The sequence below is a fragment of the Procambarus clarkii genome, chromosome 42 (genome assembly GCF_040958095.1).
Source record: "Procambarus clarkii isolate CNS0578487 chromosome 42, FALCON_Pclarkii_2.0, whole genome shotgun sequence".
Classification (NCBI taxonomy): Eukaryota; Metazoa; Arthropoda; class Malacostraca; order Decapoda; family Cambaridae; genus Procambarus; species Procambarus clarkii.
In genome coordinates this window covers 23,658,528-23,730,616 of record NC_091191.1, presented here as the reverse complement: position 1 = coordinate 23,730,616, position 72,089 = coordinate 23,658,528, and the positions used below count along the sequence as shown (strand labels likewise).

Here is a 72,089-nt window from a genome sequence, read left to right as displayed (position 1 = left end):
AACTAGCTATAAGTTTATCTAATACTCCCATCTCACAGGATGGTTAGACATAAATGGAATCAGTTTAGAAAATACCAGCCTCAATGCAAAAACAAATCAACTCTGACTAAACACCTCTTTGCAATTTTCACAAGAGGTAAGCACTGAATCATGGAAACATTATATTATAATTACTCTCACCAGTTTCTACAAGACTCCTCTCAAACAATGTATTTTTTAACATGTTTAGGTGTACACAGCAATGTGCTGCTTCCCTATTCTGTATGAAGGACCACACAGTGTAGATAAAAAACCAGCTACAAGCTCATCCAACATCCTCACCTCACAGGATGGCCAGTCATACATGTAATCAGGAGAGAACAAAATACTTAAAGCTGATCTATTAGCCTCCACTGGCAAAATCTGGGTGCAGCACAAGAATATCTTCCAATATTCCTGAGTGAATGAAGACTTAATCAAACTAGAAATGCTCTACAAATCAAGAGACCCAGAATATGGAATGACCTTCCCAACCATGTTAAAGACTGTACCTCTCTCAACCAGTTTAAGATAAAAACGAAGCACTACCTAATAAATTCCCTGTAACCTACCTTACCCCTCTATTGTCAACCCATGTCTGTTTTTTTTTTAAACAACTCTGTCGACCTAATTGTATTTGTGCTGCTTTTTCACCCATGTTCCCCCCTTTTTTATCTCTATTTTTATTTGTTCTCAACACATTTTATTCTTTATACTCAATTAGTATTAAGCTTTAGTCATTTGTGTTTTTCATACCCGAAACGCTTTGCATAATAGTGGCTTTAGGCATTGTATGTACTAGCCCTATCTATAAATCCAACATTCTTTGTAAAATCTCTTGTATGTATGTACCTTACCTAAATAAACATTTATTTATTTATTTATAAGTAATTGCAGAGCTCAAAGTACTTCGTACCATTTGGTATGAAGTCACTGATAACAGGGTAATTACAGATATAGTGTTGGAGAGTATGTTCTCTCAAGTAGGACTGAAAACATATGTTTTTTCCACCAAGAGGGCTATAAACCCATGAAACCGCCTACCCGCTGAAGCCGTAAATGCCAAATTCCAGCTAAAAAATATCCTTAAGACAATTGGCGGGTCCTTTAACAAGCCGCCGGCTTTCTGTCCTCGTCGAGGCCACTAGACAGTTAGTGGTTGTCATGTTCACAGAAAATGGTACCATCCGTTTTCTATGTGCGGCGGCTGAGACGCCAGTAGAAAGAGGTAAACAAGAGAGCGTACAGGACGCTACCAGCTTGGAAGCTACTAGTCGTGTATCAGTTTAAGTATTAAAGTCAATAACCAAGCAATGGCTTTATATCAACCCTACAACCTAGACTTCCTTAGTAATACACAACACCACACTGGCGACGAAGATGAACTGTAAACGCAGGTATTTGTTCAGATTAAAACACAAGGGAGAAGCATGCTGTCTCGCCTGGAGGAGGAAGAGAAGCTGTCTGTGAGCACCATACGCTATGTTGTGTGCTAACCAATGCTGTGTGCTAACCGATGCTGTGTGCTAACCAATGCTGTGTGCTAACCAATGCTGTGTGCTGCCCAAGCTGTGTAATGAGGAATCTGGAAATTTGCTGACGCTGTGTACAAAACGATGCTTTGATGCTGTATACAAAACCCGATGTTATGTATACGAAACGCGCTCTGTGCTACAATTCTTCACGCTGTGAACTGACTGCTGTACCAACTGCTGCACCAACTGCTGTACCAACTGCTAACAACTGCTGTGCCAACTGCTGACAACTGCTGTGTTGCTGTGAGTAGGAACACCACATGTACACAAGGGCTAGGTAAGCAGTCAGTTGCTGCTGTATTGTGCACTGCTGTGAAATTTTGCATTAAAATGCTTGTATGCTTTACAAAATTAAAGTAATTACAGTGAATTCTTAACTAACATATACAGTGCAGTAAGTGTTTAATATTCTGAGGAACATTTAAGTGATAAGTTTACATTTATACAGTAAAAATGGCAAATATACCTCAGTTTCCTGCATTTGATCCTGACTTTGACCAGACAAACCTGTCACAGAGGTGGACCAAATGGCTTAAAAGGTTTGAAAATTTGTTGATAGTTTCTGACATCAAAAGTGCTGAAAGAAAGCGTGCCTTTCTACTTCATTATGCAGATGATAGAGTTTGTGACATCTTTGACACACTGAAAGACACTGGTTATCTTGAGGTTATCTTGAGATAATTTCGGGGCTTTAGTGTCCCCGCGGCCCGGTCCTCGACCAGGCCTCCACCCCCAGGAAGCAGCCCGTGACAGCTGACTAACACCCAGGTACCTATTTTACTGCTAGGCAACAGGGGCATAGGGTGAAACAAACTCTGCCCATTGTTTCTCGCCGGCGCCTGGGATCGAACCCAGGACCACAGGATCACAAGTCCAGTGTGCTGTCCGCTCGGCCGACCGGCTCCCCGGTGGTGACAAAGATTATGACATTGCCAAAGCCAAATTAACTGAACATTTCAAACCAAGGCAAAATACTGCAATGGAAATTATGCATTTCAGGAGAGCAAAACAACTCTCTAATGAAACTGTGGATCAATACCACACACGTTTGCAGGGTTTAGCAGTCCATTGTGAGTTTGCTGATGTTGACAAAGAAATCAAACAGCAAATAATTGAGACATGCAAATCTACACGTCTCCGTCGAAGAGCTCTAGAACTTGTTGATGATGAAAGTTCTCTTACCAAGATACTGGATATTGCTCGTCGAATGGAAGATGCTGCACGCGATGCTCGTGTCATGGAGTGCAGTGCCAATAACGGTTCTGCCACTGTTACTAACAGTGATGAGGTACATAAGGTTCAGGGAGGACACCGTGATCATAGAAGATATCATGGCAAACCTAACAGTAAATTAAGCCGAGAACCACATCACAACTGGAGTCATGGAACAAGACTCAAGCAGTCACAACGACCCACATCAGAGGGTGTCAACAATAAATGTTACAATTGTGGAGGAGACTACCCACACCAAGATAATGTTTGTCCTGCTCAAGGTAAGAAGTGCTATGAGTGTGGAAAACTAGGTCATTTTGGTGCTATGTGTCGTTCCACACTCAAGAAACCACAGTCAGTGAATAAAAGCACTGTACGAGGATCAGGTCATAGGGGTCAAGGTGGTAAACACAATATTGCACCTCATATCCAGAATGTTAATAATATACAAGACAACATGTCATTACAACCAGTCTCAGATGACAGTGAATGTGATTACACTTATGGAGTACAATCAATCACAGAATGGAATGATCTTCCAAACAACCCAGAGACTATAGTACACATTGCTGGTATTTGTCTCAAAGTTCTCATTGACACTGGATCAAACATGGACACCATTGCTGAGTGCCACTATGAACAATTTAAAAAACAGTTCCCAAAGCTTGAAAACTATAATGGCACAGCCACTGCCTATGCTTCAAAGGTAGCCTTGCCAGTGATTGGAACTTTCACTGCAGAGATTAAGTCAAAGAATGCAATGCTCACTACTACATTCCATGTTGTTAGGAATGCAAAGGAGTCTCTACTCAGTTACAAGACTTCAACTAAATTGGGGCTACTTCAGCTTTCTAAAGCTGTAGCAGTGAAATCTGCAAACAATGTTGATGGTATTGTTGCTGAATTTTCTGATCGATTTAAATCCATAGGTTGTTATACTGATAGCAAAGTACATCTGCATATCAACTCAGATGTAATTCCAGTTGCCCAACCACATCGCCGACAACCATTCCATACTCGCAAGAAAATCGATGCCGAACTGGATAGGCTGATGGAACTAGATATCATTGAACCAGTAACAGGCCCAACACCATGGGTAAGCCCAATTGTCACTCCACCAAAGCCGAAGAATCCAGATGAGATACGCATTTGTGTGGACATGCGTGTTCCCAACAAGGCAATAATCCGTGAACGCCATCCTACACCCACTCTAGATGATATGATCTACCGCTTGAATGGTGCAACTGTATTCAGCAAGTTAGATTTAAACAAGGGCTATCATCAGTTTGAACTTGATGATGAGAGTCGATTCGTCACAACGTTTACGACACATCGAGGTCTGTATAGGTACAAGCGCCTGAGTTTTGGTATTAACAGTGCTGCTGAGGTATTCCAGCACATCATCAGCCAGGTATTGCAAGATATACCTAATGCTGACAACATGTCTGATGACATCATTGTTTATGGCCGTACCCAAGCTGAACACTACAAAGCTCTTCGTGCAACATTGCAACGCTTACGAGAAAAGAATCTGACGTTAAGCCGAGAAAAGTGTGAGTTCAATCAACATAAAATTGAATTCTTTGGACATGTACTTAGTGACAAAGGTCTGTCTCCAGATCCTAAGAAAGTTGCAGATATCAAGAATGCTGCACCTCCTTAAACGTCCACTGAAGTACATAGTTTTCTGGGAATGGCAAACTACTGTTCTCGCTTCATTCCAGATTTTGCTACCATTACGAAGCCTCTACGTGAGCTCCTGAAGAAAAATGCATCATGGTACTGGAGCGATATCGAGCAAAATGCATTTGATGCTGTGAAAGATGCACTAGTAGAGAAAGCGACTGCTGCGTACTTTGATCCATCAATGGACACTGAGTTAACAGTGGATGCTAGTCCTGTTGGTTTAGGTGCTGTTTTAGCCCAACACAAACCTGGTCAACCAGATTCCAGAGTAGTAATTGCCTACGCCAGCCGTTCTCTCACAGATGTTGAGCAACGATACAGTCAGACAGAGAAGGAAGCTCTTGCCCTTGTATGGGGCTGTGAACACTTCAATGTGTATCTGCTTGGTGCACCCTTCACCACGATAGTCACTGATCACAAACCGTTGGAGACCATCTTCAATAATCCAAAGTCAAACCACCAGTTCGCATTGAGAGATGGGCTCTTCGTCTGCAACCATACAACTTTACGGTGAAGTACAAGCCGGGTGCAGGCAATCCTGCTGATTACATCAGTCGACATCCTGCCAACAGTTTCACCATCACCAAGCATCAGCAAGTTGCCGAGGAATATGTACACTCTGTAACCTGTGATGCAGTCCCTAAGGCTCTCACTCTTGATAAAATCCGTACTGCAACCCTAGAGGACCCAACTCTGCAAGCAACAGTGGATGCATTGACTAAGAAAAAGTTTCCACGCATCCCACCCTCAGGAGTTGACCAAGATGCATTCAAAGCACTTGAACGCATCCAGACAGAATTAAGTGTTACGCAACAACGCGACAACGTGCTGCGAGGTACTCGTATCGTCATTCCAGCTGTTCTCCAGCAACGTGCACTGAAGCTTGCACATCAAGGACACCAAGGTCTTGTTAGGACCAAACAGCTGCTACGAGAAAAGGTGTGGTTTCCTGGCATTGATCGTCAAGCAAAGGACATGCATGATGCCTGTGTCCCTTGCCAAGCTGCAGTGGATACTTCAAGACCAACACCTCTACAACCTTCACCACTACCTGCTGCACCATGGACGGAAGTATCGATGGACTTCTGCGGACCACTACCAACGGGAGAGTACTTGACGGTAGTCATTGATGATCACTCACGTTATCCAGAAGTAGAAATCATCACTTCCACATCTGCAAAGGCTGTCACCCCGAAACTCGACAAGATCTTTTCAAATTTTGGCATTCCTGAAGTTGTCAAGACGGACAATGGACCACCATTCAATGGACAAGACTTCGTCAACTTTTCTGAGCATATTGGATTCAAACACCGCTGTGTGATGCCACTACATCCTCAAGCAAATGGAGAAGTCGAGAGATTCATGCAACCTCTCATGAAAGCGGTACGGTGTGCTCATGCCGAAGGACGATCCTGGAAACAAGCTATGTATGCTTTTCTCAGGAACTACCGTGCAACACCACATGGAACACTGGGCAAGTCGCCTGGCGAACTTTTATTTGGACGTCCTATGAGAATCGCACTACCTGTCATGCCAGCCGAGGTAACGGATAAACGTCTCGCTCAGAAGGATGCACTAGCCAAGGGCAAAATGAAAATTGCTCATGGTCAACGTGCAAAAGAACAATTCATAAAGGTTGGAGACACTGCTCTAGTTAAAAAAAAAAAAGAGGGAAAGCTAGATATGCCGTATGATACAAAACCATATAAAGTGATTAGTGTAAAAGGAACTATGGTAACAGCGAGTAATAGAGATCATAGTATAACACGTAATATGGCTTATTTCAAAGTGATTCCAACTAGTGTAGAAAATGATGAAGTGCAAAGTCGTACAAACGATAAAGAAAAAATGAGTTATAAACCGACAAACAATTCATCAAGGGATGTTATTGCATTTAAGGACTCTCGTCCTAAACGTCATGTTAAACGCCCTACACGATTTGATGATTAATTGTGTTCCTATGTAATGCTAAGTATTTGTTATGCTGAACTAAATTTAATATTGTTTGAATAATGCAGATCTCTCATTCAATATTTTGTAACTTTGTATTACAGGTTCTTTCATGTTTGTTTAACATTGCATATGTATATTTAACATTGATATCCTTTGTGGTAAAGATTAAGTTGTTTAAATTCTTTGTGTGCTTAATTAATGTTAAATGTATGCAATATCTCTTGATATGGTAATAACTTACTTTGTGTCAATAACTTTGCTTTGTGCTACAAGCATGGTAGACCTCCTGTATTCATTCTTTTTAAAGAAAAGGAGGGATGTCATGTTCACAGAAAATGGTACCATCCGTTTTCTATGTGCGGCGGCTGAGACGCCAGTAGAGAGAGGTAAACAAGAGAGCGTACAGGACGCTACCAGCTTGGAAGCTACTAGTCATGTATCAGTTTAAGTATTAAAGTCAATAACCAAGCAATGGCTTTATATCAACCCTACAACCAAGACTTCCTCAGTAACACACAACACCACACTGGCCCTTGGATAAATTCAGTAAATATATACAATAATTGTCAGCGCAACTTCCGAGCAACAAGGACAGCTACACAGTATCTCTTAGAATTACGTAGGTAAACAACAAATGTAACATATTTGTTTACTACAATGTCGGTGCTGCCTGTAGAAGTTGAAAAAACAATTTTACTTTGAAATATACTAATTTTATAAGAAAATTCGACGTAAATAGGAAGTAGTAGAGCTCCGATAAGCCAGTGCTAAATCTTCAATATGAAGAATGTTGCTGCTCTCTGATTGGCCAAACGAAAAACAGTAGTGACCTATATCGGCACGCAGGTGAACCAACTAATATCTTCCCAATTGGACCTACGTGAATTGCAACTAAGCATCTAAGCATAACATCAGCAGCATATGCCAGGTTGGCTAACATACGAACGGCCTTTAGAAACTTGTGTAAGGAATCTTTCAGAACATTATATACCACATATGTCAGACCAATCCTGGAGTATGCGGCTCCAGCATGGAGTCCATATCTAGTCAAGCATAAGACTAAAATGGAAAAGGTTCAAAAGTTTGCCACCAGAGTAGTACCCGAGCTGAGAGATATGAGCTACGAGGAGAGACTACGGGAATTAAACCTCACTTTGTTGGAAGACAGAAGAGTTAGGGGGGACATGATCACCACATTCAAGATTCTCAAGGGAATCGACAGGGTTGATAAAGACTGGCTGTTTAACACAAGGGGCTCACGCACTAGGGGACACAGGTGGAAACTGAGTGCCCAAATGAGCCACAGAGATATTAGAAAAAACGTTTTTAGTGTCAGAGTGGTTGACAAATGGAATGCATTAGGAAGTGATGTGGTGGAGGCTGACTCCATACACAGTTTCAAGTGTAGATATGATAGAGCCCAATAGGCTCAGGAACCTGTACACCTGTTGATTGACAGTTGAGAGGCAGGACGAAAGAGCCAGAGCTCAACCCCTGCAAGCACAACTAGGTGAGTACAACTAGGTGAGTACACACACACACACACACACACACACACACACACACACACACACACACACACACACACACACACACACACACACACACACACACAACCTCACAGGAGGCAGCACGCTCCACTAGCCAACTGCTGGAAAGGAACAGATCAGTGGTTGCTGTGGGTATTAAAGAGCAGGAAGGCTCTAATAGGACAGAGTGGAATGACAAGGACAAAGCAGCAGTGAATGAAGTACTAAAGGCACTAGACATGGAAGGGGCTGAGCATAGCATTGAGAAGGTTTTCAGGCTAGGTTGGTACAACAAAGACCGAGACCGAATGATAAAGATAGTGTTTACAAACGAGAGCACAAAGGAGAAGATCCTATCAAGGAAGAGCTCCCTGAAAACGTGGGAAAATTCAAAAATGTATTCCTCCAGAGAGACATGACAAGGGAGGAGAGAGCCGTGGCGGCAGAAGCAAGTAAGAGAGGCAGGGCGAGAGGGGAAAACCAGGAAGTCACAGCTCCCAACACAACACCCCCAGAGGCGAGGGGGAACCCACAACCAGCTACCCAGTAACACCAGAAGGGAGGTCAACCCCGCCACCCTCCTCTGCATAGAAAACCCCCCTACCCCAAACCCTCCCTGCCCCCCACTCAAATGCTCAGCCACATCTCCCTCCCCCCACCCTTCTACCCCTCCCCTCCTCCCGAGTCCTCCCTCCCCCCCTTTCCTGCTCGTCCTCCCTTCCCTTTCACCCCATACCCTCCCTGTCTCTCCCCCTTCACTGGATCCCCCACCCCTCATCCCAGTATCCTCTGAGACCCTGTTATCCACCTCACAGGTCCTCACACCAATGAACAGCCTCCCCCACCAGCAGAACACTCACCAAGGAGGCGATTTGAGAAGAGACAGAAGAAAGTGAGCCTCAAAGCGATGTACACTAACATAGATGGAATTACAAATAAAGCAAATGAGCTTGGAGAATGGGTACTAGAGGAAAACCCAGACATAATACCCCTCACAGAAACAAAGCTCACGAAAACGATAACAAACGCAGTGTTCCCACAGGACTAGTATGTTATGAGGACAGAGAGGGAAGGAAGAGGTGGGGGTGGTGTAGCTCTGCTGGTAAGAAAAGGCTGGGATTTTGAGGAGATGGATATTCAGGGCTGTGAAGGTTTCAGTGACTACATAGCAGGTACCGTAACAAATGGAGGGAAAAAAATTATAGTCGTTGTCATATATAATCCACCACCAAATGACAGAAGACCTAGACAGGAATATGATAGAAACAACATGGCCACCATTAACATAATAGAAAGAGCAGCTTCTGTTGCTAGCAGGAATGGATCTGGACTACTAATTATGGGAAACTTCAATCATGGGAAGATAGATTGGAAGAACAGAGACCCGCATGGAGGACCAGAAACATGGAGAGCTAAGCTGCTGGACGTGGCAACAAGAAACTTTCTAAGCCAGCACATCAAAGAACCAACAAGAATGAGAGAAGATGAACCAGCAATGCTTGATTTGATATTTACCCTAAATGAGTGGGATATAAGGGAAGTTAAGATGGAAGCGCCCTTGGGAATGAGTGACCACAGTGTATTGAACTTTGAGTACCTGGTAGAGCTAGGACTTATCTCCCCCAAAAAAGAACTAGGAATCAAAAGGCTGGCATACCGAAAGGGGAATTATGAACAGATGAGAAGTTTCGTAAATGAAATACCTTGGGACACAGACCTCAGAGATAAGTCTGTACAGGGTATGATGGACTATGTTACCCAAAAGTGTCAGGAGGCAGTAAACAGGTTCATCCCGGCCCAAAGGGAAAAATCCGAGAAGCAACAGAAGAATCCATGGTATAATAGGGCATGTATGGAAGCGAAGAAACTGAACAAAAGGGCGTGGAGGAACTTCCGGAATAACAGAACACCAGAAAGCAGAGACAGATACCAGAGAACCAGGAATGAGTACGTCAGGGTGAGAAGAGAAGCAGAGAAAAGTTTTGAAAATTATATAGCAAACAAAGCCAAGACTGAACCAAAGCTACTCCACAGTCACATCAGAAGGAAAACAATAGTGAAAGAACAGGTATTGAAACTTCGAACAGGCGAGGACAGGTATACAGAGAATGACAGAGAGGTGTGTGAAGAACTCAACAAGAGGTTCCAGGAGGTCTTCACAATAGAACAAGATGAGGTCACTGTGCTAGGAGAAAGGGAGGTAAACCAGGCGGCCTTGGAAGAGTTCGAAATTACGAGAGAGGAGGTCAAGAGACACCTGCTGGATTTGGATGTTAGAAAGGCTGTTGGTCCAGATGGGATCTCACCATGGATACTGAAAGAGTGTGCAGACGCACTTTGCTTGCCACTCTTCATAGTGTATAGTAAGTCACTGGAGACGGGAGACCTACCAGAAATATGGAAGATGGCGAATGTGGTCCCAATATACAAAAAGGGCGACAGGCAAGAGGCACTGAACTACAGGCCAGTGTCTTTGCCTTGCATACCATGCAAGGTGATGGAGAAGATTGTGAGAAAAAACCTGGTAGCACATCTGGAGAGAAGGGACTTCGTGACAAATTGCCAACATGGGTTCAGGGAGGGTAAATCTTGCCTTACAGGCTTGATAGAATTCTACGATCAGGTGACAAAGATTAAGCAAGAAAGAGAGGGCTGGGCGGACTGCATTTTCTTGGATTGTCGGAAAGCCTTTGACACAGTACCGCATAAGAGTCTGGTACATAAGCTGGAGAGACAGGCAGGTGTAGTTGGTAAGGTGCTCCAGTGGATAAGGGAGTATCTAAGCAATAGGAAGCAGAGAGTTACGGTGAAGGGTGAGACCTCCAATTGGCGTGAAGTCACCAGTGGAGTCCCACTGGGCTCTGTACTCGGTCCTATCTTGTTTCTGATATATGTAAATGATCTCCCGGAGAGTATCGATTCATTTCTCTCAATGTTTGCGGACGATGCTAAAATTATGAGAAGCATTAAAACAGAAGAGGACTGTTTGAGGCTTCAAGAAGACCTAGACAAGCTGAAGGAATGGTCGAACAAATGGTTGTTTGAGTTTAACCCAACCAAATGTAATGTAATGAAGATAGGTGTAGGGAGCAGGAGGCCAGATTCAAGGTATCATCTGGGAGAGGAAATTCTTCAGGAGTCAGAGAAGGAAAAAGACTTGGGGGTTGATATCACGCCAGACCTGTCTCCTCCAACACATATCAAGCGGATAACACCAGCGGCATATGCCAGGCTGGCCAACATGCGAACGGCATTCAGAAACTTGTGTAAAGAATCATTCAGAACTTTGTATACCACATATGTCAGGCCAATCCTGGAGTAAGCAGCCCCAGCATGGAGTCCATATCTAGTCAAGGATAAGACTAAACTGGAAAAGGTTCAAAGGTTTGCCACCAGACTAGTACCCGAGCTGAGAGGTATGAGCTACGAGGAGAGACTACGGGAATTAAACCTCACTTCGCTGGAAGACAGAAGAGTTAGGGGGGACATGATCACCACATTCAAGATTCTGAAGGGAATTGATAGCGTAGATAAAGACAGTCTATTTAACACAAGGGGAATACGCACAAGGGGACACAGGTGGAAACTGAGTGCCCAAATGAGCCACAGAGATATTAGAAAGAACTTTTTTAGTGTCAGAGTGGTTGACAAATGGAATGCATTAGGAAGTGATGTGGTGGAGGCTGACTCCATACACAGTTTCAAGTGTAGATATGATAGAGCCCAATAGGCTCAGGAATCTGTACACCTGTTGATTGACGGTTGAGAGGCGGGACCAAAGAGCCAGAGCTCATCCCCTGCAAACACAACTAGGTGAGTACAACTAGGTGAGTACACACATTCTCTCTCACACACACACACACACACACACACACACACACACACACGCACACACACACACACACACACACACACACACACACACACACACACACACACACACACACACACACACACACACACACACACACACACACACACACACACCAGCCTACCGCTAACCTCACCCCTGGGACTGACCTTCCATACCTCACCCCTGGGACTGACCTTCCATCCCTCACCCACCTGATTATCCTCCTTCCTCTCTTCCCCACTCTGCCAATTTCCCTCTCTTCCGCTCTCCCTCGCTCTCCCTCTCCCTTGCTCTCCCCTCACTCCCTTTCACTCCCCTTCACTCCCCCTCTCCCTTTCACTCCCTCTCTCCCTCTCCCTCCATCCCTCCACCAGTTAACCCCACCCCCCACCATGCCACCCTTCCTTGCTCCTGCACAATGCCCATCATGAAACCCAAATCCTCCCCCTCCTCTTACCCCAAGTATCCCCTGCTTTCCCAGCCCCTGGTCTTCTCCCTGCCCCAAGCAGGCCTGAGCAAGACCAAAACCCTCTATCCCTCACTCCACCTTCCCCCAAACCCCTGTCAACTACACCGCAGGAGGGCGTGCCCTCTCCCCAAGCAATCCCTGTCCCCTCACCCCCAGGACTTCTTCCTGCCCCAAACAGGCCTGAGGAAGACCTAAGCCCTCCATCCCCCACTCCACCTCCCCCTGAACCCCTGGCAACTACCTCACAGGAGGATGAGCCTACCCAAGTAGCAATGACCATGGAACATCTTCCTACACTTGTGGGGAGTGAGGGTGAAATTGGAAATAAGAAAGTGAGCTTCAAGGTAATGTACTCAAACATTGATGGGATTACCAATAAAGCAAGTGAACTGGCAGAAAGGGTGCAAGAAGAAAACCCTGATGTAATAGGACTAACGGAAACAAAATTATCAGGAGTCATAACAGATGCTGTGTTTCCAAAGGACTACTATATAGTAAGGAAAGAGAGGGAAGGGAGAGGAGGTGGAGGAGTGGCCCTGCTGATAAGGAAGGACTGGAGTTTTGATGAGATGGAAATTCCGGGCTGTGACGGATTCAGAGATTACATAACATTAACTATAACAATGGGTGGACCTAAGATAATAGTGGCAGTCATTTACAACCCTCCCCTAAATGACAGAAGACCTAGACAGGAGTTTGATAGGAACAACATGGCAACCATTAATATAATAGAGAAAGCAGCTTCAGTTGCCTGCAGGAATGGCTCAAGACTCTTAATCATGGGCGATTTCAACCATGGAAAGATAGACTGGGAGAATGGGGACCCACATGGAGGTGCAGATACGTGGAGAGCTAAACTCTTGGAAGTGGCAACAAGGAATTTTCTGAGCCAGCATGTCAAGGAACCCACAAGAGTGAGAGGCAATGATGAACCAGCTAGACTTGACTTGATATTCCCCCTGAATGAGTCAGAAATAAGGGAAGTCAAAGTTGAAGCCCCCATAGGAATGAGTGACCACAGTGTACTGACCTTTGAGTACTTGGTGGAGGTAGGGATAACCTATCCAAGGATGGGATCGGAGGGAAAAAGACTGAATTACTGAAGAGGAAAATATGATGAGATGAGGAACTTCCTCAGGGAAATACCATGGAAAACAGAACTTAGAGACAAGAATGTGCAGGTCATGATGGATTTTGTCACCCAGAAGTGCCAGGAAGCTGCAGACAGGTTTATCCCCGTCCAAAAGGAGAAAAACGAAAAACAACAGAAAAACCCATGGTTCAACCAGGAATGCAAGGTAGCGAAACAAATAACAGAAATAACAGAACACCAGAGAGCAGGGAGAGATACCAGAGGGCCAGAACTAAGTGAGGAGGCGGCAAACCAAGCAACCTTGGAGGAATTTGACCTCACCAGTGATGAGGTCAAAAGGTGTCTGCTGGAGCTGGATGTGACAAAGGCTGTTGGGCCTGACAGAATCTCACCATGGATACTAAAGGAAGGTGCAAAAGCACTAAGTGTGCCACTCTCTATGGTGTATAACAGGTCACTGGAAGCAGGAGACTTACCAGAAAGTTGCAAGACAGCTAACGTGGTTCCAATATACAAGAAGGGTGACAGGCAATTGGCACTGAACTACAGGCCAGTTTTCTAAACTTGTATACCATGCAAGGTGATGGAGAAGATCGTGAGGAAAAGGCTCGTAGAGCATCTGGAGGGAAATAACTTTGTAACACACCACCAACATGGGTTCAGGGATGGTAAATCGTGCCTCACAGGTTTAATAGAATTTTATGACCAGGTAACAAAAATTAGGCAGGAAAGAGAAGGGTGGGCAGACTGCATTTTCCTGGACTGTCAAAAAGCCTTTGACACAGTACCCCATAAAAGGCTGTTAAAAAAGTTGGAGCAACAGGCAGGAGTAAAAGGGAAGGTGCTCCAGTGGATAAGGGAGTACTTAAGCAACAGGAAACAGCGGGTAACGGTGAGGGGGAAGACATCAGAGTGGCGAGATGTCACCAGCGGAGTCCCACAGGGCTCAGTACTTGGACGCATCCTGTTTCTAATATATGTAAATGATCTTCCGGAGGGTATAGACTCATTCCTCTCAATGTTTGCTGATGGTGCAAAAATTATGAGAAGAATCAAGACGGATGAAGATAGACAGAGACTACAGGATGACCTGGATAAACTGGAGGAATGGTCTAGAAAATGGCTGCTAAAATTCAACTCAGGAAAGTGTAAGGTGATGAAATTAGGCGAAGGGAGCAGGAGGCTGAACACAAGGTATCATCTGGGAGGTGAAATCCTGCAAGAGTCAAATAGAGAGAAAGATTTGGGGGTTGATATCACACCGAACCTGTCCCCAGAGGCCCACATCAAAAGAATATCATCAGCGGCATATGCTAGACTGGCCAACATAAGAACTGCCTTTAGAAACTTGAGTAAGGAATCTTTCAGAACCCTGTATACCACTTATGTAAGACCAATCCTGGAGTATGCAGCTCCAGCCTGGAGTCCATACCTAGTTAAACACAAGACAAAGCTAGAAAAGATTTAGCGGTATACCACCAGGCTCATCCCGGAACTGAGAGGAATGAGCTACGAGGAAAGGCTAAAGGAGCTGAACCTCACATCCCTAAAAAACAGAAGAGTAAGGGGAGACATGATAACCACCTACAAAATTCTCAGGGAAATTGACAAAGACAAACTCTTCAGCACGGGTGGAACACGAACAAGGGGACACAGATGGAAACTTAGTACCCAGATGAGCCACAGAGACGTTAGAAAGAATTTTTTCAGTGTCAGAGTAGTTAACGGATGGAATGCATTAGGCAGTGATGTGGTGGAGGCTGAATCCATACACAGTTTCAAATGTAGATATGATAGAGCCCAGTAGGCTCAGGAATCTATACACCAGTTGATTGACAGTTGAGAGGCGGGACCAAAGACCCAAAGCTCAACCCCCGCAAGTACAAATAGGTGAGTATACACACACACACACACACACACTCACACTGATTGACGGTTGAGACGCGGAACCAAAGAGCCGAAGCTCAACCCCCGCAAGCACAAATTGGTAAGTACAAATAGGTGAGCACACACACACCGGAAGCAGCCCGTAGCAGGTGTCTTAACTCCCAAGTACCTATTTACTGCTAGGTATCAGGAGCATCTGGGAGAAGGACATTTCGCCCATCTGTTTCTCCGGCTGCGGGGATCGAACCCCGGTCCCTAGGTCCACTAGTCTAGAGCGCTGTCTACTCAGCCACCATTGTATGCTTGTGATGTTGTTGTATTCTTGTGATGTTGTTGTATGCTTGTGATGATGCTGTATGCTTGTGATGATGTTGTATGCTTGTGATGATGCTGTATGCTTGTGATGATGTTGTATGCTTGTGATGATGCTGTATGCTTGTGATGATGCTGTATGCTTGTGATGATGTTGTATGCTTGTGATGATGATGTATGCTTGTGATGATGTATGCTTGTGATGATGTTGTATGCTTGTGATGATGCTGTATGCTTGTGATGATGCTGTATGCTTGTGATGTTGTTGTATGCTTGTGATGATGTTGTATGCTTGTGATGATGCTGTATGCTTGTGATGATGCTGTATGCTTGTGATGATGTTGTATGCTTGTGATGATGATGTATGCTTGTGATGATGTATGCTTGTGATGATGTTGTATGCTTGTGATGATGCTGTATGCTTGTGATGATGCTGTATGCTTGTGATGTTGTTGTATGCTTGTGATGATGTTGTATGCTTGTGATGATGCTGTATGCTTGTGATGTTGTTGTATGCTTGTGATGATGTTGTATGCTTGTGATGATGCTGTATGCTTGTGATGATGCTGTATGCTTGTGATGATGTTGTATGCTTGTGATGATGATGTATGCTTGTGATGATGATGTATGCTTGTGATGATGTTGTATGCTTGTGATGATGCTGTATGCTTGTGATGATGTATGCTTGTGATGATGTTGTATGCTTGTGATGATGCTGTATGCTTGTGATGATGCTGTATGCTTGTGATGATGTTGTATGCTTGTGATGATGATGTATGCTTGTGATGATGTTGTATGCTTGTGATGATGCTGTATGCTTGTGATGTTGTTGTATGCTTGTGATGATGCTGTATGCTTGTGATGATGTTGTATGCTTGTGATGATGCTGTATGCTTGTGATGATGTTGTATGCTTGTGATGATGCTGTATGCTTGTGATGTTGTTGTATGCTTGTGATGATGCTGTATGCTTGTGATGATGCTGTATGCTTGTGATGATGTTGTATGCTTGTGATGATGATGTATGCTTGTGATGATGATGTATGCTTGTGATGATGCTGTATGCTTGTGATGTTGTTGTATGCTTGTGATGATGATGTATGCTTGTGATGATGTTGTATGCTTGTGATGATGCTGTATGCTTGTGATGATGTATGCTTGTGATGATGTTGTATGCTTGTGATGATGCTGTATGCTTGTGATGATGCTGTATGCTTGTGATGATGTTGTATGCTTGTGATGATGCTGTATGCTTGTGATGATGCTGTATGCTTGTGATGATGTTGTATGCTTGTGATGATGATGTATGCTTGTGATGGTGCTGTATGCTTGTGATGATGCTGTATGCTTGTGATGATGTTGTATGCTTGTGATGATGTTGTATGCTTGTGATGATGCTGTATGCTTGTGATGATGTATGCTTGTGATGATGTTGTATGCTTGTGATGATGCTGTATGCTTGTGATGATGATGTATGCTTGTGATGATGTTGTATGCTTGTGATGATGTTGTATGCTTGTGATGATGCTGTATGCTTGTGATGATGTTGTATGCTTGTGATGATGCTGTATGCTTGTGATGTTGTTGTATGCTTGTGATGATGCTGTATGCTTGTGATGATGCTGTATGCTTGTGATGATGCTGTATGCTTGTGATGATGCTGTATGCTTGTGATGATGCTGTATGCTTGTGATGTTGTTGTATGCTTGTGATGATGCTGTATGCTTGTGATGATGCTGTATGCTTGTGATGATGCTGTATGCTTGTGATGATGCTGTATGCTTGTGATGATGCTGTATGCTTGTGACCAATTATCAAATTATCAAGGCTATGTGTATGTGCTACACATAGCGTTGCTCGCGTGAAACTGTTGTATGGTGTTAGGGACACGGGTTCATTATGTTCTATGTATCGGGCGTATTGTGTGTGCTTCCCCATTTTTTTAGAAAAAATTTGTTTGGTACGTTTTAGTAACCTGATGTAAATGACTAAGTTACAACTTGCATATATGTGTTTGCGTAATGGCCTACTTGCCTAGTGTGTTGTCTACTGGTGTGTTTGATGTACTGAGTGGTTGTGTGTGTTTCCTACTTGTAAATGACTACACAGGCTACGACGTGGTTGTTGTTTGTGTTTGGCGAGCAGCCTACGTGTGTTTGTCAGGCCTTCTACTGCACCTGTGTTTGTAGAATTATCTTTCGCTAGTTTTGTTCCCTTGCGGAGTAGTAGGTGTTATTTAGTTACACGGTTGTTCCGGGTTATATTTCATATAGGTTTGTGCTGCGAACTCAATGTTTGTAGAAGGGATGACGCATTAGCAGTAAGTTTTGGTTTTGAAGTTCACTTACCGCTAACGCGTCAGGGCTTCCAGGTAAAAATGTTCATTCCTCGCGATATCACCCGTTTAAGACCATTTTCGAAGAATATTGTCATAGACGTTTGTTAAGTAAAATAATGATTTTAGCAGTAAATTTTGGTTTTCGGGTCCATTGGACGCTAAGCTGCCAAGGGTTCCAGGGGGAATATTGTCAGAGTCTTAGTTCCCGTTAAGATTCCACCAGTCTTAGGAAAATATTTCAGAGTTTCCCATGTTTAGAAAATATATTTTAGAAATTTCTTTAGAAAAGAAATTTTACAGAAAAAGAATCAGGGGCAAAGTCCGTTCTAGTCTAATTTAAATAAACTCTACCGCCATAAACAGATATATTAGACAATAGTCTTAAGTAAATTCTTATATAGGAGATATACTCGTTTATAATTAAGTTAATCAGCTCCCTCCCTCCCCTCCCCTTCCCCTGCGTCAGGCACCGCCAACCCTACCTCGCCTAACAGGTGTCTTACCTTAATCTAATCTAATCTAATCTAATCTAATCTAATCTAGTCTAATAACCCACCCGCCCCCCCCTCCTTCGCATCTTTTTTATTGCACTTAAGAACACCTGTCCCCCCTTTCCCCGTCCCCCTACCCCCCTCTCTCCCTACATCGCTCTCCGCTCTCTACAAAAGATATTTTTAAAACGTTCATCAGAAGTTAGCTCTTGAACCCAGTTCGATACGTTTATAAGTGTAGTTTCACTATTAACTGATCAATTTCCATGAGATTTAAATCATAGTTATTTCTCCCTTAGTAATAAAAGAAAATTAAGCTATCGAGTTTTAGCTCCCGCCCTCCCCCCATCACCTGGTCTTAAACGGGTGATAGCGCGAGGCATGAACATTTTTACCTAGAAGCCCTGACGCGTTAGTGGTAAGTGAACTTCAAAACCAAAACTTAGTGCTAATGCGTCATCCCTTCTACAAATGGTCTCTCATGTTCTGTGTTGTGTGGAGTTCTGTGGTAGGCTGGGGTTGTGGTATGTAGCTTCTCCTGTTATTTGTATATTCTAATTGTTCTTTATTAATAAACGAATATTAAAGTGCTTTACTTTTCTGAATTAAGAAACTCTTCAACTTCAACCTAAAGTGTATTCAGAGTGTTCTCACTCCCATTCCTTTTCACAAAATGTTGCATTAGCCATGATATAAGTTGTGTGTGTGCTGGTTGGGGTTGATGGGAGAGGAACAGAGGTGGGAGTGTTCTGCTTATTGGGTGGTGGGCTGATTGGGTGGAGTGGGGGGGGGGGGATCAATGAACGATGCAATTAGCGCTCATAACCTGTACGTGACAAGAGTATGTTCTACCGAATATGATATTATATATCTAATTTTTCACTACATTTCCGAAACGTAAGTGAGTACACAAGTGGTACCACGACCACAAGTGTTCTCACACCCCCTGTAGAAGCAGCCACGGCGTCAGCAGTTGGATGCTGGCGGTGAGAGTGAGTGCTGCGCCCACAATTGTCTTTGTTTCTCAACAGTAACGCCCTCCCGCCCACCGTTCTCACCATCGACAACGTTCACAGCCCGGCAAGCAAGTCTTGGGAGATGGGGACTGCTACGCGTGCTCGTAGGACAAGTTATTGATGAGTTTAGAGAAAAATTGCTGCATGTGTTCTTTCCATATTGTGCTGGCAAGGGTTGAACTTCGGATCTTTGGTCCCACCCTCTCAACCGCCATTCTACTGGTATACAAGGTTACTGATCCTACTGGGCTCATCATATCTACATTTGAAACTGTACTCATCTAGTTGTGATTGCGGGGTGTTGAGCTTTGGCTCTTTGGTCCCGCCTCTCAGGAGGCGGGACTAAAGCTCAGGGATCTGTACACCAAACTACTGGTGTACAGATTCCTGAGCTTCTCGAGCTCTATCACATCTACATTTGAAACTGTGTATGGAGTCAGCCTCCACCACATTACTGCATAGTGCATTCCATTTACTAACTACTCTGACACTGAGAAAGTACTTTCTAATGTCTCTGTGGCTCATTTGGGTACTCAGCTTCCACCTGTGTTCCCTTGTTCGTGTGCCACCCGTGTTAAATAACCCATCCTTGTCTACACTTCTACCTAGAAGTGGGCTTCAGGGGGCCGGTCGGCCGAGCAGACAACAAGCTGGATTTGTGATCCTGTGGTCCCGGGTTCGATCCCGGGCGCCAGTGAGAAACAATGGGCAGAGTTTCTTTCACCCTATGCCCCTGTTACCTAGCAGTAAAATAGGTACCTGGGTGTTAGTCAGCTGTCACGGGCTGCTTCCTGGGGGTGGAGGCCTGGTCGAGGACCGGGCCGCGGGGACACTAAAGCCCCAAAATCATCTCAAGATAACCCTGTCAATTCCCCTGAAAATTGTGTATGTGGCGATCATGTATCCCCGAGCTCTTCTGTCTTCTAGCGACGTGAGGTGCAGTTCACGCAGCCTTTCCTCATACCTCATGTCTCTTAGTTCTGGGACTACCCTAGGGGCATACCTCTGAATTTTTTGAGCATCGTCTTGTGCTTGACAAGGTAAGATCTCCATGCTGGGGCCGCATACTCCAGGATTGGCCTAACATATGTGGTATACAAGGATCTGAAGACTTCTTTACACAAGTTTCTGAAGGCAGTTCTGATGTTAGCCAGCCTCGCATACGCCACCGATGCGAGTCCACATCTTTAGAAGTGGGCTTCAGGAGACAGGTTTGGCGTGATATCAACTCCTAAAGCTTTCTTTCTCTGTCCGTTTCGTGAAGGACTTCATCTCCCATTCGGTATCTAGTGCCTGGCCTTCTATTTCCTCCGCCTAGTCTCATCACCTTACATTTACTTGGGTTGAACTTTAGTAGCTATTTGTTGGACCATTCATTCAGTTTGTCTAGGTCATTTTGTAGCCTTATACTATCTTTTTCTGTCTTAATCCTCCTCATAATTTTACATCATCAGAAACATTGAGAGGTACGAATCTATTCCCTCTGGGAGATCATTTACATATATCAGAAACAGTACAGGTCCAAGGACTGATCCCTTTGGGACTCCACTGGTGACACCTCGCCACTTCGAGACCTCCCCCTTCACAGTGACTCGCTGTCTTCTGTTGCTTAGGTACTTCCTAATCCAGTCGAGTACCTTCCCTTTCACACCTGCCTGCATCTCCAGCTTGTGAACTAGTCTCTTATGTGGTACTGTGTCAAAGGCTTTCTGGCAATCCAAAAATAAGCAGTCTGCCCAGCCCTCTCTATCTTGTTTGATTTGTGTTGCCAGGTCATAGAATTCAATTAATCCTGTGAGGCATGATTTGCCCTCCTTGAACCCAGGCTGATGCTGTGTTACAAAGTTCTTTCGCTCCAGATGTTCCACTTGTTTTTTCGCACAATTGTGGGGTTTTCTATTTTGCTTTCCCGACTGCAATGCGTACGTCACCAATGTATTCGTTGCAAGACGCTTCACGAAACTGTCGGAATCAGCAGAGAAAATACGAGAGCAACCGTACAGGGCCTGGGAGCAAGGTCGAGTTAGAGTCCTTGAGGGTCTCTTCTCAGACTAGCCTCACCTGGTCCTGATCCACGTTGGTCGTTGGAATCTCCTCAACGCTTTAACACTTTAAGGGACTCCTAGGGTCCTCATCACATTTATAGTTTAGTGAATTAGGCAACTCGGTGTTGAAGACACCTAGAGCTGAAGGCTTGAGTAATATTGGCAGTATTCAGAAGTGGTTCAACGGAAACACCGCATAAAGCTTAACAGTAGTTTATTTACTAACTTAACCACTAATACACAGGGTGCTTGATTTACTTTAGATTGGCGTCAGAAAGGCTATGGGTGCATTAGCGAGACTCTTGACGTCTAGCTAAACGACTCGTATCCACTCCTGGAGAAACACCTAACTTAACACAGTTGACAGTCAATCATTAACACGGCAACCTAACTGCCGGTGTGCAAAGGGATCACAAGAGTTCCAACCGGATACTCAGGTAATGATCATGCACAATAAATAACAATGGCACTGTCAATGGGACTAGTAATAAACATGAACAATAAAAATATCACACAATAACTAAATGTGTGGTGTATGTGAAACTCATATTCTCAGACGAATGTAATGTCGTGATACCCCACAGATAAACACGCATACACCGTCGGGTGTCTCCACCTATACCTGTGTCAGGTATGAGAAGGTGAGAGCTGTGGTTGATCCCTCAGATCAACACACAGACAGACACAATAATACAATAACAAGATCTTGAACTTACAGGTAGGCTACCTCTCTTATTCTCTCACTCACTCGTGCACATTCATGCAAGAACTCATAGGTGGCCTGACAGTTGGCTTCGCTCGTTATAACGTTTGACGACAGGCTTTCCCAACAAACCGTACATGATAGGGAGGGTACTCGCAGGAGGGCGCGCTGTATGTCTAACAGATACACGCACACTTGATGGTACTGGTGGCGAGTTAGGATGGTGACGTCACGTAATACCGTGAGACAAGGTGGCTGGCAGTTTGAGGCAAGCTACACGCTCTGGACAGTGGCGGCTGCAGGTTATATGGTACCATGCAGGTACACTGTGGTAAAAGTCACTCACAGATTACTTAGGCAGCGGCATTACCATAGTTCACTCAAGGTCACTCACAGACGATCTCCATTTGTCATCAGGGGTTACCTGATACCAGTCTGTTTCACTCTGGTGATTTGTCACTAGTCTTCTAAACAATATTGTCACGTTCGCGATTCCAGGCGAGCATTGGTATATCGGAAAGAGGTTGAGTTTAACCTGACTGTGAGGAATGGACGGTGTTCAGTCTATTGGCCGATAGACAGAACAGGACACGTCCTCTATGTACAGGCTTCCTTACGTGAATACCCTTGCCAGGGGCTGCAGGGGCTCCTCGTGGGCACAAACACAAGGGGTTACAATTGACCAATGGTGTTTCAGCAAAAGAGCGGGAATCCATCATATTGATCGTTTCATGATCACAGAGATGACGTCATGAACACGTCACTACCAAGTCACAGTTGTTATTCTCCAATGTGCCGGTTGAGGCTGACCCCAGAGGTCAGGTCTGTCGCCTCGCTGACGTCCGCTCTCTCTCTCTCTCACGCTTGGCACCAGCCATGTACTCACTGACCCTATGGCAAGTATGCTTAATTCCTCTGTATCAAATTTACCCTTGGGCGTACAGCGGCCTCCGTATTTTAAACGTATTCCTGGTTATGTGGTCTTCCTGGGGACACCCAACATGACAGATTACCATCCAGGGCTAACAGAGATAGGGCTTGTGCACGAGATCGGTGGACTGTGCACTGCAATGGGCCTTTTAAGTCAGCTGTGGGAGAATCTTCAGAGACCATCCTCTCACAACAATCGTCTCCATCCATCTCCGTTCAAGTTTGGGATACTGGCCACTGGCCTGTAATTCAGTGCCTCCTGTCTATCACCCTTCTTGTATATTGGAACTACAGTGGCCGTCTTTCAAACTGTTGGCAGTTCACCTGTTACCAGTGATTTGTTCTACACCATGGATAGTGGCAGGCACAGAGCTTCTGCTCCTCCTTCAGTATCCATAGTGAGATTCCATCCGTGTCTATAAACTTTGTCACATCCAAATCTAGCAGATGCTTCCTTACCTCCCACTGGCAAGGGGAGGTCACCTACCCCACTGTGTATGGAGTCTACATCCACCACACACCACTGCCTAGTGCGTTCCATTTGTTCACTACCCTGACACTGAACAATCTTTCTAATATCTCTGTGGCTCATTTGGGTACTCAGCTTCCACCTGTGTCTTCTTGTTTAAGAACCATCCGTAATAAAACAACCTGTTCTCTTAATTAAAATAAAACGTTGCTTTTCACTCGTATGTGTTACACATGGCCAAAAATTGTCATACTAGAAAATGGAAGCGGCTCGCGAAAGTGACGTACTTTCCCGTTTTCTGTTTTGGGTCCTCTGGTAAGTTAGGAGAGGACACTTTAAATTAAATGTTTTCTTGACGTTGGGAATCCTTAGGAGGACGGGCTGGATAGTCTGTCCTTGACGGCCTTATTAATTCCCATTAAAATTTGAATATATTAATCATGTTTCCTCTAACTCTCCTGACAACCAGCGACGTCAGGTTTAATTCATGTAGCCTTTCTGCGCAACTCATACCTCTTAGTTCTGGAACTAGCCAGGTGACGTACTTCTGAACGTTTCCCTAACTTCGTCACATGTTTTGGCTAGATATGTACTTCACGCTCGAGCGACATGTTCTAGGAGCGGACTAACATGTGTGATATACCAGGTTCTGAATGATTCCTTACACAGACTTCTCAAGGCAAGTCCAACACTGGCTAACGTGGTGTAGGTTGTAGATGATACTTGTTGACGGGGTCTTCAGTCATCAGGTTCAGAGTGATATCAACCCCCAGGTTGACATCACACTGGGAGTTGATGTCACACTTAGGGTTGATGTCACACTCGGAGTTGATACCACACTGCGGGTTGATGTTACACTGGGGTTAATGTCACACTGGGGGTTGATGTCACACTGAGGGTTGATGTCACACTGAGGGTTGATGTCACACTGAGTGTTGATGTCGCTCTGGGGGTTGATGTCACACTGGGGGTTGATGTCACACTGGGGGTTGATGTTACACTGGGGGTTGATGTTACACTGGGGGTTGATGTCACACTGGGGGTTGATGTCACACTGGGGGTTGATGTTACACTGGGGGTTGATGTCACACTGGGGGTTGATGTCACACTGGGGGTTGATGTTACACTGGGGGTTGATGTCACACTGGGGGTTGATGTTACACTGGGGGTTGATGTCACACTGGGGGTTGATGTCACACTGGGGGTTGATGTTACACTGGGGGTTGATGTTACACTGGGGGTTGATGTCACACTGGGGGTTGATGTCACACTGGGGGTTGATGTCACACTGAGTGTTGATGTCGCTCTGGGGGTTGATGTCACACTGGGGATTGATGTCACACTGGGGGTTGATGTCACACTGGGGGTTGATGTCACACTGGGGGTTGATGTTACACTGGGGGTTGATGTCACACTGGGGGTTGATGTCGCACTGGGGGTTGATGTCACACTGAGTGTTGATGTCGCTCTGGGGGTTGATGTCACACTGGGGGTTGATGTCACACTGGGGGTTGATGTCACACTGGGGGTTGATATTACACTGGGGGTGGATGTCACACTGGGGGTTGATGTCACACTGGGGGTTGATGTTACACTGGGGGTTGATGTCACACTGGGGGTTGATGTCACACTGGGGGTTGATGTCACACTGGGGGTTGATGTCACACTGGGGGTTGATGTTACACTGGGGGTTGATGTCACACTGGGGATTGATGTCACACTGGGGGTTGATGTCACACTGAGTGTTGATGTCGCTCTGGGGGTTGATGTCTCACTGGGGGTTGATGTCACACTGGGGGTTGATATCACACTGGGGGTTGATATCACACTGAGGGTTGATGTCACACTGGGGGATCATATCACACTGGGCGTTGATGTCACACTGGGGGTTGATGTCACACTGGGGGTTGATATCACACTTAGGGTTGATATCACACTGAGGTTAATATCACACTGAGGGTTGATGTCACACTGGGGGGTTGATGTCACACTGGGGGTTGATGTCACACTGGGGGTTGATGTCACACTGAGTGTTGATGTCGCTCTGGGGGTTGATGTCACACTGGGGGTTGATGTCACACTGGGAGTTGATGTCACACTGGGGGTTGATGTCACACTGGGGGATGATATCACACTGAGGGTTGATGTCACACTGGGAGTTAATATCACACTGGGGGTTGATGTCACACTGGGAGTTAATGTTACACTGGGGGTTGATGTCACACTGGGGGTTGATGTCACACTGGGGGATCATATCACACTGGGGGTTGATGTCACACTGGGGGTTGATATCACACTGGAGGTTGATATCACACTGTGGGTTGATATATGACACTGGAGGGTGATATCACACTGGAAGTTGATATCGCACTGGAGGTTGATATCACACTTTGGGGTTGATATGACACTGGAGGTTGATATCACACTTTCGGGGTTGATATCACACTGGATGTTGATATCACACTGGAGGTTGATATCACATTGGGGGTTGATATCACACTGGGGGTTGATATCACACTGGGGGTTGATATCACACTGGAGGTTGATATCACACAGGAGGTTGATATCACACGGGGTTGATATCCCATTGGGGGTTGATATCACTCTGGAGGTTGATATCACACTGGGGTTGATATCACACTGGGGGTTGATATCACACTGGAGGTTGACATCACACAGAAGGTTGACATCACACTGGGGGTTGATATCACACTGGAGGTTGATATCCCACTGGGTGTTGATATCACTCTGGAGGTTGATATCACACTGAGGGTTGATGTCACACTGAGGGTTGATGTCACACTGAGTGTTGATGTCGCTCTGGGGGTTGATGTCACACTGGGGGTTGATATGACACTGGAGGTTGATATCACAATGGGGGTTGATATCACTCTAGAGGTTGATATCACACTGGAGGTTGATATCACACTGGGGGTTGATATCACTCTAGAGGTTGATATCACACTGGGGGTTGATATCACACTGGATGTCGATATCACACTGGGGGTTGATATCCCACTGGGGGTTGATATCACACTGGAGGTTGATATCACACTGTGGGTTGATATCACACTGGGGGATGATATCACACTGGAGGTCGATATCACACTGGGAGTTGATATCACACTGGGGGTTGATATCACTCTAGAGGTTGATATCACACTGGAGGTTGATATCACACTGGGGGTTGATATCCCACTGGGGATTGATATCACACTGGAGGTTGATATCACACTGGGGGTTGATATTACACTGGAGGTTGATATGACACTGGAGGTTGATATCACACTGGGGGTTGATATCACTCTAGAGGTTGATATCACACTGGAGGTTGATATCACACTGGGGGTTGATATCACACTGGATGTCGATATCACACTGGGGGTTGATATCCCACTGGGGGTTGATAGCACACTGGAGGTTGATATCACACTGGAGGTTGATTTCACACTGTGGGTTGATATCACACTGGGGGTTGATATCACACTGGAGGTCGATTTCACACTGGGAGTTGATATCACACTGGGGGTTGATATCACTCTAGAGGTTGATATCACACTGGAGGTTGATATCACACTGGGGGTTGATAACACACTGGAGGTCAATATCACACTGGGGGTTGATATCACACTGGGGGTTGATATCACACTGGAGGTTGATATCACACAGGAGGTTGATATCACACGGGGTTGATATCCCATTGGGGGTTGATATCACTCTGGAGGTTGATATCACACTGGGGTTGATATCCCACTGGGGATTGATATCACACTGGAGGTTGATATCACACTGGGGGTTGATATTACATTGGAGGTTGATATGACACTGGAGGTTGATATCACACTGGGGGTTGATATCACTCTAGAGGTTGATATCACACTGGAGGTTGATATCACACTGGGGGTTGATATCACACTGGATGTCGATGTCACACTGGGTGTTGATATCCCACTGGGGGTTGATAGCACACTGGAGATTGATATCACACTGGAGGTTGATTTCACACTGTGGGTTGATATCACACTGGGGGTTGATATCACACTGGAGGTCGATATCACACTGGGAGTTGATATCACACTGGGGGTTGATATCACTCTAGAGGTTGATATCACACTGGAGGTTGATATCACACTGGGGGTTGATATCACACTGGAGGTCAATATCACACTGGGGGTTGATATCCCACTGGGGATTGATATCACACTGGAGGTTGATATCACACTTGGGGTTGATATCACACTCTCTACCCGATTCTTGAAGGATAATACTTCACACATTTGGTTTCACGTAGTCACCTACTTGTACTCACCTAGTTGTGCTTGTCGGGGTTAAGCTTCGGCTCTCTGGTCCCGCCTTTCAACTGTCAAGCAATTGAGTTGTGTCAATCACCTTGTGTCCGACCTCTTGTTCCCAGCACATTTACATCACCTGGCACTTTAGTTTAACTCTGTTAATCATATGTCGGTTTATGATTGGTTTTCGAATGAAGTACACCTCATCTGTACCGTATATCGCAAACGTAACAGCACACAGTCGTGCAATAACTCATGAACATACAGGTGTTGGAGAAACATGTGTTCTGGGACACCTGTTGTCGAGGTGTGTGTGGACTGCTGTACACCTGTATAGTGTTTGAGAGAGCTACCGCCACGGTTCCTGTGCTTCTACACTACTATTGCCTGCAGGCTAACTTTCCTTCCTATTTTTCTGTCCTTGCCTTTGCCAGTTCAGCATGCGACTATATCTATCCTGTGAGTCAGCATGCGACTATATCTATCCTGTGAGTCAGCATGCGACTATATCTATCCTGTGAGTCAGCATGCGACTATATCTATCCTGTGAGTCAGCATGCGACTATATCTATCCTGTGAGTCAGCATGCGACTATATCTATCCAGTGAGTCAGCATGCGACTATATCTATCCTGTGAGTCAGCATGCGACTATATCTATCCTGTGAGTCAGCATGCGACTATATCTATCCTGTGAGTCAGCATGCGACTATATCTATCCTGTGAGTCAGCATGCGACTATATCTATCCTACGAGTTAGCATGCGACTATATCTATCCTGTGAGTCAGCATGCGACTATATCTATCCTGTGAGTCAGCATGCGACTATATCTATCCAGTGAGTCAGCATGCGACTATATCTATCCAGTGAGTCAGCATGCGACTATATCTATCCAGTGAGTCAGCATGCGACTATATCTTTCCTGTGAGTCAGCATGCGACTATATCTATCCAGTGAGTCAGCATGCGACTATATCTATCCTGCGAGTTAGCATGCGACTATATCTATCCTGTGAGTCAGCATGCGACTATATCTATCCAGTGAGTCAGCATGCGACTATATCTATCCAGTGAGTCAGCATGCGACTATATCTATCCAGTGAGTCAGCATGCGACTATATCTATCCAGTGAGTCAGCATGCGACTATATCTATCCAGTGAGTCAGCATGCGACTATATCTATCCTGTGAGTCAGCATGCGACTATATCTATCCAGTGAGTCAGCATGCGATTATATCTATCCTGTGAGTCAGCATGCGACTATATCTATCCAGTGCGTTACCATGGGACTATATCTATCCAGTGGACGTAGGAGGAAAATAGTGAAGGTGGCCCGGGGCGGCCCGTTGGACCACGTGGCCCACCTCACTCACTGCAGCTGGGGCTCCTACTCCCAGGGCCTCACTGTTCACTGTACGACGTCCCTCATGGAGCCACCTGTGATGAGTGTGTCAAGTGTGAGCTTGTGTAGTGATGAGTGTGTCAAGTGTGACCTTGTGTAGTGTTGATGGGGTCAAGTGTGACCTTGGGTAGTGATGACGGGGTCAAGTGTGACCTTGTGTAGTGATGAGGGGTCAAGTGTGACCTTGTGTAGTGATGAGTAGGTCAAGTATGACCTTGTGTAGTGATGAGTAGGTCAAGTATGACCTTGTGTAGTGATGAGTAGGTCAAGTATGACCTTGTGTAGTGATGAGTAGGTCAAGTATGACCTTGTGTAGTGATGAGTAGGTCAAGTATGACCTTGTGTAGTGATGAGTAGGTCAAGTATGACCTTGTGTAGTGATGAGGGGGTCAAGTGTGACCTTGTGTAGTGATGAGGGGGTCAAGTGTGACCTTGTGTAGTGATGAGTGCGTCAAGTGTGACCTTGTGTAGTGATGAGGGGGTCAAGTGTGACCTTGTGTAGTGATGAGGGGGTCAAGTGTGACCTTGTGTAGTGATGAGGGGGTCAAGTGTGACCTTGTGTAGTGATGAGGGGGTCAAGTGTGACCTTGTGTAGTGATGAGTGCGTCAAGTGTGACCTTGTGTAGTGATGAGGGGGTCAAGTGTGACCTTGTGTAGTGATGAGTGTGTCAAGTGTGACCTTGTGTAGTGATGAGTGTAATGGCAGGAGTTGAGAATACGAAGGTGACGACCCGGGGAGGAGATTGACTGAGCAGGTTACAGGTGTACACGACAGAGGAGGTTACAGGTTTACATGAGAGGAAGTAACAGGTGTACATGGCAGAGCAGGTTACAGGTGTGCATGACAGAGGTGGATACAGGTGTGCATGACAGAGAAGGATACAGGTGTACATGAGAGGAAGTGACAGGTGTACATGGCAGAGCAGGTTACAGGTGTGCATGACTGTGAAACACAATATATATAAAGAACGGGTTTAAGGAAAATGGTTAAATATATTATGGGTAACTATGACGTGTATTTAAGGGTTCATGGACAATTGCACTATTAACTGTGCGTTGAGTTGTATGGTAAACATTGAGAACAATTGTACCATGAACTACGAGGATAATTGTACCATAAATTATGAGGACAACTGTACCATGAGCTGTGGGTACAACTGTACCACGAGTAAGTAATGTTCTAACAAATATAGTGCAAAGATTACTACATTATAATTAATATTAGGGACATATTGGAGAATTTCTACGAGTACAAATGCTGAGGACACGTGATGACACGTGATGACATCTGAGGACACCTGAGGACACCTGAGGACATCTGAGGACACCTGAGGACACCTGAGGACACCTGAGGACACTTAAAGACACCTGAGGACACCTGAGGACACTTAAAGACACCTGAGGACACCTGAGGACACTTAAAGACACATGAGGACACACAAACTTTAGGCAAATATTCACTATAAAGAATAAGAGAGAGAGATAGTCTGCAAGAACTTCAATAATGGTGGTGCTGCCAAGCTCCCAAGTCATGGCGGTACATATAGAAGTCAAGTCAGTGGAGAGCGAGGAAGTCAAGGCTTCCGTCGGCTCCCGGAAGGAAGTCACGGCCTTGCTGCAGCCTCCTGAACCGCTGACACTGGCGAGGAAGTCTGACGTCAGGAAGTCCATGATCTTGATCATCGCTACCCTTCTCATGGAGGTATGTTACGTGCACGTGTTGATGTGTGACGTGCACTTGTGTGTTACGTGCACGTGTTGATATGTGACGCGCACTTGTTGTGTGTTACATGTACGTGTTGATGTGTGACGGGCACTTGTTGTGTGTTACGTGCACGTGTTGATGTGTGACGTGCACTTGTTGTGTGTTACGTGCACGTGTTGATGTGTGACGTGCACTTGTTGTGTGTTACGTGCTCGTGTTGATGTGTGACGGGCACTTGTTGTGTGTTACGTGCACGTGTTGATGTGTGACGGGCACTTCTTGTGTGTTACGTGCACGTGTTGATGTGTGACGTGCACTTGTTGTGTGTTACGTGCTCGTGTTGATGTGTGACGGGCACTTGTTGTGTGTTACGTGCACGTGTTGATGTGTGACGCGCACTTGTTGTGTGTTACGTGTACGTGTTGATGTGTGACGGGCACTTGTTGTGTGTTACGTGCACGTGTTGATGTGTGACGGGCACTTGTTGTTTGTTACGCGCACATGTTGGCATGTGTCGTGCGCGTGATGGCATGTGACTTGCACGTGCTGTTGTGTAACGTGCACATTTTGGTATGTGACGTGCACGTGTTGATGTGGGACGTGCACGTGATGATGTGGGACGTGCACGTGTTGGCATGTTTCGTGAACGTGTTGGCATGGGGCGTGCACGTGTTGGCATGGGGCGTGCACGTGTTGGCATGTTTCGTGCACGTGTTGGCCTGGGGAGTGCACGTGTTGGCATAGGACGTGCACGTGTTGGCATGGGACGTGCACGTGTTGGCATGGGATGCGCACGTGTTGGCATAGGACGTGCACGTGTTGGCATGGGACGTGCACGTGTTGGCATGGGGCGTGCACGTGTTGGCATGGGGCGTGCACGTGTTGGCATGGGGCGTGCACGTGTTGGTACAATAAACACATTAAGCCCCCATCAACCCCAGAAGGGTCACTAAAGGTCACCACTAACACCATACTGACCAACCACCACCACTACATATTCCCAAATATAGTCCAGGACCAAATTAAATTCTCAGTGTATATACGCCGAGAAACAAAGTAGACCTCTCAGTGTATATATTCCATGTTAGAAACAAATACATATGTAATTATTCTGACGCCTCTTGCAAGGACCTTAGTATACTGTTTGGTCATATTTCCTACACTGGTGCAATATATTCTCCTCTTAAGATTCCGACTAACTAATCATAACAGTCATTATCGTCTTTGGAATTGGCAATTTTAACATTAGGTATATGGCAATTATGTCAATATTTCTTGACCTTCACCGTCCTACTGTGTATCTTCTTAACAGTAACTTATAATTATTTGAAGTGCCAAAGATGTAGACATGTGTGGTCTGGTTGTAGAGCCTGGTGACTGGTTGTAGAGCCTGGTGAATGGTTGTAGAGCCTGGTGAATGGTTGTAGAGCCTGGTGACTGGTTGTAGAGCCTGACGATTGGTTGTAGAGCCTGGTGACTGGTTGTAGAGCCTGGTGTCTGGTTGTAGGGCCTGGTGACTGGTTGTAGAGCCTGGTGAATAGTTGTTGAGCCTGGTGACTGGTTGTAGAGCCTGGTGAATAGTTGTAGAGCCTGGTGACTGGTTGTAGAGCCTGGTGAATAGTAGTAGAGCCTGGTGACTGGTTGTAGAGCCTGATGACTGATTGAAGTGACTGGTGACTGGTTGTTGAGCCTGGTGACTGGTTGTAGAGCCTGGTGACTGGTTGTAGAGCCTGGCGACTGGTTGTAGACCTTGGTGACTGGTTGTTGAGCCTGGTGACTGGTTGTAGAGCCTGGTGACTGGTTGTAGAGCCTGGTGACTGGTTGTAGACACTGGTGACTGGGTGTAGAGACTGGTGACTGGTTGTAGAGCCTGGTGACTGGTTGTAGAACCTGGCGACAGGTTGTAGAGCCTGGTGACTGGTTGTAGACACTGGTGACTGGTTGTAGAGCCTGGTGACTGGTTGTAGACACTGGTGACTGGTTGTAGACCTTGGTGACTGGATGTAGAGCCTGGTGACTGGTTGTAGAGCCTAGTGACTGGTTGTAGAGCCTGACGACTGGTTGTAGAGCCTGGTGACTGGTTGTAGAACCTGGTGACTGGTTGTAGAGCCTGGTGACTGGTTGTAGAACCTGGTGACTGGTTGTAGAGCCTGGTGACTGGTTGTAGAGCCTGGTGACTGGTTGTAGAGCCTGGTGACTGGTTGTAGAGCCTGGTGACTGGTTGTAGAGCCTGGTGACTGGTTGTAGAACCTGGCGACTAGTTGTAGAACCTGGTGACTGGTTGTAGGGCCTGGTGACTGGTTGTAGAGCCTGGTGACTTGTTGTAGAGCCTGGTGACTGGTTGTAGAACCTGGCGACTAGTTGTAGAACCTGGTGACTGGGTTTGTAGAGCCTGGTGACTGGTTGTAGAGTCTGGTGACTGGTTGTAGAGCCTGGTGACTGGTTGTAGAGCCTGGTGACTGGTTGTAGAGTCTGGTGACTGGTTGTAGAGCCTGGTGACTGGTTGTAGAGCCTAGTGACTGATTGAAGTGACTGGTGACTGGTTGTAGAGCCTGGTGACTGGTTGTAGAGCCTGGTGACTAGTTGTAGTGCCTGGTGACTGGTTGTAAAGCCTGGTGACTGCTTGAAGTGACTGCTGACTGGTTGTAGAGCCTGGTGACTTGTTGTAGAGCCTGGTGACTGATTGTAGAGCCTGGTGACTGGTTGTAGAGCCTAGTGACTGATTGAAGTGACTGGTGACTGGTTGTAGAGCCTGGTGACTGGTTGTAGTGCCTGGTGACTGGTTGTAAAGCCTGGTGACTGGTTGTAGTGCCTGGTGACTGGTTGTAAAGCCTGGTGACTGGTTGTAGTGCCTGGTGACTGGTTGTAAAGCCTGGTGACTGGTTGTAGAGCCTGGTGACTGGTTGTAAAGCCTGGTGACTGGTTGTAAAGCCTGGTGACTGGTTGTAAAGCCTGGTGACTGGTTGTAGAGCCTGGTGACTGGTTGTAAAGCCTGGTGACTGGTTGTAGAGCCTGGTGACTGGTTGTAGAGCCTGGTTACTGGTTGTAGAGCCTGGTGACTTCTTGTAGTGCCTGGTGACTGGTTGTAAAGCCTGGTGACTGGTTGTAGAGCCTGGTGACTGGTTGTAGGGCCTGGTGACTGGTTGTAGAGCCTGGTGACTGCTTGTAGAGCCTGGTGACTGGTTGAAGAGCCTGGTGACTGCTTGTAGAGCCTGGTGACTGCTTGTAGAGCCTGGTGACTGGTTGTAGAGCCTGGTGACTGGTTGTAGAGCCTGGTGACTGGTTGTAGAGCCTGGTGACTGGTTGTAGTGCCTGGTAACTGGTTGTAGACCCTGGTGACTGGTTGTAGAGCCTGGTGACTGGTTGTAGAGCCTGGTGACTGGTTGTAGAGCCTGGTGACTGGTTGTAGAGCCTGGTGACTGGTTGTAGAGCCTGGTGACTGGTTTTTGAGACTGGTGACTGGTTGTAGAGCCTGGTGACTGATTGTAGAGAATGGTGACTGGTTATAGAGCCTTGTGACTGGTTGTAGAACCTGGTAACTGATTGAAGTGACTGGTGATTGGTTGTAGAGCCTGGTGACTGGCTTTTGAGACTGGTGACTGGTTGTAGAGCCTGGTGACTGATTGTAGAGCCTGGTGACTGGTTATAGAGCCTTTTGACTGGTTGTAGAACCTGGTGACTGGTTGAAGTGACTGGTGACTGGTTGAAGTGCCTGGTGACTGGTTGTAGAGCCTGGTGACTGGTTGTAGAGCCTGGCGATTGGTTGTAGAGCCTGGTGACTGGTTGTAGAGCCTGGTGTCTGGTTGTAGAGCCTGGTGACTGGTTGTAGAGCCTGGTGAATAGTTGTTGAGCCTGGTGACTGGTTGTAGAGCCTGGTGAATAGTTGTAGAGCCTGGTGACTGGTTGTAGAGCCTGGTGAATAGTAGTAGAGCCTGGTGACTGGTTGTAGAGCCTGATGACTGATTGAAGTGACTGGTGACTGGTTGTTGAGCCTGGTGACTGGTTGTAGAGCCTGGTGACTGGTTGTAGAGCCTGGCGACTGGTTGTAGACCTTGGTGACTGGTTGTTGAGCCTGGTGACTGGTTGTAGAGCCTGGTGACTGGTTGTAGAGCCTGGTGACTGGTTGTAGACACTGGTGACTGGTTGTAGAGACTGGTGACTGGTTGTAGAGCCTGGTGACTGGTTGTAGAACCTGGCGACAGGTTGTAGAGCCTGGTGACTGGTTGTAGACACTGGTGACTGGTTGTAGAGCCTGGTGACTGGTTGTAGACACTGGTGACTGGTTGTAGACCTTGGTGACTGGTTGTAGAGCCTGGTGACTGGTTGTAGAGCCTAGTGACTGGTTGTAGAGCCTGACGACTGGTTGTAGAGCCTGGTGACTGGTTGTAGAACCTGGTGACTGGTTGTAGAGCCTGGTGACTGGTTGTAGAACCTGGTGACTGGTTGTAGAGCCTGGTGACTGGTTGTAGAGCCTGGTGACTGGTTGTAGAGCCTGGTGACTGGTTGTAGAGCCAGGTGACTGGTTGTAGAACCTGGCGACTAGTTGTAGAACCTGGTGACTGGTTGTAGGGCCTGGTGACTGGTTGTAGAGCCTGGTGACTGGTTGTAGAACCTGGCGACTAGTTGTAGAACCTGGTGACTGGTTGTAGGGCCTGGTGACTGGTTGTAGAGCCTGGTGACTGGTTGTAGAGCCTGGTGACTTGTTGTAGAGCCTGGTGACTGGTTGTAGAACCTGGCGATTAGTTGTAGAACCTGGTGACTGGGTTTGTAGAGCCTGGTGACTGGTTGTAGAGTCTGGTGACTGGTTGTAGAGCCTGGTGACTGGTTGTAGAGCCTAGTGACTGATTGAAGTGACTGGTGACTGGTTGTAGAGCCTGGTGACTGGTTGTAGAGCCTGGTGACTGGTTGTAGTGCCTGGTGACTGGTTGTAAAGCCTGGTGACTGCTTGAAGTGACTGCTGACTGGTTGTAGAGCCTGGTGACTTGTTGTAGAGCCTGGTGACTGGTTGTAGAGCCTGGTGACTGGTTGTAGTGCCTGGTGACTGGTTGTAGAGCCTAGTGACTGATTGAAGTGACTGGTGACTGGTTGTAGAGCCTGGTGACTGGTTGTAGTGGCTGGTGACTGGTTGTAAAGCCTGGTGACTGGTTGTAGTGCCTGGTGACTGGTTGTAAAGCCTGGTGACTGGTTGTAGAGCCTGGTGACTGGTAGTAAAGCCTGGTGACTGGTTGTAAAGCCTGGTGACTGGTTGTAGAGCCTGGTGACTGGTTGTAAAGCCTGGTGACTGGTTGTAGTGCCTGGTGACTGGTTGTAAAGCCTGGTGACTGGTTGTAGAGCCTGGTGACTGGTTGTAAAGCCTGGTGACTGGTTGTAAAGCCTGGTGACTGGTTGTAAAGCCTGGTGACTGGTTGTAGAGCCTGGTGACTGGTTGTAAAGCCTGGTGACTGGTTGTAGAGCCTGGTGACTGGTTGTAGAGCCTGGTTACTGGTTGTAGAGCCTGGTGACTTCTTGTAGTGCCTGGTGACTGGTTGTAAAGCCTGGTGACTGGTTGTAGAGCCTGGTGACTGGTTGTAGGGCCTGGTGACTGGTTGTAGAGCCTGGTGACTGCTTGTAGAGCCTGGTGACTGGTTGTAGAGCCTGGTGACTGCTTGTAGAGCCTGGTGACTGCTTGTAGAGCCTGGTGACTGGTTGTAGAGCCTGGTGACTGGTTGTAGAGCCTGGTGACTGGTTGTAGAGCCTGGTGACTGGTTGTAGTGCCTGGTAACTGGTTGTAGACCCTGGTGACTGGTTGTAGAGCCTGGTGACTGGTTGTAGAGCCTGGTGACAGGTTGTAGAGCCTGAAGACTGGTTGTAGAGCCTGGTGACTGGTTTTTGAGACTGGTGACTGGTTGTAGAGCCTGGTGACTGATTGTAGAGAATGGTGACTGGTTATAGAGCCTTGTGACTGGTTGTAGAACCTGGTAACTGATTGAAGTGACTGGTGATTGGTTGTAGAGCCTGGTGACTGGCTTTTGAGACTGGTGACTGGTTGTAGAGCCTGTTGACTGATTGTAGAGCCTGGTGACTGGTTATAGAGCCTTTTGACTGGTTGTAGAACCTGGTGACTGGTTGAAGTGACTGGTGACTGGTTGAAGTGACTGGTGACTGGTTGTAGAGCCTGGTGACTGCTTGTAGTGCCTGATGACTGGTTGTAGGCCTGGTGACTGGTTGTGGAACCTGGTAACGGGTTGTCGTTCCTGGTAACGGGTTGTAGAGCCTGGTGACTGGTTGTAGAGACTGGTGACTGCTTGTAGTGCCTGATGACTGGTTGAAGAGCCTGGTGACTGGTTGTAGAACCTGGTGACTGGTTGTGGTTCCTGGTAACGGGTTGTAGAGCCTGGTGACTGGTTGTAGTGCCTGGTGACTGGTTGTAAAGCCTGGTGACTGGTTGTAGAGCCTAGTGACTGGTTGTAGAGCCTGGTGACTGGTTGTAGTGCCTGGTGACTGGTTGTAAAGCCTGGTGACTGGTTGTAGAGCCTGGTGACTAGTTGTAGAGCCTGGTGACTGGTTGTAGTGCTTGGTGACTGGTTGTAAAGCCTGGTGACTGGTTGTAGAGCCTGGTGACTGGTTGTAGTGCCTGATGACTGGTTGTAGAGCCTGGTGACTGGTTGTAGTGCCTGGTAACTGGTTGTAGACCCTGGTGACTGGTTGTAGAGCCTGGTGACTGGTTGTATAGCCTGGTGACTGGTTTTTGAGACTGGTGACTGGTTGTAGAGCCTGGTGACTGATTGTAGAGCCTGGTGACTGTTTATAGAGCCTTGTGACTGGTTGTAGAACCTGGTAACTGATTGAAGTGACTGGTGATTGGTTGTAGAGCCTGGTGACTGGTTTTTGAGACTGGTGACTGGTTGTAGAGCCTGGTGACTGATTGTAGAGCCTGGTGACTGGTTATAGAGCCTTGTGACTGGTTGTAGAACCTGGTAACTGGTTGCAGTGACTGGTGACTGGTTGAAGTGACTGGTGACTGGTTGTAGAGCCTGGTGACTGCTTGTAGTGCCTGATGACTGGTTGTAGACCCTGGTGACTGGTTGTAGAACCTGGTAACGGGTTGTCGTTCCTGGTAATGGTTGTAGAGCCTTGTGACTGGTTGTAGAGCCTGGTGACTGCTTGTAGTGCCTGATGACTGGTTGAAGAGCCTGGTGACTGGTTGTAGAACCTGGTGACTGGTTGTGGTTCCTGGTAATGGGTTGTAGAGCCTGGTGACTGGTTGTAGAGTCTGGTGACTGGTTGTAGTTCCCGGTGACTGGTTGTAGAGACTGGTGACTGGTTGAAGTGCCTGGTGACTGGATGTAGTGCCTGATGACTGGTTGTAGTTCCCGGTGACTGGTTGTAGAGACTGGTGACTGGTTGAAGTGCCTGGTGACTGGATGTAGTGCCTGATGACTGGTTGTAGTTCCCGGTGACTGGTTGAAGAGCCTGGTGACTGGTTGTAGAACCTGGTGACTGGTTGTGGTTCCTGGTAATGGGTTGTAGAGCCTGGTGACTGGTTGTAGAGCCTGGTGACTGGTTGTAGTTCCCGGTGACTGGTTGTAGAGACTGGTGACTGGTTGAAGTGCCTGGTGACTGGATGTAGTGCCTGATGACTGGTTGTAGAGCCTGACGACTGGTTGAAGTGACTGGTGACTGGTTGAAGTGACTGGTGACTGGTTGTAGAGCCTGGTGACTGGTTGTAGTTCCTGGTGACTAGTTGTAGAGCCTGGTGACTGGTTGTAGTTCCCGGTGACTGGTTGTAGAGCCTGACGACTGGTTGAAGAGCCTGGTGACTGGTTGTAGAGCCTGACGACTGGTTGAAGAGCCTGGTGACTGGTTGAGGAGCCTGGTGACTGGTTCCCAACACTGCCCTAACTGGTGACATTCACTGGTGCTCTTCCTTCACAGACTGGGAAGCAGCTGAGCAACTTCGGGTTGTCACGAGCGAACAACGGGCAGTACCCGGTGCCCTCCTGCCTCCTCGTCCTCTTCACCGAACTCACAAAATTCACCATCGTACTCACCTGTGCTGCGGTGAGTCGCGTCTTTCTGTCAAGCATTACCTCATCCCTGAGTCATAGTGGGGTGTGTAAATAGTGGGGTTGGTACATAGTGGGGTTGGTACATAGTGGGGTTGGTACATAGTGGGGTTGGTACATAGTGGGGTTGGTACATAGTGGGGTTGGTACTAGTGGGGTTGGTACGTAGTGGGGTTGGTACATAGTGGGGTTGGTACATAGTGGGGTTGGTACATAGTGGGGTTGGTACATAGTGGGGTTGGTATATAGTGGGGTTGGTACATAGTGGGGTTGGTACATAGTGGGGTTGGAACATAATGAGGTTGGTACATAGTGGGGTTCACAGTCCTCACTATGTGAACAGTTCACAGTTACAGTCCTGTTACCTAGCATGTCACGGTCCGGGTTCTGGGTATGTCATATTCCTGGTACCTGGCATGTCACCGTCCCTGTACCTGACACGTCCCGCAGGCACAGTAGCTCTGCCCATACCAACTCTCCCTCAGCAAGTGACCTCCGTCCACCAACACTTGGTCTCAGGACTCTCATGTTGCCGGCTTCAGGTGATGGGCGTGTCCGTGGCCAGGTGGCGGTTCTCCGTCAGGTTCTGCGTGCCCGCCGTCTGCTACTTCGTCACCAACTTCCTCTACCTCCTCTCCATCACCTCCGTCCCTCCCCCCATCTGGATGGTCCTCATTCAGACGCGGACGCTCTACACCGCCGCCTCGTACCGGGTGAGTCCCTGGTGCTTGGTACATGGCATTTCTTGCCTGTTAACGTTTTGATATTTTGTGAGTCTGTGAGTGCCTTGTGAACGGCATGTTGTGGTATGTGGTATGTGGTATTAATCTCGCATGTCCCGGCACCTGTTGCCTGGTATGTCACGGGCTCGGTACCTGGTGCCTGGTATGAAACAGTCCTGGTACCAGACGCTTGGTATAATTTCCTGGTATCCCTTATTTAGCACATCCACCAAAAGTGGGCTGCATAGTCTCTCCCTCAGCTCTCATCCGCACATTCCAGACACTCAGCTTACGCTCTCAGTCAACGCACTCAGACCCCAGGTATTCACACACACACTTAGACCCTAGCCACCCACACACACACTCAGGCCCCAGGCACTCACACACACACACTCAGACCCCAGGTATTCACACACACACTTAGACCCTAGCCACCCACACACACACTCAGACCCCAGGCACTCACACACACTCAGACCCCAGGCACTCACACACACACTTAGACCCTAGCCACCCACACACACACTCAGGCCCCAGGCACTCACACACACTCAGACCCCAGGTATTCACACACACACTTAGACCCTAGCCACCCACACACACACTCAGGCCCCAGGCACTCACACACACTCAGACCCCAGGTATTCACACACACACTTAGACCCTAGCCACCCACCCACACACACACTCAAGCGTACGAACTCACGTGCAGATGATGTTCGGGCGTGAGGTGACGCAGACACAGGTGCTGGGGTGCGTGTTGGTGGTGGGCAGCATCCCCCTGGCCAGGCTGGCCGAGATCAACACCTCCAACACCACCATCACCTCCGCTGTCCTCCTCAACTCTCAGGTGTGCGCCGTCCTCTCCACCGCCGCCTCCATCGCTGTTGAGGTGAGTGGCAGCGTCATCACCAACATCACCTCATCACAGTCATCATCATCATTATCCCATCACAGTCATCATCATCATTACGTCATCACTATCTGTTAAGTCATGCCCCCAAGCAAGACTCGTGGAGCAGGGCAGGACCAACCCTTCTCCGTAATTAGGTGGTATTTTATCAGGCCAGCAGTCTTTTTCAAGGACACACATTTCACTTAGCAGTGATTTATACATGCTTTGAGGTTCAGAAGTTTGAGAGCCTTCCATGGATGTTGTCGTGAACATACGAAGCTGTAAATTGTTCGCAAGACTAGTAAGAAACTGTTGATAATTAGTGGAGAAAATTTTCTTGTTGCGTGTTATGCTAATTCCTCTAATCTTCCGTTTTTCAGTTGCCTTTTGAGCTTTTAAAATTCTAATGCCAGGTTTCTCTTTTAGTTCATGCAATGATCTTATGCTCCTTTGAATAAGTTTGTCAGCATACACAATCGAAGTAGTACGTTTCTGTAGACACTCTGACAGTAAACCAAGTTCATGCAACGTGTTATACATTAGAGCTAAATCCTATAGAAACTGTTCTGAAGTTCGCTTTTTCAACAGACATTCATAGGTTTTTCAATCATTTCCAAATCTTGTTTCATCTTTAACTGCTTTTTCAAAATGAAAACAAAGTGTTTCATAATTTTTCCACACTACTGAAACAGTTTAAAACCAGCTGGCCACCCACCTAGTGCTCAGAACACGGCCTCTGGCCACCCACCTGGTGCTCAGAACACGGCCTCTGGCCACCCACCTGGTGTTCAGAACACGGCCTCTGGCCACCCACCTGGTGTACAGAACACGGCCTCTGGCCACCCACCTGGTGTTCAAAACACAGCCTCTGGCCACCCACCTGGTGCTCAGAACACGGCCTCTGGCCACCCACCTGGTGCTCAGAACACGGCCTCTGGCCACCCACCTGGTGTTCAGAACACGTCCTCTGGCCACCCACCTGGTGTTCAGAACACGGCCTCTGGCCACCCACCTGGTGTACAGAACACGGCCTCTGGCCACCCACCTGGTGTTCAAAACACAGCCTCTGGCCACCCACCTGGTGCTCAGAACACGGCCTCTGGCCACCCACCTGGTGCTCAGAACACGACCTCTGGCCACCCACCTGGTGTTCAGAACACGGCCTCTGGCCACCCACCTGGTGCTCAGAACACGGCCTCTGGCCACCCACCTGGTGCTCAGAACACGGCCTCTGGCCACCCACCTGGTGCTCAGAACACGGCCTCTGGCCACCCACCTGGTGCTCAGAACACGGCCTCTGGCCACCCACCTGGTGCTCAGAACACGGCCTCTGGCCACCAACCTGGTGCTCAGAACACGACCTCTGGCCACCAACCTGGTGCTCAGAACACGGACTATTTTGCAAATCTCTTGTTCAAGTTGAGTGGCACATTCAGATAGTTCCTTTTGATTTAGAGGTGATGAATTGTAAATTGAGTACAATTTATCCATAAATGATTGAAAAATATTAATTCCTTGAATTTCTTTTACTGAATCACCTACTGCAAGTTTTAATCTGTGATTAAGACAGTGCCAGATTATTATATAAGGGTAATTACACACAGAGATCACACTAACGTGATGCATCAAATCCCTTGAATCCTCGTCACGGCCCTCTTGGATTTGTTCATATAAGGGTAATGTTCCTTGAGAATTGCTGCAACGCCAGATTTGACACCAAGCATGACACCCTATCACTAACAAACGCTTCAAGGTTCTGTTTCAATGGACACATGTTAACACATATCCTTCAGGCAGCTATCCAAACTATCTTCTCCTTTCACGAGTCAGCCCGACAGATGTTATGTCCATCATTCTCTCACCGAACACCAAACCTGGGGAACATTAGTGAAATACCATCCATGGTATACAAGAGTGCCTCCCATGTCCATGCACCACCCATAGCTCTGCTGTTCAACAAATCTCTAGTGTCATACCTTCCCTGATATCCCTAAAAAGAACGAGTAACACAAGTTCATAAAGGAGGCAATCCGGCGGACATAAACAATTACAGACCAATATCAAACCTTCCCATATTATCAAAAATATTTGAAAAAAAATATTTACAAACAGCTCTACTCCCACCTCGTAAATTTCGACATACTCAACCCCTGTCAGTTTGGCTTCCGCTCCCAAAAGAGTACCAACGATGCAATTATTAGTCTGCTTAATATAATCTACTAAGCCCTTGATAAAAATGAGTTTCCTATTGGACTCTTCATTGACCTGAGAAAGGCCTTTGATACTTTTAACAACAATTACCTCTTACTTAAACTCCACCATTGTGGAATGCGAGACCTTACCCTGAACTATATCCGATCCTATCTTAGTGACAGACACTAATATGTCGCCATCAATGATATAACCCCTCCCATTCTACCATTAACCATAGGAGTGCCACAGGGCAGCATCCTAGTTAAGACCTCTCCTTTTTCTTATATACATCAATGATCTGCCTAATGTCTCTAACATTTTTAAACTTATATTGTTTGCTGACGATACTACCCTCATCTTCTCAGACCCCAACCCACATATATTAAATAATGTTGTAAATAATCAATTAAAAGTTCACTTATGGATGTCAACCAACAAACTCACACTAAACATAGAAAGACCTACTACATCTTATTTGGAAGCAAATCAACAAATGCAATTCAGCTTTAGATAGACAATGTTAACATCAGTAATAAAAATGATGGAAAGTTCCTTCGCCTATACGTAAACAAGAGACTCAACTTCAGCACCCACATACTACACAACTAAGAAAATCTCTAAAACAGTTCTTATACTCTCTAAAATCAGATATTACGTACCTAACTGTGCTCTCCTCTCACTGAACTACGCATTAATCAATCCCTATCTTATGGTATATGTGCATTGGGTTCAACCACTGAAAACTAGCTCAAGTCCAACATAACCCAGTAAAAATCTGCTATCAGAACAATAACAAACTCTGCTTTCTGACACCACTCAGCTCCCCTGTTTAAATCCCTAAACATGCTAAACATAAACACACCCCACACATTCTCTTGTGCCATTTACATTTACAAAACCTTGTTCTTAAATGCGAACCCTGCTCTGAAACTCGCCCTGGACAGATGTAATAGGGCTCATAATCACCATACCGGAAATAAATATCTCTTTGATATCCCCAGAGTCAAACATAATCTGTGTAAACACTCTATGCAAATAAAGGGACCTAGTGTATGGAACTCACTCCCTAACGATTTGAAAAGCTGTCCAACTTTTGCCTTATTCAAAAACAAAAAATACCTAATTTCATCTTCATGTTTTCCTACCTAGTGCTTTAAACTCGCACTGTATCTGGTGCTACCTAATCCCCCAATTTATGTACCTAACTTTACCATTGTAATCATTTATATCATCTGATATCATGGTTGTTATACTGAGTGCATATTCTACTGCATTATTCCTTGAAATGATCCCCAAATTGTGCTTCATTGAATCAATTAAGAACCTTCAAATGTTAACCTAATGTACCTGGTAATTTTTGTCATTATTGTGTTTTGTCATTATTGTGTTTTAATCTTATCTTTGTGTATTGTGTCAATTTTTTTTAAATGTACCTGTAAACATTATTTGTCAATTTTGCTGGAAATTATTTACTTAAAATTATCTGTTAGATTAAGGACTTGCCCGTAGATATGCACACTAGTGGCTTTACAAGAATGTAAATTCATCATTGCTATATACTCTCTTAACCCCTAATAAATACCATCTTGTATATAATATAAATAAATAAATAAGTCTCAGGCTTGTTGACTGATCGATGAGAACATAAATTTTGTCATTTATCTGCTTGATATGCTGGCAAATTTTATTTTTCATATGAATGGATATGTGATTAATTATCTCTGTGGCATTAATGCGGGAATGCAGTTTCATTCCAATGTCAACACCATTTTGCTTTTGTAGTTCCAGTAAGCCAAAGTGATGAGAGAATGGTCTATCATTCTGAGCTAAATAATATGCAGAACGCAAAATTTATCAAGTTGTCATTAGATGCGAAGCATTCATGGCATCACACAATTTTCCAAGAACATCTTCACTAGCTATATTTTCAACACGTGAAGCAACAGTGTCAGCTTTCGATAGTCTATGATCAAGAATATTTTTTCTGGGAGACTTCAAGCGTTTACATCAATCAACTCCATAATAGGATACTTGATATATCTGCCACTCACTTGATAATCTTAAACCCTTAGAAGTGAAAAGTGTTACATTGCTTATGTTTGCACATAATTTATGCCCAAGTTTATCATCCCTGAAGTCAAACCATGGATAGGTTTCCTTTTCTTCTTCCACATTTCTTCAGTCCAAACACCTGAACAGCGATACAAGTTACACTTCAGAGAACCATTACTTTCTGAATTGCACATGGGGTCCAGTTTCAAAATTTGAACTAGAAGCAGTCGCAACACAACTTTTGCCACTTTCATTGTTATCATTATCAGTCTCCTTTACGTTATTCTTCTTACACTCTTCATTTTGTTTATGAAAGAAGGAAGTCAACATTGTTTGCTTAGAAGCCATGATGATGATGGGGTTGTTTGTGGTGAAAACTGCTTCTATATTAGTGAGAAAACCAGGGACCACCACACCACCAGGTGGCTGGTGGTCCCAGCCACCACCAGGGACCACCAGGAACCACCAGGGACCACCAGGGACCACCAGGGACCACCAGCCACCACCAGGGACCACCAGCCACCACTCTACTAATGCCACTGAAACACACAAGCAGAGTTGCCAACTCAATAATTCCCACGACGCAACAACCACCCCAAAAGCACTAAATTATGTAAAGTTGTGTGTAGCAGTTTTGTCGTTTTACCTGCCTGGTATTTAATACTAAAATATACTATTGTATGAATAAAGAATACCTGTCTAATGAACTACTGCTAAAGCCATGAACATTATCACTGAATTATTGTATCCAAAGCGGTAGGTTGGCAACTGTCTCATACTGTTTGTCTGGCATAAGTGGACAGGAAGCGGTCACGTGCGTTGGGTATTATGTGTACACATTCCTACCACTACAATTCAGCTTGTGTACTTTTTTAAATACTGTATATAAACATTTAAATATTATTGAATCTTTAAAAAACGAAGAAATATCATAATATTATTAACTTATTAGTGATGTAATACTATTGCAGGCGATGAGTCACAATAACGTGGCTGAAGTATGTTGACCAGACCACACACTAGAAGTTGAAGGGACGACGACGTCTCGGTCCGTCCTGGACCATTCTCAAGTCGATTTGAGAATGGTCCAGGACGGACCGAAACGTCGTCGTTGTGGGACATTTGGGGCTTGAATCTAATTATTTAAATATTAATATAGTAAATTAAATTACGAAGGACCACCCGCTTTTATAGTAAAGAGGGAAACTGAGAAATTATGATCATTTGATAATTCCTAGATGAACCAGTGACTATGGATAAAATACTAGAGAATATGATCATAGAAATAATTAATGGGCTGTATAATTAAATTAATCAAACCTCAAACACCTACATTGGGGGGTTATTACTGGAACTCAGTACGTCCAGGAACTAGTGTGGTTCGTTCACTAATCCAAGATATAATAGTCTAATCCTATGAATAATTGTGAAATCATTGTCATTATCATTAAAGGGAACATAGATTATGAATATAATAATGATAATCATAATAAACACATGTCAATCCAATAAACAGAGTTCTGCATGTAAAGAATTACAAATAATAAATTAGAGGAATACAAAGGAATCTTAGCTTAATGACGATTCCTTAAAGTGAGTCACGACGCTTCCTCTAATTCTCCTGGGCTCGGCATGGAACACTTAGGAGCTGGATAACATGGGAGTGGGCAGCTAGGAGAATTCTTCTCACATGCTGCAAAATAAATGTTTACAGTAGCAACTAATTAAACTACTGGATTTCTATGTTCAATAAATTAATATTAATAGTGGGTGAAGGATAATGACCTGTGATTTGTTGTTGTTATGCGTCGTCACGACAAACTACCCAGCTATAATTCTACACCCTATCAGATGCATCAAATAAGGATAAGATACTTAGCTAATATGGGCACTGTGTAAGTTTAAGTTTGCCGAAATTCGCGTCCCAGGCTCTGGCTTAGCCTATCCTGGATAATGACGCGCTTCACTGGCCGGTCACGTGGAGTCACAAAGAACCAGATTTAATAGGTTCCTTGTATGACACTGACACCAGGTGAAGATATTGTCTGCAAGGTTCTTCACGCCTCACAGTGGCGACTTTCTTCGGGAGAATGGATAGCGTTTACCCTGATGGCTGGGTAATGGCGTCTCCTCGTGAGCACTACGTGAACAGGTCCGCTCGGGAGCGTCTCAACACGTGCACTGGCGTCCTCTCCCTCCCCACTCCGCGTCTCGCTTTCATTAACCAAGTTATTATTATGGATATTAGCATTTCTCGCGGTTGTGCTTGAAATGCTCGAGTCAGGACGGGTTTATTATTTGGGAGAGTTAAATATTATTATTTGCCAGTTCAGTGAGAGTAAGCATATAATGGAGAAGAATTAATGTCTCTCCATGGCATTCACGCGTGACGTTAATTTTTATTACTAGATAACTGCTATGACTTTAACGCTCCATTTGGCTTTAGTTGGAAGTCAATTTATCTGTAATTAATTATCACACAGAACACCGTTTGTTATAGAGAATCGAATTCAATTCTCAGGCACATTGGATATAAATGTGTTTATTACAATGAAATCTGACGCAATACTGGCGTCGGGTGACGTAAGAATTCTAGCCTATTGTACAGATGTAATTATTAGCACATGTGAATTCTACGATGGGTTAATTTTACTTACTACAATGATTAGTAGAATTAGTAATAATTAATGAGAATACAACAGTGTTGTATTCGGTGTTGGAAATTTCCAACATAACTCCGGGGGGAGGATTCTAGGGTCATAGTGTACTGTGGAGTACTGACCTATCCCGAAGTTGGTATTAATATTAGTATATTAGTAGGTTAATATGTTAGTATGTTAGTACACACATAACGAACGTCCCGTATTTATCAAGGACTTACAAGAAACTCAAGTCTTGCTATTTACATGTCAAATGAAACATGTTATTTATAGCCTACACAATAATTAAAGATTTTAAATCACACAATTTAAACAACAGAATCTACTGTGATGGGAATATCTTGGGTCATAGTGACTTGTAATGGTTTGTTATGTGATATCACATCGCAGCATCATCATAGTTATCTAAGTGGAATGTAAAGGGAATTACTCTTTTTCAGAGTTGTAATAGGCTTGCAAATTCCGCCTACATTGTTGAGCAGCAGCTCTAGTGGGGCGGTTGCTTGGAGGATCAGAATTACTGTCCTCGGAAATTACTGGGGAAACTGGATCTGGCTGATATTCTCGCTCAGTCAATTCAAGGGGAACCAGCTTCTCTAAAGTTTTTAGAGTAGTGTTGCCTCGGCATAAAACTTTAACTACTCTCAGGACACCTTGATGATCTGGATGAATGGCAACAATTTTGCCTATAGGCCACTCTGACCTTGGTCCATCACTGTCGAGTAGTACTAGGTCCCCTGGTTTTAATTGCACTTTATTGTAAGGACTCGAAGCTCCGTAGTGGTACTCTCGTAGAGCTGTGAGGTACTCTCGAGTCCACACCTCATTCCACCTGTTAATAACTCTGGAGAGATGCTGGTAGCTTTCCACCAAGTCTCCTCTGGTCACATGTGACGGGTCTACAGGGTCCTCTTCGGCTAAAGGGATGAGAGGGCTCAGTAGACCTCCATTGATCAAGTGTGAGGGACTCAGAGGTTCTCTCTGGGTGAAATCATCAGACAGGTAGGTTGTTGGGCGGTTATTGACTCGCGCCTCGATTTCCACAACAATAGTTTGGAGTTCTGAGTAACTGACCTTTTGTCGGTGTAAAGTTTTCGTTAGACACTTCTTGACTGTGCCTACCATTCGCTCATAGAACCCACCTTGCCAAGGGGCTCTCGGTGCTATGAATTTCCAGTGACATTGTCGTCTCTGTAGGACTGACTGTACTTCTGGGTGGTTCCAGACTTCTCGCAAACAAGTTTCTCTTGCCACAAAATTGGAACCATTGTCCGATATCATTAATTTGGGACAAGATCTGCGAGCAGCAAATCTGCGGAAGGCCTGGATGAAGGCTTCAGCACTCATATCTGAAGTGACTTCTAAATGTACGCCTCTGGTTGTAGCACACGTAAAGAGACAAATGTACGCTTTCACTGGTATATTATCTGGGTTACCAGTGAGGAGTAAGGCTCCTGTATAATCAACACCAGTGGTTTCGAAAGGACGAAGATGAACCACTCTCTCTTCGGGGAGTGGTGGAGGTCCTGGGTAAGGACATACCCTAGCGTCGTATCTCTTACAGATTACACAAGATTTAATAATTGACTTAACTGTCTGACGACCTTGAGGAAGCCAGTACTTTTGTCTAAGGTCGGTGAGAGTATCTAAAACTCCACCATGTAAAGTACCATATTGATGGTGATGTAAGACAAGAAGTTTAGTGATGATGTGGTGACGAGGTAGAAGAATTGGATTCTTTGTGTCCAAATCAATTTTTGCATGAAGCAAACGTCCTCCACATCGTAGAATATTATGAGTGTTGGCATCATACCAGATACCTAGAGACTTAGTTAATTTATCTGGAAGATTTTCATATTCGCTTCCATATGTCTCTTGTTGTGCACGTTTGATCCAGTAGAGAATAGGATTGGGAAACTTATGTCGAATTCCTACCTTAGCAAGAAAATCAAACACATGTGCAGTCACTCGTAATAATTTGCTTAAGTTAGAATAATGGTGAGGATCAATGGCTAATATTCGTTGAGGTTCTGGTTCTTTCATGGGAGTGGTGATATTGGTCACTATGACTTGTGGCTTTTGTTTGGGCCACTGACCACCAACAAGCCATGAAGGTCCATTGAACCACAGCGAAGATTTGACAAGTTGTTTTAAGGTTAATCCTCTTGATAAATAATCTGCAGGATTGTCCTTAGTAGGAACATGTCTGAATTTATATCCAGCAGATAACTCATGAATCTCCCTGACACGATTACTGACGTAGGGAGTTTTGTTGTTATTGTTTCTTACCCATTGTAAGACTGCCTCGTTGTCTGACTACACTACAATCTCACCAAAGTGGATATTATTGAGCGTCTTTGTCAGGCAATGAGCCAATCTTACTCCCACCAGCAATGCAGTCAACTCCATTTGAGGTAAAGATCTCTTCTTAATGGGAGCAACTCTTGCTTTAGATGTGAGCAAAATTGATTGTGCACTATTAACTAAATAGGCTACTGCGCCGTATGCTTTGCCAGAGGCATCGCAGAAAACGTGCAAATTGGTGGGTAAGTTTGGTCCTGAAGCATTACGAGGAAATTTCAAAACACCTAACTGATTAAAATCCGTTGAGAGTATTTGCCACTTAGCTTGTAACTCACTTGGTAACGGATCATCCCATCCCATATGTTTCTGCCAGCACTCCTGCATTAGGAGTTTGCCCCTTATTAATATAGGACTAAGTAGGCCTAAAGGGTCAAATGGTTGACTGACAAACGAGAGCAGTGTTCTCATGGTAAGGGATGAATTATCAGTTTATACTGACTTGACATTCATCTCGTCAGTGCTGGTGTTCCATTCCACGCCTAGAACCTTTAATTGACTGGGTACCTGATAATCTGGAAATTCTTTCTCGATTACCTGGTTAAGCAGTTTATTATTTGAGGCCCATGACTGTAGTGGCATATTGGCTCCTAATAGTTCACGGTTAGCCTCATGGTAGATTTTTACCAGATCAGCTTGATCATTAGTTGTCCCCTGGAAATTGTCGACATACAAGTTGTCGCTAATGTCTGCCTTATAGGGGCTGTTTGATTTCCTCAAATGTGTATCTAATGTTGCTTGCAAAAGAAACGGTGAGGACGTAGCTCCAAATAATACTGAGGCAAAACGATAGGTAATTACTTCACTGTTAGGATCCAGTGGATCCTTAATCCAGAGGAATTTTGTGTAGTTACGATCTTCCTCCTGCTAACCTACTCGGAGAAAGGCTTTGCTGATATCAGCTGTATAGGCAAAAATGCCTGTGCGAAATCGTAACAACACATCATGTAGCCTTTGTGTTAGGCTAGGTCCCGTTTGGAGACATTCATTTAAAGACACACTGCTTGGCTTTACTTTAGCACTGCAGTTAAAGACAATACGAATAGGTGTTGTCAATGAGTCTTTCACCACAGCGTGATGAGGTAAATAATGACCTGTTTTTCGGTCATCGTGTTCAACAACTTCAATGAATTTACTGTTAAGTTGTTGTTGGATAAGTTGATGATACATGTTCAGTTTGTCCGGCTGCTTCTGCAGTCGTGTTAATTGAGACTGCAATTGTGAGGCTGCCATAAAATAATTAACTGGAAGTTGTGGATGATCCAACTTCCATGGGAGTCTTACCCAGTATTGTTTATTTGAATAGACAACTGTATCCAGGTATTGCTGGTAAGTCCACGTATCATCAGGACTTGGTTGTTCAGGGATAATGCCTAAAGTGTAAATCCCACAAACGATGTATTGGTGGGTCAGACTCAATATCCTCAGATATTTCCCTGAAACGTAGGGGTGACTGCTCCAAGCCTAGTCACGCCACGATTATGTTATTGGATTGTTGGTTTGTGGACGCTGGACCTTGTCTGAAAAGCACCGGTCCCGTAAGCAATTTGCCTCCTGCGGACGACAACAAATTCATTCCATGTTGCCTAGTGCATCCAGTTATAAACTTGTAATAATGATCCGCGCCTATAAGTATTCCAACATCTGTGAGGCAGTCAGAATTTATTTTATAATCTGCTAGCCTCATGCGGTTTCGTTTAAGATGTCTCGCAGTGCGAGCTAATCCTGTGACCTGCAGGTCTGTAGGAAGTTTATCCACTACTACCGCTTGTATTGGACTAGTAGAAGATCCGAGTCTTACTAATACTTTAACTACCTTGTAGTCACGAGGTCCACTATTTGACAAGAAACCAGAAATATTTAACCTCACACTTTTGGCAGGTTTTAAATTTAACTCATCTACCAACTGTTGTGTAATGAAGGTTTTCTGTGAACCTTGGTCAAAAAGACCTCTAGTGTTAATTCTAGATCTTCGGTTTATTAGTTTAAGTTGAGCTGTAGGCAGAGTAGTATTATTGCCTGACTCAGTAGCAAGTACATTTACTTCTTGATGCACTTTGCAATATTGCACTGCGGTAGAATTCGTAGAATTCTCCCCAGTGGTCATGGTTGGTGTAGAAGATTTTCTACATAAGGCGTAGTGGTGTACACCTTGGTTACAGCGGCTGCAGGAACGTAACTGTACTGCACATTTCTTGGGATCATGAGAGCCCATGCACTTGGTGCACTTGTGTAATTCTTGCAACCTTTTAACCCTAACATTATAAGTAGGATAAACAGAGCATTGATAAGTGGTGTGTCCCTGATTGCAGAACAGACACCTTCTCTGGTTAATAGACTTAGTCTCTTTAGTAGACAAGTCATTGGTTATCTCAGAAGGAGACACCGAATATGTACCTACATTTCCACTTCTTTTCCCAGTGGATGGAGTTGTTTTGGATTTATATTTATTAGACTTACTCTGAGTCTGTTTAGGTTTGACTGAAATATCAGTACTAGTTGGTTTAGACTCAGGTTTAATTTTATCATGAGTCTTCAACCTGTTAACCGTGATCCTCAATCCCTCGAAAATTTGGTCAAGAGTGAGAAACTCGGTATTATAATGTGAGCAGAGCTCTGTCAAGACATTTCGAGGTAATTTCCTCTGTAATAGTAACTTGATAGACCATTCTGAAGCAGGTATATTAACTTTAGTACCTAAGGCCTTTACTAGAGACTCTACTTCTAGTCTGAAGCTTTGAAGTGACTCTGGTCTACTATTTGGTGCATTCAGATCTAGTAATTGATAATAGAGGGTAGCTATACTTAACTCTTTGTTGCAATAGTTCAACTTCAGGAGTTTTATAGCTTCCTCATAATTAATCTCATCAAGAGTGAGGTTATGTATGACCTTTTTAGCCTCTCCTTGGAGAAGACTAAGTAGGTATGAAAATTTAGAAACCTTGTCTAGAGACGGCTTCTTATGGATGTGAACTTCAAAGTAAGTCCAAAAATTGTCCCAATTTTCTGTATCTAATCCTGAAAATGTGGGTAAGTCTAAAGTCGGTAAACGAACCTCTGGTAGTTGGTTATTGAAGTGAGACCCTGTGTTACTGGTATTGGATCCAGATTGTTTTGCTAATTTAGATAATTATATCTATAATTATATATAATTATATCTATAATTATAATTATTATAATTATATCTATAATTATAGCCTGATAATTATATCTTGAGTCTCCTCTTCATACTGGGAGATGTCGTCTACAATTTGACTTACTTGATCAGGATCGGTTTCTACAGTATTTAGCAGATCAAGGTAAGATTGACCTGTAGATTTGACTTGATCAAATTTCAGATCAGCCACTCTAACTGAAGTCTCTAAGTGGTAAGAGTCAATGGGAGTATCTTTAGTTAAGCCCTCAGCCTTGTTAATTAATCTGGTCAAATGACCTTTAAGGCCAATGTAGGTTCTCCTCAATTGCTCAGGAGTAGCCATGTTGGGTTTATGTCCAAACTTCATGGGATTAGTATATGTATTACTAATGAAGCTTGGGTACTTGTTCATTAGTGGACAAGTAACATTAAATGTAGCCTAATTTAAGGTGGCTATTTATATTTTACCTCACTTGAGGTTGAATGTACCTACCTACCTAACAACAAATAGCTAGATATTTTGTGCACTGTCTGAACTTCACCACTAGTTCTCCTCCGGTTAGCTCTTCTATATCACCATCAGAGTTAGTGGAGATTATCCAGCAATACACAAAATAGATACACAAAATAATGCATACAAGAGAAATATTATGGAGACACTCCAATCAGAGTTATCTCAAATTTAATCCCACCCTGTTTAGGGTCAGCACAAATAGTATAATACATACACTACTGACTAGCTTGGGTCTAGTCGTGATAATTCCTAACTAAGAACTATAAAGTTATTTAGTCTGGGCTTGTACCAAATTCAGCACAATCTCAGCCTAAATTCTACCTAATAATATTGGTAAAGATTATTGTGGTGCAGTAAGGTGAATATAATTGTGCTGTATTTTTGGTTTTTTTGTTTTATAAGAGTGCTCTTGCACACACAGGTGAAACAATTATGTACAGTTAAGTTTGGCTTGCTAGCCACAGCCGTTTGTGATGGTTGATGGTGTTAATTAACTTGTCAACCACATGCAACCTAGACTCACCTGACAAGTGTACACCATCTCTGGTCAGGTTCTGTCTATAAGCTCTGGCTGTAAATTGGATATAAGTGGCATCCAATCTCACTAATTTTTCAGCCTGAAATTTATGTACTTAGCAGCTCTCTGGTAGTATTCTGGGGTTACTCCCCAACGATTATCTTGACTTGGTTGGCGAGGTTCCACTAATGTGAATACTACCGATTTACTGATGAGCTTGAAAGAAGAAATTATGGCTTTGAGGTGTTTGATCACCTCAGCTGGATGACGAGTGGGATGGATGTCATTACCACCTAAGTATATAATGGTTAGATGGTGAGGCCACTCTAACGCAGGTGTTAGTGTGGAGTTGTTATAAAAGTTATGAGCTGTTGCTCCTGGTGACCTAAAGATTCTCACCTCTGTGTGAGGTATAGGTCTAAGTGTTGTGGGTAATTGGCTATGACCCACTAAAGCTACCTTATACATGAGGTGAAAGTAGCAATATCTTAGTGTGATCTAGACTAACTGATGTGTTACACTGTTAGTTGACACAATTAATTAAATAGTTAGTCTAGCTTATGTCACACAAGGATTAGTTATTAATGATTAATATTTGTAATTATAAATTTAATGCCCATCCGGTTCGAAGGACCATAATGTGGGACATTTGGGGCTTGAATCTAATTATTTAAATATTAATATAGTAAATTAAATTACGAAGGACCACCCGCTTTTATAGTAAAGAGGGAAACTGAGAAATTATGATCATTTGATAATTCCTAGATGAACCAGTGACTATGGATAAAATACTAGAGAATATGATCATAGAAATAATTAATGGGCTGTATAATTAAATGAATCAAACCTCAAACACCTACATTGGGGGTTTATTACTGGAACTCAGTACGTCCAGGAACTAGTGTGGTTCGTTCACTAATCCAAGATATAATAATCTAATCCTATGAATAATTGTGAAATCATTGTCATTATCATTAATGGGAACATAGATTATGAATATAATAATGATAATCATAATAAACACATGTCAATCCAATAAACAGAGTTCTGCATGTAAAGAATTACAAATAATAAATTAGAGGAATGCAAAGGAATCTTAGCTTAATGACAATTCCTTAAACTGAGTCACGACGCTTCCTCTAATTCTCCTGGGCTCGGCATGGAACACTTAGGAGCTGGATAACATGGGAGTGGGCAGCTAGGAGAATTCTTCTCACATGCTGCAAAATAAATGTTTACAGTAGCAAGTAATTAAACTACTGGATTTCTATGTTCAATAAATTAATATTAATAGTAGGTGAAGGATAATGACCTGTGATTTGTTGTTGTTATGCGTCGTCACGACAAACTACCCAGCTATAATTCTACACCCTATCAGATGCATCAAATAAGGATAAGATACTTAGCTAATATGGGCACTGTGTAAGTTTAAGTTTGCCGAAATTCGCGTCCCAGGCTCTGGCTTAACCTATCCTGGATAATGACGCGCTTCACTGGCCGGTCACGTGGAGTCACAAAGAACCAGATTTAATAGGTTCCTTGTATGACACTGACACCAGGTGAAGATATTGTCTGCAAGGTTCTTCACGCCTCACAGTGGCGATTTTCTTCGGGAGAATGGATAGCGTTTACCCTGATGGCTGGGTAATGGCGTCTCCTCGTGAGCACTACGTGAACAGGTCCGCTCGGGAGCGTCTCAACACGTGCACTGGCGTCCTCTCCCTCCCCGCTCCGCGTCTCGCTTTCATTAACCAAGTTATTATTATGGATATTAGCATTTCTCGCGGTTGTGCTTGAAATGCTCGAGTCAGGACGGGTTTATTATTTGGGAGAGTTAAATATTATTATTTGCCAGTTCAGTGAGAGTAAACATATAATGGAGAAGAATTAATGTCTCTCCATGGCATTCACGCGTGACGTTAATTTTTATTACTAGATAACTGCTATGACTTTAACGCTCCATTCGGCTTTAGTTGGAAGTCAATTTATCTGTAATTAATTATCACACAGAACACCGTTTGTTATAGAGAATCGAATTCAATTCTCAGGCACATTGGATATAAATGTGTTTATTACAATGAAATCTGACGCAATACTGGCGTCGGGTGACGTAAGAATTCTAGCCTATTGTACAGATGTAATTATTAGTACATGTGAATTCTACGTTGGGTTAATTTTACTTACTACAATGATTAGTAGAATTAGTAATAATTAATGAGAATAAAACAGTGTTGTATTCGGTGTTGGAAATTTCCAACAGTCGACCCTTCAACTTCTAGTGTGTGGTCTGGTCAACATGTAATACTATTATTTTCCTGCCACGATCAACCATCACCCACAAGCCCTCCTCTCCCTCCCCCCTCATTCTCTCTCCCTTTCCCCATTCCATCATCACTGTTCCAGCGAGCTCCGGCAGCACTGCACACAGCATGAAATATAACATATAGTATAAGTATAATAGAATACAAAGCAATACACGTGTATATAATGCCATTTTAAAATAGATAATGACACTTGACACTTAAATATATGACCTCAGCGTATCCCGTCTGAACTGGTTAGGCAGGGGTCATAACACAGTCATCACCAGCATTACCTCTTCAGTCATCACCAGTATTACCTAATCATTGTCATCACCGTCATTAACTCATCACAGCCATCATAATCATTACCTTATCACAGTCATCATAATCATTACCTCATCACAGTCATTACCTAATCACAGTCGTTACAGTCATCACCACAGCGTCATCACCATAGAGTCATCACCATAGAGTCATCACCATAGAGTCATCACCATAGAGTCATCACCATAGAGTCAACAACATAGTCATCGCATGTCTAAATTCTAAATTATTTTTAAAATCAGGAGCACAAAGTAATTTGTCATTTTGTACTCTGTTCTTAGTGTCCCCAAGTGAGAGGTGCAGTGTGTATAGTGTCCCCGAGTGAGAGGTGCAGTGTGTATAGTTAGTGTCCCCGAGTGTGAGGTGCAGTGTGTATAGTTAGTGTCCCCGAGTGTGAGGTGCAGTGTGTATAGTTAGTGTCCCCGAGTGTGAGGTGCAGTGTGTATAGTTAGTGTCCCCGAGTGTGAGGTGCAGTGTGTATAGTTAGTGTCCCCGAGTGAGAGGTGCAGTGTGTATAGTTAGTGTCCCCGAGTGAGAGGTGCAGTGTGTATAGTTAGTGTCCCCGAGTGAGAGGTGCAGTGTGTATAGTTAGTGTCCCCGAGTGAGAGGTGCAGTGTGTATAGTTAGTGTCCCCGAGTGAGAGGTGTAGTGTGTATAGTTAGTGTCCCCGAGTGTGAGGTGCAGTGTGTATAGTTAGTGTCCCCGAGTGAGAGGTGCAGTGTGTATAGTTAGTGTCCCCGAGTGTGAGGTGCAGTGTGTATAGTTAGTGTCCCCGAGTGAGAGAGGTGCAGTGTGTATAGTTAGTGTCCCCGAGTGAGAGGTGTAGTGTGTATAGTTAGTGTCCCCGAGTGAGAGGTGCAGTGTGTATAGTTAGTGTCCCCGAGTGAGAGGTGCAGTGTGTATAGTTAGTGTCCCCGAGTGTGAGGTGCAGTGTGTATAGTTAGTGTCCCCGAGTGTGAGGTGCAGTGTGTATAGTTAGTGTCCCCGAGTGAGAGGTGCAGTGTGTATAGTTAGTGTCCCCGAGTGAGAGGTGCAGTGTGTATAGTTAGTGTCCCCGAGTGAGAGAGGTGCAGTGTGTATAGTTAGTGTCCCCGAGTGTGAGGTGCAGTGTGTATAGTTAGTGTCCCCGAGTGAGAGGTGCAGTGTGTATAGTTAGTGTCCCCGAGTGTGAGGTGCAGTGTGTATAGTTAGTGTCCCCGAGTGAGAGGTGCAGTGTGTATAGTTAGTGTCCCCGAGTGTGAGGTGCAGTGTGTATAGTTAGTGTCCCCGAGTGAGAGGTGCAGTGTGTATAGTTAGTGTCCCCGAGTGAGAGAGGTGCAGTGTGTATAGTTAGTGTCCCCGAGTGTGAGGTGCAGTGTGTATAGTTAGTGTCCCCGAGTGAGAGGTGCAGTGTGTATAGTTAGTGTCCCCGAGTGAGAGGTGCAGTGTGTATAGTTAGTGTCCCCGAGTGAGAGAGGTGTAGTGTGTATAGTTAGTGTCCCCGAGTGTGAGAGGTGTAGTGTGTATAGTTAGTGTCCCCGAGTGAGAGAGGTGCAGTGTGTATAGTTAGTGTCCCCGAGTGTGCACTCCCTACTGTCCACACCTTCCACGCACACACCCACATCTAGGAAGAGTACATCTGCTACGGTTTACATGTCTGCCTCGGATAACTCCTCCCACTACCACAGATCCTGCTAAAGAACGACGAACGCAGCTTCTGTGAGCAGCAGGTGTGGCTCTACATGTGTGGGTCCCTGCTTGCGACCCTGGCCCTCCCGCTCCAGACGGATGTCACCACTCTTCCCCAGCTACTGGAGGCGAGTCTCCCTCCCGCTCCAGCCTGACGTCCCCTCTCTTCCCCAAGGAACCCTTATATTCCACCTCATATTAACTCAGTGTCATGTAGTCTGGTCTGATCTGGTTGTAAATAATATTTAGCGGTTCATTTATTGTCATGCTCATTTTATTTAGATGTGATTCCAAGTTTGTAGTTATTTTAATATGTTGTTTCGGTATGTTAGAGTCTGGAAGCAGTGTTAGTCAAGCAAGAATTTTATAATTCGGTAAAAGAACACAACGGGTCCGTCAAATGTGCTATATACTTAGTCACACTTAAAACTTGATGCTAATATCATATCAATTGCTCAGTCCAAAATTAAACTTGATTATCCTCAGGAATAACGGGAAAACCTTCGACTTGCCACCAGCTTCCTTTTGCCGTAGAGGCCACTAAAGATTGGGGCTTTCAGATAAATTCAGGTATTCTGAGTAATGAGTGTAGAAAAAAGGTACAATTTACTTGTTTACCTTCAAATGCCAAAAGTTTTCTTTAATTCTAAGAACTAGAAATTTTTAACGGGAGACTTGAGTATTTATTGTGAACAACGTAAAGAGACAAGGTGACATTGGGTTTCCTCTTTGTCGGGGAAACAAAGTCTGTACTTAGGTTAAGGAACATTTCCCCAGGCCACAGCAAAATACATCATATCATTACTTTACATAACGTACTATTATTAATATTAATATTAATATTAATATTAATATTAATATTAATATTAATATTAATATTAACATTAATATCAATATTAATATTCATATTATTATACCGTTAACACGACCATGCAGCACGTTAATGAAGAAAAAACATGGGAGCAGTGAAGCACGTAGACGTTCCTCAACTCGCGGGAGCCGCGGTAAACAAAACACATTAAGAACAATGTCTTAGGAATAATCAAACAAACCTTAAACAGCAAAGAAAAGAAAGTGGTTATTCAGCAAGCAAATAAGCCAAAGTTTGCTTACTGTAGGTTGTACCTGACATGACTTTCCACCGCCGCCCATTGGATGTATGGGCGTGCATTATTGCATTATTAGTAAATTCGTTTTTGTCGGGACTGGAAGCCTACGTATATGTATACATAGGCTTGTATCATGTCCCCCTCCCAAAGTCGAACTAATGACCTTCCCTAGCATGCAACCCCACAATATCAAAAGGGGAGACATGATCACCACTTACAAAATCCTCAGCTGATTTGACAGGGCGAAAAAAAGACAAACTATTTAGCACAGGCGGAACACGAACAAAGGGAGACAGGTGGAAACTTAGTGACTTAATGAGCAACAGAGATATTAGACGGATTTTTTCAGTGTCAGAGTACTGTAGTTAACAAATGGAATACATTAGGCAGTGATGTGATGGAGGAAAACTCCATACAGTTTCATATGAAGATAAGATAGAGCTCAATAGGCTCAGGAATCTGTACTCCAGCTGAGTGACAGCTGCAAGGCGGGACCAAAGAGCCGAAGCTCAACCCCGCTAACACAACTAGGTGAGTACAACAGTTACCTATCACCCGGGTACCTACTTACTCCTCGGTGAACAGCGGCATCTGATGAAAGGAAACACGCGCAACCATTTCTATCCTGGCCGAGAATCGAATCTGGGATCCCCGATTGTGAAGTGATAACAATTTATCTATTATCAACTATAATAGGAGACTCTTGATGATATACATCATTATCTGCACTAGTTTTAAGTATTTAATTTAAAGGTTAAGAACATGATTTAAAGATTCTCACTGTAACTGTGCATCAGTGACTAGTTTTAACTATCTTGTTTAAAGCTGGATGCAATTACGTTAATTTATAAATGAATCACTACGTATAAATTCCCAGTGAATATCTCAACAAATTCTATAGTCATTATTTGAAAATAAAAAAAAAACATATCTTTATATATAACTTCTAAATCGTGTTAATAACTTGCATACTTCATATATATTGTTATTAAGCGGAAAAAAACACATTTGAAGAATTAGGGAATGCTGATCGCGTTTCCGGCTCAATTCCCCTTGATCAGAACAAGATAGAGAGAGTCTTTATGTTGCTCTTGACTATCTTCACTCTCTGTCTTGCTCTGATGAAGGCGAATTGAGCCGAAAACTGGTTCAGCATTCTCCAATTCTTTAAATAGGTGTTTTTTCGCATACGTGGATCAGTGGTTTTGTGGTCGTTGTTGCATGTTGTTATTAATATTATTGTTATTTTCAGCATTATTAATATAATACAAGTGTTGGTAATGTTAATTATTATTACATACAGAGTTTGTTAGAGAACCACATCATGAGTGTCCGTGTGGCGGCCGCTGTGGTATCGTCAGCTCTGGCTGGGCTCTGTGTCCCTTTTATTGTTAAAAGCCTCGATAGCATCGCTAAGGTGAGAGTAGAGAGAGCGAGAGAGTGTGTGTTAGTGCCTTTATCACACGTTTTGAGAAACTGTTTTCAAATTACCGATTAACAGAACTTTTGAAGTATAGCCACTAAGCCCCCCCCCTTCCCCTGTTATAAGCCCAAACTAAGAGATCATTTAAAATGAGCATAATTCCAGCCATAATGTGAGCCTTAATATAGTGTGTGGGCTGACTACAGGACTACCTGGCGGCGCTCAACAACCTGCTGCTCTCGGTGGTGACGGCGGCGGTGTTCCCGCTCCACTTCACCATCAGCTGGGTCTTCGGGGTGTCCCTCGGGGTCCTGCTCCTCGGTATATGGCTCTATGAGAGAAAGTTCATCTTCAAGGAGCCCTGATCCTGCCCCTCTCGGTGAGTATATATATATATATATATATATATATATATATATATATATATATATATATATATATATATATATATATATGTCGTACCTAGTAGCCAGAACGCACTTCTCAGCCTACTATTCAAGGCCCGATTTGCCTAATAAACCGAGTTTTCCTGAATTAATATATTTTCTCTAATTTTTTTCTTATGAAATGATAAAGCTACCCATTTCATTATGTATGAGGGAAATTTTTTTTTATTGGAGCTAAAATTAACATAGATATATGACCGAACCTAACCAACCCTACCTAACCTAACCTAACCTATCTTTATAGGTTAGGTTAGGTTAGGTAGCCGAAAACGTTAGGTTAGGTTAGGTTAGGTAGGTTAGGTAGACGAAAAACAATTAATTCATGAAAACTTGGCTTATTAGGCAAATCGGGCCTTGCATAGTAGGCTGAGAAGTGCGTTCTGGCTATTAGGTACGACATATATATATATATATATATATATATATATATATATATATATATATATATATATACAGTACTTCTTAACGAATGGAAAGTTTAGGATAATACAGAGCTCATGTAGACAGTTGCTGTTATCTTTTGTAAAGCATCAGTTTAATTTTATCTTCTTGGAGCTATTAAAACGTGATAACCTTATGGATATTATGATGGTCTTATCACTAGTTTGATTGTTTATCCCCATCAACAATCTTTCCTGTCTCCCACAGTCTCCCACCTGCACCCGCCCGCGCGTCAACACCCACACCCACGTAAACGCCCATGTCAACACCAGCGTTCACATCAACGCCCCCATCATCGTCCACGCCAGCGTCCACGCCCACGTTTCTAATGGGCACCCAGGAACGAGTAACTTTAGCTCTACGTCGAATCAACGTTATCAACGTTGAACCAACGCCGCTCTTGGATACTGTAGCCAGTGGGTTCATACCGGAGCAGCTCATGCCGCTCCAGGAGGAGGGGGACAAGAGAAGTAAACTCCTGGTTCAACAGGTAATGTAGGGAAGTTGAAGGAAGGAGAACAAGTGTGGTACAAGTACCAGGAGCTGGTAACAAACGACAGTAGAAAGGTACTATAGAGCACCAGAAATGAATACACCAAAGACAGTTTGAAAATGGCATTGTGACAAAAGTTAAGGGCCAACCAAATTTGTTCTATAACCATATAAGGAGAAAAACAACGAGACTTCACGAGAAAATAAGGAGAAGTCTCACTGAAAACGACAATGAGGTATGTGAGGAACACAACAAAATATTTCAGGAGGTATTTAGAGTAGAACCAGCATGGAAAGGAAGGCTGCGAGATGTAAAGCCAGGAAAAATCAATGCATGATATTATAGTCATGACAGATACTAGATGTGACAATATCAATGGGACCAGATTTAATCTCATCATGACTGCCGAAAGGGGCTATATAGGTACTTTGTTACTCATTATCTAACATTTTTATATAATGCTTGCGACAGGAAAAGTGTAGAGAAAGTAAAGCATAGTCCCAATATTAAAAAAAGGGTATAGACAGGAGTCACTAAATGATTGACCGGTGTCTTTGACAAGTATTCCTTGTAAAGTGTTGGGGAAAGAAATCAGGTTGAGAATGATGGAGCAACTGGAGAGGATCAACTATTTGACAAAACGTTAGCAAGGATTTCGAAATAGAACTTTGTACCTGACAAACCTAACTTGAGTTCCGTGAAAGGGTAACTAAAATATGACAGGTTTTCCTAGATTTGCAAAAAAAAAAACTTTTGACACTGTTCCTTGTGAAAGGCTGGCGTACAAGATGGATACACAGACTGGGATAACTGGAACAACACTGAACTGGGTACAAAAAGCACGTGAAAGACATAATGCAAAAAATCACAGTCACAGAGGACGGTTCAAACTAGTTGACTGTAGCAAGTGGGGTCCCACAATGCTTGGTCCTGGGACGCTGCTGTTCCTAATTCTTGTGAACGATCTACCCGAGGGAGTGAGCATGTACATATAAATGTTTCCAGTTGCCGCAAAGCTGATGAGGAATACAAACACAGAGGAACACTGCAGGTAGTCACAGTAGGACCTATAGGCAAACTCCAGGAGAGGGTAAACAAATGGTTGCTGGAATTTAATGCCAACAAATATAAGGTAATGCAAATGGAAATGGGAGAAATTAAACCAGGAGGCATCTATATCATGCCGGGAAGGCAACTATAGGAATCGGAAAGAGAAATATTTAGGAATGGACATAACTCCAACACTAACACCGGAGACACACATGAACAGGACAACAAGGAAGTATATTGGACGCTGGAAAACATAAAAACTTCGTTTAGAAACCTAAATCACGACTGCTTCAAGGCACTTCACCCATACGTCGCACCTTGTGAAGCACAAAACCAAAACTGAAATGTACAGAGATTTTCAACAAGAGTGCTCCCAGAGGTGTTAAGTGATGAGCACAGACTAGAATCTCTCAACCCTAGAGAATAGAAGTAACAGAGACGATATGATCAAAACATGGGACATAGTGGACTGTGATAACCGCTCCAGATTAAGAGAAAGTAAGACAAGAGGACACAGGTAGAAGCTGAAAACGCAAATGAGCATAATGAATGTGAGGACTCGTGCCCTATGCGGGAGGTCAATAAGTGTAGAGCTCTGAAACAAGTTGTAAAAAGCACCTCCAGCCACAACGTTAAGGCCAGATTCGACAATCCGAACGTCAGAATAGTTAAGTTGTAACAGGTTCAACAGGTTCAACAGGGCCAGTAGGCGGGGCGTAAACAACTAGACCTCAGTCCCTCGTAGACAGTGATGGGTAATCCTGATACGTCAACGCACACCCCAGTGTCCACTCCCCACGCCTACACTGACATGCAACTTAACTTTCAACCGCATTCTAATGAAGTTAAAGTAAAATTTTAGAAGTTTAAGAACTTTATGAAATGGTCCAATGATTTGTTCTTACTAATAAACCATAAGAACATAATAATCGAGCCCACTGCAGATGTTCACTGGTATATGTTAAATAAAAACACATGTGTTATATGTGATTTTTCTACCCTAAGCTCATTATAATAAGACCAAGCCATTTTTACTGCAGTAGATCACTTCCATATTAAGTCTTGCAAGACAAAGGTCGTAAATCTCTGCACTCTTGTAATGAGCCACAGAAACCTGCACAGAGGGCTTTGTCAATCGTGAGACTGTAGAGGCGGTTGCCCAGTACATTGCTGATGGTACGCCTGTCTCTCTCCGTCAGGAACGTAAGACTGGCTCCCTTCCTTCTTCCTCCCCGGCGGGTAAGAAGGTTTCAATATATTCCTCACCTTCTAACTCCGACACTATCCCTTCTTCCCCTCCTATATCAGTGGCAGAGACGCCTTCTCTTGGATGCTGCCCTGGATCCAGTGCACTCTCCTGTTTCTGTCCTTCCTGCCCCCGATTTCCTTGACCGCTCCTCTCCGATGTCTCCTCAAGCACTGGACTCTGTCAGTCTGCCTCTGGTCCGTCCTCCCGCTGCCTTACCTTCATTATCTTCGCTAGCTTTATCTATGCCCTGGCACCCCGATTTCACTGATCCTGATTTTACTTTGTCTGTGTTCTTCTTTGTCTTTGTTTCTTCCTTGTTATCTCTGTTTCTGTTCTTTCTTTTGACTGTTCTTGAATGGAATATTTGTGGTTTTTATGCCAACTTGTGATCATGCAGTTTTTACCGCTCTGTGTTTGACTCCAAAAGCTGATGCTTGGCACTCGTCATGGTCACTTCTGTGGTTATTCCTTTCTCTTTCTTCCCTTCCAGATTTTGCTGGGGCTCATAACTCCACTGGTCTCTTTATTTGTCATGATATTCCCTTCGTCCCCCAACTTTTGCTGTCGCACATTCGGTGTTTTGCAGCCCGTATCTTTGTGAGTAAATGGTATACAGTCTGTTCCATTTATCTCCCCACAAATTTCCTCCTTTCTCTTTCTGATCCTAAACACCTGTTGGACTCCTTACCAAAGCCATGACATCATGCCACCTGCCGGAAGAGACGGAGTTCGTCCGGAGGGAAACTACAGTCCCAAACTGGCCAAAGTACCATCGAAGCAAGGCCTCCGTGAACTCAAACGGCACATCATGCAGTGCCACATATGTTACCGAGCAGCACCAGTCAAAGCTACCGATATGCTACGATACCACCGTCCCCAGGAAGAGGAAACGAGCGCCCATCGTAACGGGCCACGAAGTCCTTATAGACAGCAGGGGAGTTAAACTTCACCAATGCCTGATGGGTGGTTAGAAGTTGGAGCCTGTACACATCGGCAACATGAACACGTAGCATATCCAACAGGACAATCTCAAGGGCAAGGTAAGATGCATGTCCAGAAAATTTAAGACCCACGGTCTCAGAGCGACGAATAGGAGAAGGGGGGTTCCATGGGGGGAGGGGGTTCCTCAATCCGCCGACGCAGCAACAAAGTCCTCCCACACAGAACGCCTAGCAACGCAACTCGTCCTCGACTCAAGTCCATTACATCCAGCGGTCGACCCCACAGACGCATTCATAAATGTTTACATACTGTTCATTCAAAACAGGAATTTTCTCAAATATAAATTAATATTATAATATATTAGTATATTATGCTTATATAGGCATAGGTTAGGTTAGGTTAGGTGATTGGGTTCTGTTGGCGATTATTTGTACTTGTAGTACGTGGGTGAAGCATTTATAGCGTTGTGATTCGAACAAAATTCGTCAGTGAAACACTTGTTCCGGATATGTTCGAACGTCAGCAGTTGTGAGTCGTGTGTAAACCGCATTTCATTCATAAACAGGGGGTTTGGCGGGTGCATGGAATCACTTTTGGATCTTTGTTTGGAGGACGGGCTGAGCAACGACTCAAGGCCAGACTTGTAGTCGTTACTGCAGCTTAGGCTCGGCGACAAGTGTCTCTGGGAGTTTGCACCACCTGCTGGAGTAGACCTGACTCTGATGTAAACTGTCGCTGATGCTCATGAATAGATACTATGTGAAATAGTATCTATTGAATGTGAATAGATACTATGTGAAAAAAATCCCAGAATTGAAAACAAAATTTTATTACAAAAATTCAAGAAATGCGGCTTTGAATCAACATATGTAATATCAGAAATGGTAGTCAAATGTCCAAAGTTTGCTTATTGTGGATAGTTGATGGTGATTGAAGGGCGACGAATTAGTATGGATAGTACATGCACACATGACTCAAATGTCCACCACAACCCCTCGTTAGATAATTGCGTGATGATGCAACTAACAGGCTTGACAGGAATATAAGGCTGGACTGAGACTGTTTTGGACCCGTTGTTGAACCACTTGCGCTATAAATGATTGCACTTAAACTGTGTTACTAGAATAACAAGACCGTTACCACGATAAATGTATTTGGTTCCCGAGTCCAGTATGGGGTCCATTACTGCCCACTGTACGGGCACTGGGTCCATTACCGCCCACGGGATAGGCACAGGGTTCATTACCGCCACGGGATGGGCACGGGGGTTCATTACCACCCACGGGATGAGTATGGGGGTCCATTACCACCCATGGGATGGGCCCGGGGTCCAATACCGCCCATGGGATGGGTACAAGGTGCATAATAAATGAACAAAATCAATAGACTGGCTATGTGAGGCCCCATAAGATTAAATGATAGGCACTTGATGGAATAAAAAGCCTACCTTCTATTGTCCAATTACATTGTTCCCCATAGTTGTTCATCTAGATTTTAGAAGAATGTTAAGAGTTGCAAGGTGATAGGACACTTTGATTCCTAACTATCTTTCGTACCAACTTCTTGAAAACTTCTGTGAATCGCTGTCAAAAATACATTCGTTTGACCTTGTGCATCATCCAAGGTTGTATACTCAGGAGACCTGGTGCTGGGAACGTTTTCATACTCTGACGTACATGGTTCGATATAGCCTACTGGCTGACCACCATTTAATAATTACTGTCTTCCTGGGTAATGGGTTCCCTGCACGACCTCATTTAAGTGGACATGTACCTCGCCTCGAGCACACGAAGCCTCTCAAGGAGAGCTCCTTTCGTATAGCTAACGTTTGCTCGGTACATGTAATTCTTTACCTAAATATGAATGTGCAAGTTTATATCCACATTGTAATTTTTCTGTGCCTTACGGAGGTATTAAATGTATTATTCGTGCCGTGCGAATCGGCATAATGAGCAAATATAATCATTACTTTTATTTTTCCTTTAAATGATGCGCGGGTTGACCTTGAACCATCCTACATTTTAAACTGCTTTTTTCAAGTATTTCTAAGCGGACTGTATTTTCTAAATTAATTTTCTCCCAGGTGTTATCCAATCTACAAATTTCGAGGGTTGTACTTTAATAATCACCCACCAGAGGTGGGTAACAAGATTACCAATGTTAATTATTCTACAAATTAGCGAGTGAACAATTAAGGCTTAGCTCCAAAGTCGTAATGGCCTGATAAGAAGCCCTCATTTCCATCACTCGCGTATAGGAAACCATGCAGGTGGACACTGTAATAGTGACTCAAGAAACCTCATGGTACTTCAAGTCATCCGACATTCTTCTCTGGTATGGTACCTGCCAAATAAGTGTTAAGTATTGCAATGTTATCAACACACGGAGTATACTGAAAGTAAAGGAGTAAACATCAATATTTTGGCTTACCCATTTTGGTTAATGTCTGCATCATAACCGGGCAATGTTTAATAAAATTATGTAAATGGCCACCACACAATTTTTTTTATTGATAAAAAAACCAAAGTACAAAACAGGCAACAAGGAATGAACAACATAATGATACAAGAAACGTGCCAATATAGGAAACAATACTACAAAAACCATGTAACCTACATAATGTAAATACAAGGAGGCACAGGAAAGAGTACAAAATGCAAGCAGCACAAAACTACAAACAGAACATGACATAACACATGGCACAGGAAACAAACAAATACAACAGAGAAAAGGCATAAGTAATAACAACTAATAGGAACATAAAGACAACCACCCCATAACACAAAGGGGTGTAAAACATAACAATATCCTGGGCTCCCCAAACCCCCACACAAAGGAGCATAACAGTACACAAGAGACAGGTGCCACATACAAAGGAGTAATAAACACACATAGTATAAATAGCATACAAAGGTACAAGGAATAAAATTTGCACAGAATAAAATAATGAAGCACACACACACAACTCGTGTAACAAACACAGGGAACAACAACACAAACGGAGTCGACTGCTAGCAGCTGTGGAGTGAGGACGTTTACCGACCCTCTGTGGCTGTTGGAGTTGTTTGCTGTTTTGGTCGCCAGGTGGTGTGGGCGTCCCTGCCCTACCAGTTTTGTTGCCTGCCTGGCTGCGTTGACGTGGCAGTTCTGACATGGGGGGCCATCTTCCACCTGTTCAGCGTGTGAACTCCGTGGGCCTGGAGTTCACTTGTAAGGCTGGTTATCCGACCATCGAGATGGTGATGTGTGACATGCTTCGTGTCCCGGTGGAAGCTGTTTACGGTGTGGAGCTAGTTACGGCCCATCGGGTTGTTATTAAGTTCGTTGGGGAGGACGAGTACTGGGACTTCCTCCGTCGGTACGGGGGGCGTATGTTGCCGTTGCCAGACGATGCCGGCTCTGTGGCGATTTCGGACCGCAGTGGTGCCCTGACTTATGTCAGTATCCATGGTGCGCCCCTGGAATTCCCTGATGACCTCCTCCGGCGTTACTTCGGGGGGTTTGGTACTGTTGTCAGCGTGTGGGTGAACACGCTCTCCTCGGGGCGGTATGCTGGGAGGCGTACAAACATTCGCACGTTGGGGATGTGCCTGCGGTCGGATATACCTTCTTCTGTCCGGCTTATGGGGTACTACGTCCGGGTGTATTATGCCCGGCAGCCTCGTACCTGTTTCCGGTGTGGCCTGTTGGGGCATCAGGCTGCCGGGTGCTCTGAGGCCCCTGCTGCTCCTGTCAACTTGTTCCGCGACGAGGATATCCCGCCGCTCCCTCTGGAGGCAGTCTCCGGTGATGTTGATGAGGAGGTGCGCGTCCCGTTTGCTGTTGCAGCTTCCCCGGCGGCGCCTGCCGTTCCTCCGGTTGTTGCCGTCCCTCCTCCGGTTGTTGCCGTCCCTCCTCCGGTTGTTGCCGTCCCTCCTCCGGTTGTTGCCGTCCCTCCTCCGGTTGTTGCCGTCCCTCCTCCGGTTGTTGCCGTCCCTCCTCCGGTTGTTGCCGTCCCTCCTCCGGTTCTTGAGGTACCGTCGGTTGGTCTGCCTGATCCTGTCGCTGTCCCAGCTGCTCCCGTGGCCCTCCCTGGAGCTCCCTGTGTGACGTCGCTGTCTTCTCCCTCGTCTTCTGATGCTGCGCCTGGCCCTGTGTCCGTGACTCGGGTCCCGGATGTGCTGGGTGCTGGGGTGACTGCGGAGCCTCCTGCTGTGTGTGGCCCGGTTTCCCCTGTGGTAGAGGCTGCTGCCGTCCTGGCGTCGGTTCCTTCGGCTCGTGGTACCCGTGTTTCTGGGTCACTTACCGGCTCGGACGATATCCGGCTGGTGCCCAAACGTTCCTGGCGTTCGTCTTCTTCCTGGGCCTACGTTGGTGACTTTAGTGACTGTGGGGCTTCGGATGTTGACAGTGTGGATACGGATGCGTCGATGTCTCCGCGGTTCGTGGTGGCGGAGGTCCATGTGCCTGCCGGTGCTGGTGCCTGTGTCTTGGACGTGCCTTCGGTTCTTTCTCCACCGGGGGACTCTCCACAGTGGGGGGTGGTGGCTTCCGCTGCCAGGGATGGTGTGGACACTGGGCGTGGCCTGGTGGTGACGTTACGGAAGGATGCGCGCCGTCCGGGTTCCCTGCTGTCGTCTGGTGGTGTGCCCGGGGTCGTGGGTACCCCTGTGGTGCGGGTGCGCGTTGGGGCCCTGGGGGACGTGTTGCCGGCGTCTGTGATGCCACCGGGTCACTGGTCGAAGATTGCCGAGTTACTGCTGTCTGACGGACCGGAGTGCTTTCGTGGGGGGCAAGTTCCCTTCCTGTGGGGGCGAGTGGCGACTTCTCGCCTCATGAGTGCTACCATCTGGGTCCCCAGTTTGCGGGCGTTTGTTGCCCCGGTTCCGGATGTTATGGCGTCCCCGGTGGATGGAGGAGACCCTTGGCAATGGGTGCTCTGGGAGGCGTTTAATGTAAGGTTCCCGCGGGCCAAGTTCCCGGGCAAGTATGTGCTCTGATTTCCTGTGCATTTGCTCTGACATGCTGTGTGCCCTTCTGGCTGTTTGTTTGCCCTGTTCTATTCTGTGCTTCTGCCTCTCCTTTTGTGTGTAGCTTTGTCGTGTGGCATATTAGTTCCTAGTGCTTGGCGTCACTTGTTTCGCGTTTTGGCTTGGCATTTCGCCTTTCCTGGCTTTGCGATTCAACCTTCACGGGTACGCCGGGGCGCATCCGATCCCACGATCGTCGTCGCTCCTAACTCAACAACAACAAAAACAACAACACAAACAACCCACACACCAAGATGCCCGCCACCCCAACACCCGGGGCGCGAGCAAGGCATAACACACCAAAACACATCCAGACAAGCAGAAACCCACACCGGAGCCAGGAAAGAAAACACATCCACACACAGAACATCCAACAGGCCCAACTGGACCGCAAGATCATTCAAACTCCGGACGTTTAATACAACATCACATACAACGGAAGTTACATACAACAGAGGGCGCCATCGGAAGAACCTCAGGAATGTTGTCAAAGTGATTAACGAGCTTAAATATTACCTAAATTCCCTTGATACCTAACAATGGCTCATCAAACAAAAACATTTAAGTTTCTTTCTTGGAACATTCGAAGTGTTTATCTTCGTATAAATGACGTAATCTGGTATGCTAAAATGAAAGACGTTGATGTGATCTGTTTACAGGAACCATATACGTCCACAACTATCAAGAAGGTCCCACCCAGGATACCTGGGTATATAGCATACAACAACGATATTGGAACTGGTCTACTCACGTATGTTAAGAGTGGATTAATCTGTAAACTAATTAAAAATCACAGGAGTGATAGTATACATTACCAAAAATTCAAATTACAAACTGCTAATAGCCATTTCCTACTGTATAACAAATATGGACATTGTAGTGTACTTAAAGCAGACCTGCTACCGATACCTACAGGTAACACAGCTATGTTATGTATGGGTAACTTTAATGCTCGTCACACTGCTCTTGGTGACGTTCAGTGTAACAATAATGGAAGGGTCTTCTTGAAATACCTTAATGATCATAATATTACTGTGTATGATACTGATAAACAGACCCATTTATTTGGGGGTAGGCTGGATTATGTGATTGGGTACAGCCTAGTAGATAGCAATGTCCACGTTAAGCTCATCCCAGAACTAGTAAGTGATCATTTTGCAATATATTGTGAATACAATGTGGCGGATATTATGTCCAATCCTCATCCTAGGGTTAAAATTAACATTCCAGACAATCTTAAACAGCACTTTAAGGCTTATGTACATAAGTGGTACACTGGGTATTCACCTGTATCAGTGGACCACTTTTACAATGGTCTTGTCAGTATCATTACCAGTTATTATGATACCTGGGTTAAATCAAGGAAAAAAAGAACACTCGTTCTTCCTCATGAACAGAGGATCCTATTATTATTGCAGAGCTAAAGTGCTTCAGCTGCTGACTCTTATAAACGAGACAAAACAGCTGACAATTTACTTGCATTCCTTAATGCCAACAGAGATTTTCGCGAGCTTAAGGGTCAGGTTAAGAACACATATTGGGAACAATTCCTACAAGGTATCAATAGAACCACAACATTATCGGAAATGTGGAACAAAATTA

At 44.8% G+C, this 72,089-nt stretch overlaps 4 protein-coding genes across 4 annotated transcripts; 2 read left to right on the top strand and 2 right to left on the bottom strand.

Annotated features, from left to right (window-relative positions):
• Positions 1 to 15,516: 15,516 nt before the first annotated feature.
• On the bottom strand, positions 15,517 to 22,858 carry LOC138373431 (mucin-3B-like). Its single transcript, XM_069339636.1, has 2 exons — positions 22,757 to 22,858; positions 15,517 to 17,346 (listed from the first exon to the last, which is right to left on the bottom strand). Exons 1-2 carry the CDS (start codon positions 22,856 to 22,858, stop codon positions 15,517 to 15,519), a joined length of 1,932 nt encoding a protein of 643 aa, XP_069195737.1.
• Positions 22,859 to 24,289: 1,431 nt separating this feature from the next.
• LOC138373430 (uncharacterized) lies at positions 24,290 to 25,792 on the bottom strand. The gene is made up of 2 exons (XM_069339635.1): positions 25,511 to 25,792; positions 24,290 to 25,294 (listed from the first exon to the last, which is right to left on the bottom strand). The coding sequence occupies exons 1-2, from the start codon at positions 25,790 to 25,792 to the stop codon at positions 24,290 to 24,292; spliced, it is 1,287 nt and encodes a 428-aa protein (XP_069195736.1).
• Positions 25,793 to 26,412: 620 nt separating this feature from the next.
• On the top strand, positions 26,413 to 27,231 carry LOC138373429 (cysteine-rich, acidic integral membrane protein-like). Its single transcript, XM_069339634.1, has one exon. The coding sequence runs from the start codon at positions 26,413 to 26,415 to the stop codon at positions 27,229 to 27,231; it is 819 nt and encodes a 272-aa protein (XP_069195735.1).
• A 1,995-nt stretch (positions 27,232 to 29,226) lies between these two features.
• Positions 29,227 to 64,270, top strand: LOC123770243 (CMP-sialic acid transporter). Its single transcript, XM_069339944.1, has 9 exons — positions 29,227 to 29,274; positions 30,456 to 30,932; positions 38,850 to 38,975; positions 39,523 to 39,693; positions 40,415 to 40,594; positions 58,325 to 58,453; positions 60,738 to 60,851; positions 61,064 to 61,236; positions 61,952 to 64,270. Exons 2-8 carry the CDS (start codon positions 30,735 to 30,737, stop codon positions 61,220 to 61,222), a joined length of 1,077 nt encoding a protein of 358 aa, XP_069196045.1. The 5' UTR covers positions 29,227 to 29,274; positions 30,456 to 30,734; the 3' UTR covers positions 61,223 to 61,236; positions 61,952 to 64,270.
• Positions 64,271 to 72,089: the final 7,819 nt, after the last annotated feature.

What these genes read in the sequence shown, in the direction of transcription:
- LOC123770243 (XM_069339944.1), top strand. Translation starts at nt 30,735, where the DNA reads ATGGTGGTGCTGCCAAGCTCCCAAGTCATGGCGGTACATATAGAAGTC. An exon ending in CCGCCTCCATCGCTGTTGAG is followed by an intron (nt 40,595 to 58,324) that starts GTGAGTGGCAGC and finishes CCACTACCACAG; the next exon opens with ATCCTGCTAAAGAACGACGA. An exon ending in GCCTCGATAGCATCGCTAAG is followed by an intron (nt 60,852 to 61,063) that starts GTGAGAGTAGAG and finishes GGCTGACTACAG; the next exon opens with GACTACCTGGCGGCGCTCAA.
- LOC138373430 (XM_069339635.1), bottom strand. Translation starts at nt 25,792, where the DNA reads ATGATCCCCCAGTGTGACATCAACCCCCAGTGTGACATCAACCCCCAG. An exon ending in AGTGTGACATCAACCCCCCA is followed by an intron (nt 25,295 to 25,510) that starts GTGTGACATCAA and finishes ATCAACCCCCAG; the next exon opens with AGCGACATCAACACTCAGTG.
- LOC138373429 (XM_069339634.1), top strand. Translation starts at nt 26,413, where the DNA reads ATGGGGGTTGATATCACTCTAGAGGTTGATATCACACTGGAGGTTGAT.
- LOC138373431 (XM_069339636.1), bottom strand. Translation starts at nt 22,858, where the DNA reads ATGATGGATTCCCGCTCTTTTGCTGAAACACCATTGGTCAATTGTAAC. An exon ending in CCCCTGGCAAGGGTATTCAC is followed by an intron (nt 17,347 to 22,756) that starts GTAAGGAAGCCT and finishes ATTGGTCACAAG; the next exon opens with CATACAGCATCATCACAAGC.